This window comes from Trematomus bernacchii, unplaced genomic scaffold, assembly GCF_902827165.1.
Source record: "Trematomus bernacchii unplaced genomic scaffold, fTreBer1.1, whole genome shotgun sequence".
In the NCBI taxonomy this organism is placed as follows: Eukaryota; Metazoa; Chordata; class Actinopteri; order Perciformes; family Nototheniidae; genus Trematomus; species Trematomus bernacchii.
The window spans coordinates 203,245-275,333 of record NW_022987394.1 but is presented as its reverse complement, the minus strand read 5'-3'; the positions used below and the strand labels follow the sequence as shown (position 1 = coordinate 275,333).

Below are 72,089 nucleotides of genomic sequence, written 5' to 3'. Positions count from 1 at the left end.
AAGTTATATTAATTATATTACACCCTTTACACATCATTATTATCCTTTATCGCTGGTTATTGAGTTGTTTCATCAGTCAGTAATAGGAGTTTGATGATGATAGGTCACCATGTGGGAAGTCTTTCATCATGTTTTGAGTGTAAAATGCGTATTAATCAGGTTTTCTCTTTTAGTTAAATGTGAATAAGAAATTGTATATTTGTGGAATTTATATGTTTTTTTTCCCACATGTAAAGTTGAAACCCAACACTTATCAAATAAACTAAACTTATGTAACCCTCCCAAAACATATATTTAATTAGTCAAAAATTTGGTTTAAAATGTGTAGGATATGATAAACACAGACATATGAAAGTAGGATAAGAAGTCCTCAGCCATGTAGATAGATAAATACTTTATTCATCCCAAATCGGGAAATTAAGCAGCAGTGTTGTCAAGCATTAGACATGAGTTAAAAGTATTTAAAATATAGAATAAGATACAAATACAATACAAAAAAAATCAACATTAACAGCAAATATAGACATATTCACAGTACAACCATTTATCACTGGAGTGTTTAAAAAATACACAATATTAAGAAAATACTGAATAAATGTATAATATGTAACTGTTTTTTCCCAGGTTCATGTTCCAGATTATGTTCAATAGCAGTGAAACTGAAGCGTTGACAGTTTTGAAGCTGCACTCCTGACTGCTGCAATGAGGTACTTCTACTAAATGTCGATTTATCTGATGGCTGAATTTGAGGATTAACAACATTACTGGACTTAAAATCACACTGTACATTTTACATTTATATTCAATCTAATATTTAATATTCCATTCCTCACATACTTATGTATATATAATATCCTGCTTTATATTTTGTTACTGTAAATTGTTGTAATTCAACATGTATATTTTCTAGTTTTTTTATAATGCTATTTGATTTCTATTGAGATGTTTACATTTTGGATTGTTTATTTTCTAGTCTTTTAATTTTTATTGTATAATGCCGTGTCTTTTTATGCTGTACTTCTTATCTTATCTTGCTAAGTATAAAAATGACAGAGAAGACATTAACTGCTGATATTGATATTGATGCACTCTCTTGATGCCATTCTTTTAATTTCTTAATTAGTAACGTTTCCAAATCTTGATGTCCCTCCAGTTAGTTGCCGCTTTTGTGTAAATCCCATGTCTTACTTAATTGTTTTTGGGCTTCAGATATAGCAGGTTCTGAGTAGGTCAAATTTTAAATGTTGCAGAATCTTCTCACCATATTTAGCAACTTTTCAGACTCTTATCAACTGTATTATTAAAAAGAGACTGGGGACATATTTAGCAACTATCTTCACTGTTCCAGGTACAGAGGAGCTCAGATCTGTCTCAGGACTCGTGGCTCTTGTTGTCTTTCTCGCCTCTTCCTGCCCGGCAGAATCTCTCTGATCCGGACCTACAGCGCTCACCATCAGCCTGGATCTCCTCCACCCACCCCTCCACAAACCCCACCGGTTAACCCCACCCCTCCTGATGGGAAGGGCAACGCTGAGGCTGTAAAGGAGCGCGCCCTGGCTGCATTACAGGTACAAACTAATATATTACAACTGATTTAAACACATTTTATTCACCATATACAACATCAACTGATGTTGCTTCATGTGCCCAAGCAAAACGTCTTAAGTATATAAATGTATCACCTAAAAAGGTTGAAAATTATCTTAATTACAATTGTATTGTTGTTAAAATGAATGTTCTTATTTTAACTGTTTATAATCAAGATGGTTGTTGAAGTTTTTGTCTATATTTAATTCAATGTACGCCCCTGTCAGAATTTATTTGTCGAGCTACCCTTACATCTTCCTAAAATGTAGATTATAGGTTAAACTAGATTATATTTTAGGCTGCTGTTGCATATTACTATTGCATTGTCTTATTTCATTCCTACTGATTTTCCTTCATACCTCTGCCAGTGTGACTGCAAAATACAACAGGGTATTAAATAGGGCTGTGCATCTTCACTGGTCTCACGATTCGATTCTATTACGATTATCCTGTCACCGATTCAATTCGATATCAATACAATTCTTTATTTAATCGTTTCTTTGGCAGGGACAATGCACTGTAATGAACACTTAAAACATTCAAATGTGTCAAGCGTAACCGTGCCAGATTTAGCTTTCAGCTAATTTCCATCCGCAGTCCCTCACATAAAACATTTAAGAAATTTACATTTTACAAACATAGCAAAAACAAAATACATGTTGTGCAAAAAATGCAAAAGAGCAGTATTTACCACATGGCAGTACAATATAGCAGCAACGACATATAGAGTGGCGAAGTCACGCCCACCTACTTCCGGGTATGGGACCTTATTTCGGAAAAATTATGCATTGAAGTCAATGGGGAGAGAAAACTTATCTTTCGATCCCGTTTGAATTGTGCCATGAATTACACATATGATGTTTGTCAATCTTAAAAAAATCATTTCCATGTCAAAAAAGTCACAGTTTGTCGTAAAACTGTTGAAATATAAGACTATGAAAAATACGTAACTAGAAAGACTACAAATCCCAGAGTCGCGTAAGTGATGTCACAATTGTTTTCCTCCACCATTCAGATACCTAAGATCAGCGCCATATAGATATAATCTATCTATATGGCGCTGGCTAAGATAAGATAACTTTAACAAGATGCCTGTGTGCTTAGTACCAGGTTGTTATTATACCAGCAATGGGTCTTGCTCGTTCTTTTGCTGAGTCTGATGAAAGGACCAGGAGTGGCTTGATCAAGTTAGCTAGTAGCTAGCACGTTAGTTAGCATTACAGCCTTGTCATTTTTATTAGCCTTAACATGAAGTAACATTAAGTAACCCAAAATGTTAAACAGTAAGAGTAGTAGTCATATTTCGTGAACCCTTTGAATAGTACTGTCACCGGTGTGGTCATTCTATAATACACCATTTAAGCCCGGGGGAGAAATGCTAACGCTAACGTTAGCATCGGCGATCTTCTCTACTTCATGCTATCTGCACAAATGGTTGACATTAAACATTAAAACGACCAGGCAGTTCAGAGAGAATCAAAGGAAGGCAGGCAGGCAGCTTTGCATGAATTTCTTCAGGACGTGTTTCATTGTGGTGATAGTGAGGGTAGTCAATCGTTGTGTTGACAAGACAGTAGTGACGGCCATCTTGGTGACGTGTGTTGTTGACGAGAGATGTAGTTCATTGAGCGTTTCACACAAACAAATGTGTTACTTCACAGTTTTACGACACATTTTTTTTTTTTTCAAATGATCTTTTAAATTGACAAACATCATATGTGTAATTCGTGGCACAATTCAAACGGGATCGAAAGATAATCTTTCTCTCTCCATTAACTTCAATACATAATTTTTCTGAAATAAGGTCCCATGGAGGTCCACCGGAAGGGGAGGGACTTCGCCACTCTATAGAGTGCAAGAGCAGATACCCCTGTGTTAAAGTGCATTTAGCGGTGATTGCACGTCTGTTTGTTTCTCAACCATTCTTTGAGTTGACCTTTGAATACCAATTCATAACAATGCGTTGTATCCTCAATTTTCTATATTACTGCACATGGCTTCTTTTTCATCAATGAATACATGCAGTTAGATAAATATGAACTCCCTTTTATTATTTAGAAAGTGCTTCAGAAATCAATAACATAAATGTCTTGACATTAAATTATAAACCATAATACATCAAGTGTATAGGTCTAGCCTCCCTATATCTGTGTGTGAAGTTGTTCCATCCTCAAAACAAAAAACTAATGCTTCTGCAGTCTAGCTGCAGCTTCTAGCAACGGTCTTCTGTTAAAAGAAGGACACTGAATGTCCTGAATGTGGCATCACACACAGGACTTGAGTCTGAACACAGCAGACAACAGGAGTATTTACAACAGCATATACAAACTAAATACTGCATGTGGGTGCACACTTGCATTCTCTGTCTTACTGTTACATAAATCCCATGAATGTATGAGATTAAGTTAGCTTCATTATATCTCAATCAGTGATTAAGTGAATAATAAAGTTTCTATCGGGTCACTATCAGCCTGTCACTCATTATTTTCAGGGAGGGGGCGGGGTTTGGAGGAACGGAGAGGAGACGGTGATCGCGGAAGCTTTTTTCCTCCTGCCTTCACAAACTTTACACACGTATATCGTATGCAAATAGCAAGAGGACATTCATACTCTGCAATCCAAGACTTGATTAAATCCACCAAAAACCTGACATGATTGTAACGTGAGTATTTAAAAAAAAAAAAACATAAATCCTTGTGTCTCTGAGCCGCAGCGACACGGAGTGATTCAGAGCGGGTCCTTCTGCTGTTGGTTCTGGACTGGTGTTCTTGTGTTGGTGGATAAAGCAGACTGCTTCGTGCCGCTGTCACGTCTGTTCCCTGATCTCTGCGTCACCGACCGATTTGATATTCAAGTGACAGAAAAAAAAACGTTATTGTAAAGCCGCGGCCGTAAAATCAGGAATCAACGTTACTACGCTATAATCAATTATGTTCTGTCACTGCATCGATGCAGAATCATCCACGTCCGCATCGCGATGCATCGTAGAAACGATTAATTTCAACACCCCTGGTATTAAATGTCAATCGTTGTGGCCTTAATTGTTTAAAATGTTTCTTGTTGAAACCTGCAGAAACCCTGTATTAAAACTATTTTAACAGTTTTGTTATAAACACAGCGTTATCATCTGAAACTGAAAAAAATGACACGAAACTAAACGACTTTCCTCTTTTCTCTCTGTCCTCCAGCATGCAGGTGAGTTGGGTCATCAGTGGGGTCAAAGGTCGGCTCAGGCAGCCAGCTCCTCTCTGAACTATTGGTGGGAAAGATATGAAGAGTTTGTCGGGATCAACGAGGTCCGAGTGGCTCAAACCAGAGTCAATGAGGTCAGTGTGAAGCTGTCTTATTGCTGCCCTGCGTTATAGACTTATTCAATTCATGGCTTCATTGTCATGTGCTCAGCAGCTACAGTGTAGATGTGGCAATGAAAAACTGAAGTCTCAGGCTCCTCCAACAGAGCAACATGAATATATATAGGACAATAGGAGTAAATAAGACAGATAAAATAGTGCAAGTAAATACAAATAAAATAGAAAATAGTGCAAGGAGAGTCTATATACAAGTAAATTGAATGTGATATATAGATAAATCATTTGTAAGTTGCAGACAGATGAATGAAATGAAAGTGTTTAATCGTCTTATAGCCTGTGGGATGAAGCTGTCCCTGAGTCCGGTGGTTTTAGCCTCAAACTAAAGCTACTGTGGTGTTTTAACTCCGGTGAGGATCTGGCGGGAGTGTTGTTATTTTCAGCGATGAATCGGTAGGCTCGTTATCAGGTGCAGAATGAATACACATCTACACAATAACTCACTGCCTGATCATACAGACAATGCGTTACTCACACTTGAGCTAATGCAAAAACCATATGACCTTCTGGGGTCAGACACTCCCATCAGGTGAAAACACACACCTTAAATACCTTTAGCCCTAAGTAATAGGACTGCGACACACAATTGTGAAAAGCTCAACTTAAATAGATGAGAGTAACACATGCGTCACTTCCGGGCAAAAATGACGGCTCCGCCCACTTTTGGGGGAAAACAAAGCTGTCATTTGATTGGCGGTCAATTCAAGTTTTTGCCAATCTGATCAGAAATGAAAGAAAACCGTGGATTTGTGGATCTTCAAAGAGCCCGGTTACGATGGCCAGACAATCAAACAATTACATTAAATCATTGGAAATCGAAGATCGGGCTCGATATATGGTTAAATATAGCAGTAGGCGATCGCTGTCCATAGATGAGAGTAGCATCTACGTCACTTTACGGCCCCGCCCACTTTTGGGGGAAACCAACGCTGTCATTTGAACGGCGATTGAGCCTGAAGCCACAGAGCTCCTTTGTTCTTAGAGGATGTACAGAAACACTGAACTCTGCATTTGTTTTCATGTTCGAGGAGCAATAAACGACACAGCAGCTTGTTGGTATGATAAAACTATTATTTTCCGCCTCGCTCATGAGAGTAACAGCTGGAGAAATGACGGCCTCGCCTACTGATTTTAATTTAACGATATATCGAGCCCGATTGTCTATTTCCAATGATTTAATGTCATTGTTTGCCTGTCTGGCCATCGTAATCGGGCTCTCTGAAGATCCAAAAATCCACGGTTTTCTATAATTTCTGATCGGATTGGCAAAAACTTCAGAATTTGAATTGACCGCCATTCAAATGACTGCGTTGTTTTCCCCCAAAAGTGGGCGGGGCCGTCATTTTTGCCCGGAAGTGACGCATGTGTTACTCTCATCTATTTGAGCTTCATTCAAATGTCTCTTACAGTTATTATGAACAAATGATGGTATCGTGGTGTTTTAGTCTGTTTTATCCAAATAATCCCTGATCTTACTCCGGTGCTGTGGCTTCTGTCTCACTTCATTTAGTTTCCCAAACAATGCTGTAACGCTGCATCCCTTCATATTGAGGTTGCATTTCAGACGTGCAGTGTTCAAACATAAACGCTCAACATAAAACTAATCTTGCATAATAGACATAGGAACAATACAGCTCCAACAGATACACTGAGAAAGATCCTGAGTGTACGACGTGTGTTTGTTCCAGGCGGAGTCAGCGTTCATGGTGTCCAGAGGGATGGTGCGCGAGGCTCACGGCAGCTTGGAGGTTCTGCAGGTCCGTCTGAAAGAGGTCCGAGACCGCCTGGACCGGGTCTCCAGAGAAGAAGCTCACTACCTGGAGCTCGCCACGCAGGAGCACAGACTGCTGCAGGTGAGCTGAACGTGCTGAGTCTGGATCAGCTCCGTTGATCCCCCGTTTTTTGGAGATGTGGGTACGGAGGAAAAGAGAGGGTTTTGTTTTCTGACACTTTGTGAGTCCACACCAGGGACACGTATATAAATAATGTCCTTGAACATGTAACCGGTTTTTAAGCTTGTTAATAATGTCCCCTTCTCCCCGATAGGAGGAGCGTCGTCTCCGCACGGCGTACGAGAACGCAGAGGGGTCGGAGCGGGAAAAGTTCGCCTTATTCTCTGCGGGCGTTCGGGCGAGTCACGAGAAGGAGAGAACGAGAGCGGAGAGAACCAAGAACTGGTCCATCATCGGGTCGGTGCTCGGAGCGCTGATCGGGGTCATGGGGTCAACGTACATCAACAGAGTCCGTCTGCAGGTGAGGAGCAACATTTCTTATTAAAATCTATTTATTCAAAGTTGTAAAGGTCTGTTTATTTGATGATGCTCACGCCCGGACATAGAGAAGACCTGCTCACTGTGATTACTCCAAGTTAATGAAAAACAAAATAACTTACTTTAAAGGTCTCCTATCATGCAAAATGCACTTTTTGATGTCTTTTATACATAAAGATGTGTCCCCGGTGTGTCGGGGAACTCACGCAGCGTCAGAAAATAAAACCCTCTCTCTTTCCCTCCGTACCCACATCTCTAAAAACAGGGGAACAACAGAGCTGATCCAGATTTGCGTCCGATATGACGTAATATCAGAAATGTCAGAAACAATGAGACTTGTTTTGGACGTAATATGGTCTTTGTTTACATTAGCAAGCATCGCTAACACTCAGAGCTAACCTGTACTGGAGAGAGCATGTGTAATAAAGCAGGAAATAAAAAAAGGAACTCACCTTGTGGTAAACCTGAGAGAGAAAAAGCATTTGAGCTCCATACTGTTTCAGACATAATCGTCTTAATCACAGCAGCATTTAGCTGCATCTGAATTCTCCTGATCAGATACTCAGCATAAACTCCCCCCCCCTTCTTACGGGTCTGTTTGATACCCCTACTCTAGAGTTTATGTGAGAAAACTCAAGGACTTTGTATTTGTTGTTTCCACTGACACCTCTTCTTCCTCTCCTCTCTCGTCTTCAGGAGCTGAAGAACCTGCTTCTGGAGGCTCAGAAAGGTCCGGAGAGTCTTCAGGAGGCTCTCAAAGTCCAGGCAGGAAATCACCGCCTGCAGCAGAACGAGTTTCGCTCGCTCATCGACAGCCTGAGACTCGCTCTGAGCGACGCTTTCTCTCCGCGGGACGTCGTCCTCCTACAGGACAACAAACACACATCCTCAGATCCTCCCTCCGTGCCTCTCTCGGCCCTGAAGGAGCTCCACATCAGCAGCAAGAGGACAGAGACACTGCTGGAGAAGCTGCTGCCTCAACTGGGGAACATGGAGGAAGGGATGGGGAGGATGGAGGGGGGAATGATGGTGGTGAAGAAGCTCCTGGAGGACAAACACACTGAAACACACACCAAACTACAGGCTGAACCACACACTGAACCACACACTGAACCACACACTGAACCACACACTGAACCACACACTGAACCACACACTGAACCACAGCCGCTGTTAGAAACAATAAAGGAAACGGAGAGAAAGGACCGATGGGAGTCTGAGGTGCTGGTGAGGCGTCTGGAGGAGACTCAGAGAACTCTGGGAGAACGGATCAGGACAAATAATGTTTATAACGCCGTGTTTACGTTCAGCGCCACCGCCATCACCGTGTCGGCCGTCTACCTGCTGCTCAGAGGGAACGCTTAGAGACACTCGCATGCCCCGGGACCAGTTATATCATAGGATTGAATTGACTTTTTATTGGCATTGAGTGTCAAACATTGTCTCCGCATATTGTACATTGCATCTTTACACGAAGGACATACATCTGTTCATAGTTCTTTTCAGCAATGACACATCATGACACAAAAAACACAGATGAGAAAGACACAAAGAGAACAAATGATAATAAAATAAAAGAACAGTGAACTATTAGGGAGTGGACATGTCTTTACAGCCGAGTCCACTTCTCCCAGTTTGTAGTAAATTGCTCCGATGTATGATATTTATGATCAGAAAGTTCAATAAGTATTTCTCAACCAGGTCTGTGGCAAATTCCCAAAGTATAAAATCTTTCATCTCTACAGTTATTATGTCTTTGAAAATGTCTTGTAAGGCTATATGATAGGATTTGATGTCAGATTGAGTATGAAATGTCTCGTATCACAACATTTTTGTTTCCAAACAACGCTGATACGCTGCATCACTTCATACAGCACAAAACATTTAAAAGCAACACATGTCGGCCTTTTTCCATCTAAGGAACATTGCCAGACTCCGACCGTCACTCTCGGAGTCGGTTGCAGAAACCCTAGTGCATGTGTTTGTCACCTCCCGCTTGGACTACTGCAATGGTGTCCTGTTTGGTGTCCCCAACAAAACCCTGGACAGGCTCCAGTATGTCCAAAACTGTGCTGCTAGGGTACTCACACATACAAAGCCGTGGCAGCACATCACTCCCACCCTCATCCACCTCCCCTGGCTGCCGGTCAAGTCCCGCAGAGCATACAAAATCCTCCTCCTCACCTACAAGTCCCTCCATGCCCTTGCCCCCCAGTACTTATCGGACATCCTTCACCCACATGCCCCACCCCGGAACCTGCGGTCCTCAGACTCTGGCCTGCTTACCACCCCCCGCACCAACCTGTGAACCTTCGGGGACAGAGCCTTCAGTGTGGCAGCCCCCACCCTCTGGAACGCTCTCCCTGCGGAGATCCGCAACATCCCCACACTCGACCAAAAGGGCCCTCAAGTCCCATCTGTTTGCCAAGGCTTTCGGCCCCTAATCTATTTGTTGTTTTGTCTGACTTTTGTTTTGTTATGTTTGTTTTTGCCCTATTATTTGTAAAGCGACCTTGGGTCCCTTGAAAGGCGCTATATAAATCCAAGCTATTATTATTATTATTATTATTATGTGTAAAACGCTAGATAAGACGTGAAGTGAAAGTATTCGAAACACATCCGACAAATAAATCAGACGATAATAATCCAGTTAAAGTCAAAACAGCTCCAACAGGGACACTGAGAAAGATCCTGGGTCAATATATCAACACATATCAACTCAAGGAACAAGGAAACAGACATTTAACAGATCATTACAACCACTGTCAGACCCTTTGAGAGAGGTGAGACATGCACTGGGACTCATTATATGATACCATGATACTTTATTGTCAGATCAAGTATGAAATGTCTCTCGCATCACAGCAGCTCCATTTGCAATATCAACAAGGACACAGGAACACAAGGAACAAGGAAACAGACATTTAACAGATCATTACAACCACTAAAGACAACATGTTGAAGACCCTTTAACGTACGTTTGATCCGAGATTAAACTGAATTTAATTTTAGGGTCGACTGGTGCACAGAATACATTAGTACTAGTGTTGTGTCTCAATTCAGACACTTCTCTTACTATCTACTCTGTATGTCGTAAACTGTGAACACAGGAAGTGACGATGGCTGCTATTAGCTAGCTAGTTAGCATCGTTAGGGATCCAAATCATTACAGACCGCTTAATCAACCCAGAAAATCATCGGTGGTTTTTTACGAGTCTCGTGCAGTGTACATTTGTTATATAGTGAAAACACACTAATACGTTTTATTTGCACTTCTGTTGCGTATCAAATATGGCGGCCGTTGAGTGTTAGAAGTGTCCAGCGTTCAACATTTACGTTTTTGACCGTTATGAGAGCTTCTTCAGGTACTCAAGTTCACTGACTTTTGCCAAACTTTGGATTTGAATGCACTCAAAACAAAAGAAAGCAAATTGAGACGATTGAGTGATTAGATTTCTGTAATAATCTGATAACAGGTGTTTTTCTGCTGCTGCTGTTTGCTGCACTTCTCATTGCCTCTACATATGTATTAGATCTCAAGATTAATTGTAAGCTAACAGGAGTCTAGTGCTAATTCAAACTGTGCTGCATTCAATGACACTGTTTCCTAACGTTAGGAGAATACAAACCTTCACGTTGCAGCTTTCAACACCAGAACTACCTTTAGCTATGCTCACGTGAACTAGATGAAAGTGAGCATAATATACAAATAAAACATGAAGGTACATCATTAACTCGCTCTAAAGTAAATCACGGTATATTTCCTCTGCTTTGGGGCCACAGGTAACGATATTTCTCCCACGAGACGTTATCAGACACTTGGACAAACAACCCGTTATGACTCGTCTGTCAGCGTAAACAAATAAAGTTTAATTCCAGAGTGAAAACGTAGAAAAATGTGATTTAGGTTTTGCCGATTTTAATCTCCAGTACTTGAATGTGTTTTCATGAGGATGATGATGATGATCACTGCATTAATGTGCTTTATTGTTTATTTAATAAAGGACCAATCAAATGAGTGTCTGCATGAGTGACTGATGAAGAGAGATGCACACATTCAGTATATACAATTGTTTTGTGTTATTGATGAATCTGAATATTTTTGCCATTTCAAATGTTAATTTTAGCTTTATAACGGATTGAGGAATCAATAAGTCGATCAGAAGAAAACAACTGGACATCTAATTTGATTATCGACTAATCATTAAAGTAGTTTTTAAATGCAGAAATGTCTCAATTATGAAGATTTCCTTGTTTTTTCTCGGTTTTATATAAAAATAAAGGGAATACTTTCAGGTTTTGGACCAAAAAAAGACAATTATTTAAATACATACATTAAAGGTCCCATGTCATGCTTTTCCGGTTAATACCGTCCCATTGTGTGTTATGAAGGTTTTTCTGCATGTAAACGGTCTGCAGAGTCACAAACCCTCAAAGTACACCCTGTAGCGAGTTAAAAAAAAAAAAAACAGGCTGCGGGTGTGTGTGTGTGTTCGGGCTGGTTTCGCTGTGTCTCGCTGTCTCGCAGACGGCCACTGGGCTCATAGGGGGGGGGGGCAGGAGCTCCAACAAGCCGTTTAGGACAGAGAGTGAATACACATACTATACAGAGATGCTGTATGAGAAACCAATGTGAGTTTGGAAAATTGCACAATATAAATCTATTCTAGTAGACCTCAACAATGGAATTATGATCAGTAGAAATGGCCATGACATGGGACCTAAGACTTTGAGAAACTGTGAAGGGGATCTTTTTAGACCAAATCATTAGAAAGTAATTGCAGTTTTTCGGCAAAGGAAGAGACAAAGAAAAACAGCAAATCTTCACAGATGGAAATAGGGACGTATTATTTATATAACAAATGACCAGAGGAGGGAGAAGTACTCAGATCTGGTACTTGAGTAAAAGTAGAAGTACTCAGATCTGGTACTTGAGTAAAAGTAGAAGTACCAGAGTGTAGGAATACTCTGTTACAGTAAAAGTACTGCATTCAAAATGTTCCTCAAGTGAAAGTAGAAAAGTATTATCATCAAAATATAGTGAAAGTAGCGACAGTAAAAGTAGTCATTGTGCAGATTGGTCCATTTCAGAATAATATATATGATATGTTTTATAATGATTGATCATGAAAGTGTTCTCAAAGCTGGTAAAGGTGCAGCTAGTTTGAATGACTTTGTATACTGCAGGGTAGCTTGTGGATTTACTCCAGGTGGAACTACAGTCTGATTTAACACTTGATTATATTTCATATCATTCATCCACATCTGTGAAGTAGCTAAAGGTATTCAGTAAAGGTAGTGGAGTACACAGTAGTAGTTAAATGGTACTTAAGTACAGTATTTGATCAAATGTACTTAGTTACTTTACACCACTGCAAATTACCTGAATGACCAATAAATTATCACATTTATCATCACTGATTTAAGGCATTACATTGTAGTTTTACAGATTTGATCAATGACCACTTTTAGAAAGAGTGTGTTATTTCCCGCAGCAGAACATGTGACATGAAGTGAAACCTGCTGATTTCACGTCTGCTCACATTCTGCTAATGTCAGGACAATAAAGCTCTGTGTGAACGTGCACATTTAAACATGTTTTGCAATACAAAACATTTGTATTTGTAAGATATCCATTCATGCCATCTGTGCACATTTAAATAATGTATTTGCACGTGTTTGTAAAGATGATCCTTTGTTATTGTTGCGACAGGTGAAACTCCCACACAGTGACACACAACACTGAGCAAACAGGACACACTATACTCAAATATATATAATTCATCAGTGCAGGTGTGTGTCTTTAGGATTTAAAGGGGCACTCGCACAAGTTCACTCTACTCATTTTTTCTCTACAAAAAACCTGTCAATTCTTAAAAAATACAGATAATTTCTTCAAAAATACAGATAATTATTATTATTTTTTTTTTTATTTTCTTTCTGTTCAAACATCCTGCTCTTTATTCTAAGTTGACTAAGACATATTTTTAAAGTCTGTCCACTGTGTTAACAACCACAAACCTTGGTTGGATAATTTTATCGCCACCAAAACATATAAAAATAAATCCATATATACACACGAACATCTACACTGCACCCTGCATAATTCACGTTATTTTTAGGTGGCAATTACCATGTTTTAGCTCGTTAAAAGTCGATATACTTGCAGGATTTTTGCTTGTCTTATAAAATAAATTATAAAAGCATCAGCTAATTGCTATGACACGTAAAAAGAAAGTGTTTTAATCCTGTTTGGTACCTAATCCTGATCTTTATGGCAATTTAATTACAATGGTTTAAGATCGCTTGTCTTAAAAAAATAATTATAAAAGCATCAGCTAAATGCAACGACATGTAAAAATAAAGGGTTTTATTCCTGCTTATACACATTTTTTGGGGGAAAAATTGGTAATCCTGATTCTATTGTGAGCCCTTTAAAAAGGGGAAGAGAGAGATCTGTGTAAACGTCCTCACAAAAAGCAGATGTACAGTAAAGCACACACACATTCACACCCTGCATGACCTTTATCACGTGATGTCCCTGAACACATCACCCCGCCTTCAGCGCACGTCATGTTTTCCAGTCATGTGATCAGGTTTTTTAGTGACCTGCTGACCCAAAACACCTGCAGGACGCCGGTTTAAACACAGAAGAAAACTGCTTTCAAGCAGTTTCACTTCTCAAAAATCTGTCTTTTCAGATGGAGAAATTGTATTTAAACATTCATACCAGGTTTTTCGTGTTTCCTTATTGAAATACTTTGGTGTATTAAAGTCTTTCAAATGAATGTGTTTATTGTAGTGCCGATGAACGGGAGTCAGAGGCGGTGTATTCAGAATGGACTTCCACACTTTATTATCCATTAATCAACAAGAAGTAGGTACATGTGCTGCTCTGTATGACAAGCTAGCATGAATAACACCAAACCCCGGTACCCTCACTAACGGGTCCGGGTTGCAACACACACTATATGACTCAGTGAATTATGTCCCGTAAATGTCACCACACAAGCCCCCCCAGAATTCACTCATACACAAAGTCTGTGCGGCGGGGAGGAACGACAAGCCGACCACCCCGACTCCGAAAAATGGGAGCCGGGGAGGCGACCTCTGACGGGGCGGCCGCTGGAAGAGATGGGACCGCAGGCCCTAATTCTGTGACAGGGGTCGAGGCCGGGGGGCGGCCCCGTCGCGGAGGTCGAGCCAGCACCACCGGCTGGTCCAAGTCCAGGTGAGCAGCTTTCACCCGGTCCACCGAGACGTGCTCGGCCCTGCCACCCAGGTCGACCACCAAGTGCTTGTCCCCGTGTTCCAAGACCCGGAAAGGCCCATCGTAAGGGGGCTGCAGGGGGAGCTCCACGGGAACCCGGGACACCTGAGTTCCGTGCCGAGCAGTGGGGATCGGAGCAAATGCCACAGCGGCGTCCTGCAGGAAAGCCCGCTGGGCCATCTGGTTTCTCCGATAATTTAAGATCCAGACAAAATTCTTCGTCCTGTTAAAATATAGAGTTAAAAATCACCAATAGCTTGAACATGTGTGTTAAAAATGTGTCTTAAAACGGGATAAAAAGTCACTTTATGACGGCTTCTGATGCTAACGCATTCTCAAAGGGGAGACAAAAGCCATTACAGAGACTACAGGAAACGTTGCCTTCATTAAAATATCTGTCATGTATGAACTACACTCTAACTCTACTTTATATATAACACAGGTCTAGTCATTTTAAGACATTTTAATCTACTCGTGTTTAATGTACCAGGAGGTAAAAAAACTGTGACTTAGTTAAGCATAACAATTATAACGTTGAAGCTATGAATGGTGGAAACGTTTTTTAGCCCTGGATTGTAAACAAACAACCTAATTGTTCTGCAATAAATATAAAAATAACTCTCTGAAGACAGAGCTCACTGTGGAAAAGTTTAAAAAGCTTCGGCTGTAAATACTCTACTTTACATAATGCCATTTTATTACAGGATGCATTCTCTTTGTCATGCGACGTTATCTCCTGTCTGATAAGGATGAAGGGCCTGACTAACATCAATGTGACACACACACACACGCATGCACACGCACACACACACACTAACACACACACACACACTCATTATCAGCTGGTACATTTCCAAAAGTAGCTGCGGAGTGGCTTCTGAAATCTCAAGAATAGACCAAGATAAGGAGCTCAAAATAAAAATAAAACATATATATATATATATATATATATCTATTACCTTTAATTATGTGGAGAGGCAGCTAAGTATAATCTAAGGAATTTGACTTAATACAAGTAGTGCAAAATTAAATGCAAAGTATACTGTAAATATTAAAGCTCCCATGTCATGCTTTTCCGGTTATTACCCGTCCCCTTGTGTGTTATGAAGGTTTTCATGCATGTAAACGGTGTGCAGAGTCAAAACCCTCAAAGTACACCCTGTAGCGAGTAAAACTCTAACACAGAAAAGACCTCCCCAAAACGCCTCGTTGGAGATACGTCACTGCCCATTTGAGTCTTCCATTTAGTTCCGGGTACGGCATGATGTCATGCGGTACCCGGAACAAAATGGACCAATCCGGAAGAGCTATGGCCACACCCAGCGGCGCTGGCCGCACCCTCTGCCAGCCTAACATTTACTGTTGGAAGCTCTGGTTCAGTTCACAATCGATCCAGTCATGCCACTGCCAAGGACCTGTTTCCTGAAATGTGAGGAGAAATCTGAGCTGTTTGTCCTACCGACGGAAGAACCACGACGAAGTCAGTGGTTGAAATTTCTTTTTAACACTGTTCCTTCAGAGGTTCGAAGAACCGGCATTTCACAGACGAAAGCTTCCAAAACATTGCCCAGTTTGAGGCCGGATATGCACAGCATTTGAAACTGAAGGACGATGCTATTCCTAGTTTGTTTGGACCGTTTGGAGCAGGGGAATATTCGGGTACACAACCTGTAAGTTTGCATTGTTATTTGTGTATTTATCAAACAAGACTGTTTAAATGTGTAAACTGTGTTGGACTGCTAAGCCATTGACACAGTGCTAACTGTGCTAACTAAGTTGCTAGCGTTTCCATATATCAACTCTAATATCAGCAGATGGCCTTGCATACATGTATCTCATAGCAGGAGAATGTCTGCATTCACACACAAAATACCTATTGACAGTATACTCCGGGTGATTTGCCGTGCGGTCAGTCGCGAAACGTAATTACATTATAGCTGGCGTAGGCTAGCGTGTATGCTACCGATCTAACCGACGGAGCTAGACATGGGTTTGGTCGGAAAAACATTTGTGTTATGCTACGTTGCTAGCGTTTAAATATATCAACTACAATGTCAGCAGATGGCCTTACATGTTTGTCATGGCAGGAGAATGTCTGCAGTCACACACACGGAATACTCATACAGTATACTCCGGGTGATTTACCGTACATTGTGACAGTACATGTACATACTGCATGTATAGCTAACGAGGCTAGCTGTATGCTAGCGCAAAACAATGTATTCATGCAAGTTACAATGTATGACCGAACGTAGCAGAATACCCGTATAAGATTGCAATTATAAACACGTTATTGCTAGCCTAATATGAACCACTAGCTTTTGTTCATAGTAGTTTTATTACACTACATTATAGTTGCCGTTCCTCCGAGCTAGCGTTCATATCGTGTTAGCTACCAAAGTAAACAAGAAAGCTAGGTTAGCATATTAGCTGGCAAGCTGTTCATTAGATAGATCCACACTCCTACCACAACTACTACTAACGAATCTAAAACAACTAAGTTTCTCTAATATTTTGTGATTTGCATTTGATTTCGTCCAGCCAGATCCTGGCGGACAATCCATGACGGGGACGGGACTACTACTACTACTGAGGCCTCGTGCTAAAAAGCACCGGCTGCGCCCAGGCAAGATGCGGGGAGGAATGGATGATATACCGTGTGTATATATGTATATTTATGTTCATTTTGTACATTTCTAAAAATAAAGTTTAATGGAAATACTTAGTAGGCCTATCCTTTCTTCCCTGAATTATTTGCTCCTATAACATGTCATTCATATATAGCAAACCATGATTTGATTTCTCATCAAACAGTAGTAGTTTATTACAGGTAAAAATAACTTACTCTTTGTTATGACCGGCTCGTAGGCCACAACGGAAAGACAAGGAGACATACACGAGTTTACAAAACCACGGCACATTTATTGTGGTAAATGCAGAGATAGGTGGTCGAGGGGAGAGAATCGCCGAGCCGCTTTGGAGAGAGACGGGCCGCCATGTGACTCCGGCAGCTGGGCTTAATAGCACCTCGGCTACGGAGGTGTCCGTGATCGCGCTGATTAGCCTCTTCAGCTCCACCCCATCGTAAGACCTGCAACACACCTGCACAAAGGCCCTGGGGCCGTCACACTCTTCTATAACAACAGTTGTAGGTACAGTTCGGTTAGTTAGCGTATAAAATATACGGCTGTACCGACGCCATTATAAGACTGATGTTCCCCGAAAAAAGCGGGCGGAGCCTCTCTGGTGGTTGACTAATCAGAACAGAGTGGCCGAGCTGACCAATCGGAGCACACTAGGCTCACAGGGAGGGGGGGGCAAGAGCTCCAACGAGTCGTTTAGTGGAGAGAGTGAATACTGCTGAATACACATGCTTGACAGAGATGCTGTATGCGAAACCAATGTGAGTTTGGAAAATTGCACAGTATAAATCTATTTTAGTATACCTCAACAATGGAATTATGATCAGTGGAAATGGCCATGACATGGGCCCTTTAAGATAAAAGACTAAGTCAAATAAGGTGATTAGTTTCCTTAAAGGTCTCCTATAATGCTATTTTTAGGCATATATTATGGGTCTCAGATATAATATATAAAAACATGTCTATGACGTGTTTTTCTCAAAATTCAAACAGATCATGCATTTTAGAAATCCCTCAATTCCTGCCCTGTTAGAGAAACGTTGATTTTGGGTCCTTAGCTTGAAAAGGAAAAAAAGAGGCGGCGGAGCTAATGCCTGATCAGAATTCTACCGGAGATAAAGTTAAATTCTGCTGTGATAAAACGCCATCCTGTTCTAAACCACATCAAGGATTATTTCTGAAACAGTATGGAGCTCAAATGCTTTTTCTCTCTCAGGTTTACCACAAGGTGAGTTCCTTTTTTTATTTCCTGCTTCTTTACACATACTCTCTCCAGTACAGGTTAGCTCTGAGTGTTAGCGATGCTTGCTAATGTAAACACAGACCATATTACGTCCAAAACACGTCAGGCATTGTTTCTGATAGCAACTTTCTGTGGGTCCACCATCCGATATTACGTCATATCGGCAGCAAATCTGTATCCGCTCGTTGTACCCCCGTTTTTAAAAGATGTGGGTACGGAGGAAAAGAGAGAGGGTTTTATTTTCTGACGCTGCGTGAGTTCCCCGACGCACCGGGGACACATATTTATGTATAAAAGACATCACAAAGTGCATTTTGCATGATAGGTCCCCTTTAAATTAGACATTGATTAATGGTCCAAGTTTGAAAATAGCTAATTTAACACTCAACATATTTCAATGACCTTTCTTATGTTACATGTTGTGTAATCAAAAGGCCCATTTATATTTTATTTGATCAACTGCCGACACATTTGCTTAGTTGTATACTGGTGCATTACATGCAAATATAAGCAAACTATATATACTATAGGAGATATAAGAGCTTTGCAGTATTAGATATGGTGGTTTTATGCAACATTTTGCGAAATAATCCAAGGAATGCGAGCAACAAAGACATTCTGTGTTGTTGTTGTTGTTTATAAATGTGTTGTGATGTCTGCATGTTCTGGCTGACCCTTTAATTCCCCCTGAAGCCGTCCAGAACAAAATCAAACAAAAAGGGTTTATTCTGCAAGAAGAAAAACATAAATGCTACAAAGCAGCTTTACTAAGAAAAACACGTTGGGTACAAACTGATATACACGTGAACATCAGCAGGAGAGGACTCTTTAAAGAAGAGACACTACATACTGATATACACGTGAACATCAGCAGGAGAGGACTCTTTAAAGTAGAGACACTACATACTGATATACACGTGAACATCAGCAGGAGAGGACTCTTTAAAGAAGAGACACTACATACTGATATACACCTGAACATCAGCAGGAGAGGACTCTTTAAAGTAGAGACACTAGGTACTGATATACACCTGAACATCAGCAGGAGAGGACTCTTTAAAGTAGAGACACTACATACTGATATACACCTGAACATCAGCAAGAGAGGACTCTTTAAAGTAGAGATGCTTCATACTGATATACACGTGAACATCAGCAGGAGAGGACTCTTTAAAGTAGAGACACTACATACTGATATACACGTGAACATCAGCAGGAGAGGACTCTTTAAAGTAGAGACACTACATACTGATATACACGTGAACATCAGCAGGAGAGGACTCTTTAAAGTAGAGACACTACATACTGATATACACGTGAACATCAGCAGGAGAGGACTCTTTAAAGAAGAGACACTACATACTGATATACACCTGAACATCAGCAGGAGAGGACTCTTTAAAGTAGAGACACTACATACTGATATACACCTGAACATCAGCAGGAGAGGACTCTTTAAAGTAGAGATGCTTCATACTGATATACACGTGAACATCAGCAGGAGAGGACTCTTTAAAGAAGAGACACTACATACTGATATACACCTGAACATCAGCAGGAGAGGACTCTTTAAAGTAGAGACCCTACATACTGATATACACCTGAACATCATCAGGAGAGGACTCTTTAAAGTAGAGACACTACATACTGATATACACCTGAACATCAGCAGGAGAGGACTCTTTAAAGTAGAGAAACTACACACTGATATACACTTGAACATCAGCAGGAGAGGACTCTTTAAAGTAGAGACACTACATAGTGATATACACCTGAACATCAGCAGAAGAGGACTCTTTAAGGTAGAGACACTACATAGTGATATACACCTGAACATCAGCAGGAGAGGACTCTTTAAAGTAGAGACCCTACATACTGATATACACCTGAACATCAGCAGGAGAGGACTCTTTAAAGTAGAGAAACTACACACTGATATACACCTGAACATCAGCAGGAGAGGACTCTTTAAAGTAGAGACCCTACATACTGATATACACCTGAACATCATCAGGAGAGGACTCTTTAAAGTAGAGACACTACATACTGATATACACCTGAACATCAGCAGGAGAGGACTCTTTAAAGTAGAGAAACTACATACTGATATACACTTGAACATCAGCAGGAGAGGACTCTTTAAAGTAGAGACACTACATAGTGATATACACCTGAACATCAGCAGAAGAGGACTCTTTAAAGTAGAGACACTACATAGTGATATACACCTGAACATCAGCAGAAGAGGACTCTTTAAAGTAGAGACACTACATACTGATATACACCTGAACATCAGCAGAAGAGGACTCTTTAAAGTAGAGACACTACATAGTGATATACACCTGAACATCAGCAGGAGAGGACTCTTTAAAGTAGAGACCCTACATACTGATATACACCTGAACATCATCAGGAGAGGACTCTTTAAAGTAGAGACCCTACATACTGATATACACCTGAACATCATCAGGAGAGGACTCTTTAAAGTAGAGACACTACATAGTGATATACACCTGAACATCAGCAGGAGAGGACTCTTTAAAGTAGAGACACTACATACTGATATACACCTGAACATCAGCAGAAGAGGACTCTTTAAAGTAGAGACACTACATAGTGATATACACCTGAACATCAGCAGGAGAGGACTCTTTAAAGTAGAGACCCTACATACTGATATACACCTGAACATCATCAGGAGAGGACTCTTTAAAGTAGAGACACTACATACTGATATACACTTGAACATCAGCAGGAGAGGACTCTTTAAAGTAGAGACACTACATAGTGATATACACCTGAACATCAGCAGAAGAGGACTCTTTAAAGTAGAGACACTACATAGTGATATACACCTGAACATCAGCAGAAGAGGACTCTTTAAAGTAGAGACACTACATACTGATATACACCTGAACATCAGCAGAAGAGGACTCTTTAAAGTAGAGACACTACATAGTGATATACACCTGAACATCAGCAGAAGAGGACTCTTTAAAGTAGAGACACTACATAGTGATATACACCTGCACATCAGCAGGAGAGGACTCTTTAAAGTAGAGACACTACATACTGATATACACCTGAACATGAACAAAATAATGCCCCTTTAACTTTACAATTTGTAATAAAAGTTACGATTTTAAAAAGTCCTCTTGAAGAAGAAGCAGATTGAGAGAATGCAAATTATTAAAACCGGGGAATTCAAATATAAAGGCCAGCAAAATCTATTCAATTTGAATTTGAGCTCGACTGTGTGTGTGTGTGTGTGTGTGTGTGTGTGTGTGTGTGTGTGTGTGTGTGTGTGTGTGTGTGTGTGTGTGTGTGTGTGTGTGTGTGTGTGTGTGTGTGTGTGTGTGTGATTTTGACCTGTGTTTGAGTTCTGTCCATTGATACAGGTTCACAGGGTCAAACATATGAGGGGGGTGTCTAGACATGTCTGTGTGTGTGTGTGTGTGTGTGTGTGTGTGTGTGTGTGTGTGTGTGTGTGTGTGTGTGTGTGTGTGTGTGTGTGTGTGTGTGTGTGTGTGTGTGTGTGTGTGTGTGTGTGTGTGTGTGTGTGTGTGTGTGTGTGTGTGTGTGTGTTCTTCCCTCTTTGTGAGGACCATGGTGGTGAATATACGAGGAACTTCTTCAAAGAGACGTTTTTTAGGGTTTAAGCTGCGTTCAGTCCGATTTAATCCCTCTTAAAAAGCTGGTTCAACTTTTTACTGACGTCGTCCAGGAAGATGAGTTCATACACACACACACACACATTCCTGGCATCCTGCAGTGAGGAACATTTCACCCAATTTGTTTTTCAAAATATAATTTCAACTTTATTTTCCACATTTTTACTTCATTATAAAACTGCAAAAATAATTAGAACAAATCTTCCTTCTCAAATATTTTCTATTCAGTTTGTGAGACGTATAACTAATTGTAGGCTGAGTTTGTTAGCATTGGATCTGGAGCTATGCTAGCTTATTCCCCCTGTTTCCATTCTTTGTGCTAAGCTAACTGTTAACAGTTTAACATTAAATAAAGAGATTTCAAATTAAATCCCTATAAGAAAGCAAATGTTGAACTTTTCCTTTAAACTTTGAATAAGACTTTATCAAAGTTTTAATCTGATTTTAAATGCTTTATCAAATCCACTCTCAAGCCTCGCTAATCTGTCTCTAAGCAACACTGTTTGCTCCTTTGCTGTTTTTGGAGCAAACAAAGATCCTTACAGGACTCACAAAAGGTTACTAGGTGGGGCGGAAACAGGCCGAGCGACAGATTAACACAAAGAACGTTTTAATACCAATCAGTAACCTCAAAGGAGAAAACTGCAAAGTCACTCAGAGTTTCAGTCCCCCAAATATTTCTCCTGTTGTTATGTAACGAGTTCTGACGACATGAGAAGGCTCTTTACACAAAATACACTTCTGCTCCTTCAGAGAAATACACTTCCTGTTTTACTGGAATGAACAAATATAGTGCTGTTTGGAGAGGTGGGAGAAGTACTCAGATCTTATACTTGAGTAAAAGTAGAAGGACTCAGATCTTGTACTTGAGTAAAAGTAGAAGTACTCAGATCTTATACTTGAGTAAAAGTAGAAGTACTCAGATCTTATACTTGAGTAAAAGTAGAAGTACTCAGATCTTGTACTTGAGTAAAAGTAGAAGTACTCAGATCTTATACTTGAGTAAAAGTAGAAGTACTCAGATCTTGTTCTTGAGTAAAAGTAGAAGTACTCAGATCTTGTTCTTGAGTAAAAGTAGAAGTACTCAGATCTTGTGCTTGAGTAAAAGTAGAAGTACCAGAGTGTAGGAATACTCTGTTACAGTAAAAGTCCTGCATTCAAAATGTTCCTCAAGTGAAAGTATAAAAGTATTATCATCAAAATATAGTGAAAGTAGTGACAGTAAAAGTAGTCATTGTGCAGATTGGTCCATTTCAGAATAATATATATGATATGTTTTATAATGATTGATCATGAAAGTGTTCTCAAAGCTGGTAAAGGTGCAGCTAGTTTGAATGACTTTGTATACTGCAGGGTAGCTTGTGGATTTACTCCAGGTGGAACTAAAGTCTGATTTAACACTTGGTTATATTTCATATCATTCATCCAGATCTGTAAAGTAACTAAAGGTATTCAATACATGTAGTGGAGTAGAAGTACACCATTTACCTCTGAACTGTAATGGAGTAGAAGTACAAAGTGCAAAAACTGCAAACCCATTCAGAGACAGTCAGATGGACAACATGATTGAAAAATGAACATTAAATAAATATCTGCATATGTCACGACTTAGAGATCACAGTAAGGAATAAACAATTTAAGTACTGCTGAAATCAAAGTTGAAACATTTTTGAATCCAGATTTTGGCTCAAAGAAAATGTAGTTTGTTGACCAGGTTGTACCAGAAATAAGTTCATGTATGGAAGAAAGCAAGTAAAACATGCTCTTAATGACTAACTTCACTCAAACAGACTGTAAAAGAAAGTGTGAAAGACTTTAGACTCAGAAATGTTAATGGCAGAGCAGAGAGATAATTTGGAGGGAAATGTGGGTCGAAGGCAAGATGACAGAAAAGATAATGACATGTCAAGGATCAGGGAAAACGACAAACTCAAAAACGCTTAAAGTGGTGTGTTCAGGTGCATCACTGTGAAAAGTCTCAGTGGTTATAGTTGCTCTCAGACAAATACAAACCATGTTAAATGACCTGTGAGTTTACAGGTTGTTGGATTTAACACATGACGGGCAAATTACAGATTAAAGATACCCGTGGAACATTTTTTGAGCTGTTTTCTAGGTTTCTGTGCATGTGAATGGTCTGTAAAGGCTAAACATCCCTTATTTTTAAGTGAAGCATGCATTATTGCTTAGTCATTGTGTGACTGTGATGAAACCCTCATCATAAACACGCTTACATAACTTCCTCTTAATCTGTCTCTCACATAATCAAAGAATCAGCAGACAAGAAAAACAACTTTAAACTTTATCTGACATCGTTGGGGAGATATTTGGATGTTGGCTTATAAACACATAATGACATGTGACACCACAGGAAGACTTCGAACTAAGCTTAAAGTACATTAACAGCTTGATATTCAACAGTTTATTTATTATAGGTGATATTTAAAGAGGCCCTGTTACGCTTTGGGGTGTTTTTCCGTTTCCTGTAGTGTGCTCTTTTTTTTTAGTGCATGTAAATGGTATGCAAAGGATAAAAATCCCATATTTGTAAGTGAAGCATGCTTAGTCATTGTGTGACTGTGATGAAACCCTCATTCATAAACACTCTTACATAACTTCCTCTTAATCTGTCTCTCACATAATCAAAGAATCAGCAGACAACAAAAAAAAGTCTCATCTGAGATTTAAACTTTATCTGACATCGTTGGGGACATATTTGGGTTGGCTCACAAACACATAATGAAATGTGACACCACAGGAAGACTTCGAACTAAGCTTAAAGCAAATTTGCTGTATTCAAATAAAGACAAAAGTACATTAACAGCTGGAGACTTATCCTAACCTTAACCATAACCAACACATGCCTAACCCTAACCCTAACCCTAACACTGACCCTTAAAATGTCTTCACCCTAAAATGAATGATTCCCCTTATGGGGACCTCCATTTTGTCCCCATAAGGGAAGCCAGTCCCCACACGTGACTGTGTAAACAGATTTAGGTCCCCACAAGGATGGTAATGCTAGGCCACACATACCCCCACACACACACACACACACACACACACACACACACACACACACACACACACACACACACACACACACACACACACACACACACACACACACACACACACACACACACACACACACACACACACACACACACACACACACACACCCTGACTCCAGCTCTGAATGTCACACACTTTAGACACGAGATTAACATCCATCTCCTCTTCAGTACGGGGATAAAGCCTATCTGCCAACAGCTCTTTTTAAAAAGCTAATTTGTGGATTAAAGGTCACATAAAGAGGGTGTTGTAACTTCATGTAAATCACATTTTTCTGTCATGTCATTAGCAGTCTTAACATGTGTTGTGTCATGTTTTTATAACTTGTTTTGCAAATCTGAAACGAACTCACTGACCTTTAAAGGACCCCGCCCAAGAGGTTTTTAAAGCCTACACGTACGCAGAGTAAAAGCTTTTTACATGTGTTTTGATCTTTAGGCCGCACCCAAACAGTCTTTCAAGTCATTAAAAACTAAGCTCTGGATTATTAGAAACCCAGCATGTCAGACTGTGCAACATTAAGGCGATAATAATGAGGCCACATGACGTTCAATGGTGCCAGAAATACATGTATGAACAGCCGATATGTAGGCCAAATAGCCCCCTAATTTATTTAAAGATATGTGTACTTCACTTGTTTTAATTACAGGCCAATAGATACAAATAAGGTATAACAGAATGATGCGGTGACAACAAGCACAAAAACAGTAAGTAAATACATTGAAAAAGAGAAATAATAGATGAAGAAGATTAACTTGTATTTATTTACATTCGGTTTCCACAGTTTTTAAACACACACACACAGTCCAAGGTGAACACATGAACATGCATTATTTGTTATACAAGACACAGTACAAATACACACAAGTGAACACATGCATTTTGGAGAGGTCCAGAGCAGTTTGGGGTGTGGTGCCTTGCTCTAGGGCACCTCAGCAGGATGTCCTGGTTTCCCATTGGACGATGTTGATATTGAGGCTTTACTTATTGAGCACCATGTTGTGCAATGTCAGAAAATTAAGATGCTAAGATGCTTTTTTTTAAAAACTTGTGTCGCCCAGCAGGGGAACTGGAACCTCTCCAGCTGCTTTTTTTTGGTACAATTGGGACTTGAACCGGCAACCCTTCAGTCCCAAGGCCAAGTCCCTACAGACTGAGCCACTGCCACCTAATAGCATTAATAACAATGTTTAATATTAAAAGACAGAAAGCCTTCTTACAGGAGTTTTTGCATTTTTACACATAAATGTGGAGTCCATTTTTTGCAAGAACAAAGGCGACATAATGTATAATTATTATTATTATTATTGTTTTTGCATTTTCATCTTTACCAAGATTTATTTTTAAACCTAGCTTGTGTGGACAATTGTTTTACAAAAATGCGTGAGACGGCGTAGACTAGGCTGTTTTTTTTTAAACCCTTGGCTTTTATTTAAAACAGACAGCTTTCATATCCTGTTTCCCATTGGACGATGTTGATATTAAGGCTTTCTTATGAAGCAACATGTTGTGCAATGACGGAAATATAATACGTTCAGATGCATTAAAACCCTTTGTTTGAAATAAAAAAACGTGAAAAGAAGGATTGAGTGTAATCTCGGGTCGGCAACTTCGTTCACTTTATTCAACCTGTTCGAACAGATCATGATGGTGGTGAGTCAGAGGTCTGGATGAAAGACATCCTACCTTAGTTAAGTCTTTGTTACACACACACACGCACACACGCACGCACGCACGCACGCACGCACACACACACACACACACACACACACACACACACACACACACACACACACACACACACACACACACACACACACACACACACACACACACACACAACTTGTGTTAGGCACCACAAAGGTCAATGTACCTTTTCACAAACCTGCAATCTAGAAACACTCGCAAAACGATTCAGCAAAAAATATTAAGTATCATTTATATAACTGAGTAGACTATGTTTATGGTCATTTAGATGTACGTTGGTTGACACTGACCTACTCTATAACCCTAAACTACATTTTTATAGTGACATCTTGTCGACCACTGAGAACAAATGCTGTCGAGTTGTTTATCAGTTTCACTTGTTTACGCAGATGATAAACATGTTTCTAAATCAAAAATGCATTTGTTCAAGTTTTTATCCAATCTGATCATCGTGCTGTTGCCGGTTGAAAGTATATATTTTGAACTACGTTTTATTTATTGCATGTACTTTGTATAAAAAACACCATGCCCTGAATGCCTCACATCCCAAAAGCCTGTGTTAAAAAGCTGTGAATGAAATCAACCTGCTGCTCTCCAGGTTCCTTTCTAGTAATAATTAACGTATATTTGTCTGCCTTGCAAATTCTTTGTGGAGCAAAGCAGCAGGAGTTATGTCACCTCCAAGACAAACATTCATAATCCTTATGTAATATTTTAATCCAGTCCACAACAAAGTCAGAGTCCATATAGAAAAGATGTGAGGGAGATTAAAAGAGCTATTTATAGTAGCTTAGTTGGAAACCATAAGAACTAAAGACATTGACTACTTCATTATAATGGCTTTGCATAACTTAAAGGTATAATATGAAAGATTTGCAATTCGCCCAGCCAATCAGAACTGGGGCACTTTTTTCCCCCAGGAAAGTACCATCTCTCAGCAGGCACTACAAATGGGGGTAAAAGTTCCCGGCTTGAAGTACTCTTTTTGGTGTGAACGTGACATAAGGGGTACTAACGGAACTAAACGCGAAAAGTACGGGGAAAAGTACTCCGGTGTGAACGCGGCTATTGGCTCTGAGACGAGGGAACAGGAAGTGGTAAAATGCTGACTCACTTCCTGGTTTTAGGACTCGTCACTGCACCACTCTATAGAGTGGCGAAGTCCCTCCCCTTCCGGTTGACCTCCATGGGACCTTATTTCGGAAAAAGTATGTATTGAAGTCAATGGAGAGAGAAAGATTATCTTTTGATCCCGTTTGAATTGTGCCACAAATTACACATATGATGTTTGTCAATTTAAAAGATAATTTTGCAAGTCAAAAAAATAAAAATGTGTCGTAAAACTGTGAAGTAACACTTTTTTTGGTGTGATACTGCTCAATGAACTACATCTCCCGTCTCGCACCACACACCAAGACGGCCGTCACGTTGGCACATTTCACCTCTTTCTTTCAGAATGAGGTGAAAAGTATTAAAAGAGGTGAAAATCACTCCAAGTCTGGGCATGTTGAGAGCTGTACATACACACAAGGGGAGTGAGTCGGTCCGTAAGAGCCAGCATGCGGGACCGGGATTCTGGGATTTGTAGTCTTTCTAGTTGCGTATTTTTCATAGTCTTATATTTCAACAGTTTTACGACAAACTGTGACTTTTTTGACATGGAAATTATTTATTAAGATTGACAAACATCATATGTGTAATTCAAACGGGATCGAAAGATAATCTTTCTCTCCCCATTGACTTCAATACATACTTTTTCCGAAATAAGGTCCCATGGGTCGGAAGTAGATGGGCGGGACTTCGCCTCTCTATATGATGATCATTTTAGTTTTCTCTTCCTTATTTGATTGATAATTTCATGAGATGAGCTGATTGTGTTAATGTGTGTTTGACTGTTTGTGTGTTGGCCCCACTAATGCTAATGCAGACCCTCATAAAATATGTGTAAAATATCTTTACTCATCTTACTGTGGGAAGTTTAATTCCCCCTTTCAGTGTGTGACGTCCACTCTCAGTTTTCTTCAAATGTCCCACCCTGTTCCTAGAAAAAGTAAAAAGGAATGTTTTGTGTACTTTTAACTCTTCACAGGCCTTTTGTCCGGCGCTGATCTTTCATCCTCTGCCTGTGATCTCTGCTGAGGAAAGCAGATCCCACAGACAAAGGGAAGCTTTAGTAGAGTACACACTTCCTTAACTCGAGTAGAAGTACAGATACTTGTGTTTAAAAATACTCTGGTAAAAGTAGAAGTACTGACTAAACTTCTTTACTCAAGTAAAAGTAAAGAGGGCTTTGAAATGTACTTCAGTAAAAAGTACCCATAACTAGCAGCTGTTTTAAAGAGTACCTGACCTCCCTTTATATTAATAGAACAATCATGTCATTGTTAGCTAATGAATGTTTCCATGCTGAACAACGGCAACATGACAACGTTTTCATTGGTCCCTCTTCTTTAGAGAAGACCAGGAAATGATGGATACACGGATCGTGTTCAAATCAATAGGCACGCAATGACTCTAAATAATAATGATCACGCCACCAAACACACATTCAAACTAAAGGAACCAGCCTGTTTGGGAAATGTGAGAAGTAGAAAGTTCAGGTATTTGGGTTCAACATGTAAGAAGTAGAAAGTACAGGTATTTGTGTTCAACATGTAAGAAGTAGAAAGTACAGGTATTTGTGTTCAAAATGTAAGAAGTAGAAAGTACAGGTATTTGGGTTCAACATGTAAGAAGTAGAAAGTACAGGTATTTGGGTTCAACATGTAAGAAGTAGAAAGTACAGGTATTTGAGTTAGAAATGTAAGAAGTAAAAGTAAAAAGTCGTCAGAAAAATAAGTAGTGGAGTAAAGTACTGATACCAGAAAAATGTACTTAAGTACAGTAACAAAGTATTTGTACTCCACTACTTCCCGGCTGAGTCACAGCGTTGGGTTTCCAAACGGCTTCTTTAGACTCTGCGTTCACCACAAGCTGTTGAAGCGCTTCACTTCTGAAACCTGACACCTTTCTTTTAGGACTGACACCAATGAGATAATTGTTTCCATTAAACATGTCAAGGTTCTTCAGAAAGTCACCATTTCCAATTAATCTACCACAAAGGTTTAAAGGCTGCAGCTTTGTTTAACAGAGGGCCTGGAGATCTGGAGAAAATCTAATATTACAGGTTTTTTTATGATATATCCCAATATCGATATATTGTATCACCGTGATGACCGTTTTTCTGTAGGTCAACCCATGTGTTAGCATCGCAAAGCATGTGATTTTGGATTATTTCAGAAAATAATCTCCATTACACAATGAGATTTGCAATAAATAATCATCCATAATGTGGATTTGTTCATTAAATGGTTAAACTACAATACCTTCATGTGATGCATCCTTTGAAGCCAGGAAAGAGCTTTATGCGATATTACAATATCCAAAATGTACGACTATGTAGTCTCATATCATGATATCCAATAATATTGATGTATTGCCCACCCCTAATTTCCAACTACATGTTTACCCTTTGTTTAAATACAACGTGAAACCAGACTTGTGTGAACATAAAAACTGTTTACAGTCAACGTAAGTCTTTTTTTTTGGATGCCGCACATTTTTGTTGAACGCCTATAAATCATTTCTGACAGCTGAACTCGCAATTATAGGGTGTACATTTTTAGAAATGCGCCTTAAGGTTTCCCAACTTGACTACACACACCTTCAAACACAACGTCCGTCTGTATCGTGCAACCTGATAATAATGACATCTGATCTAGTCATCCTTATCCATTCAAAACACGCATGTTTGCATATAGCACTGATCAGAATCACACATTACAAAGAGCTCCACAAGGGCGAAATACCAGAACATTTAAATATGTTTTCCACACAAACATAATACACCAACACATGCATACAAATACTGAACAAGGTTATAAAAAGGTTGATTATAAGAATATTAAAACTACGATGGCCAATGGTGCGTTCACTGGCTCCTTGGACGAGTTAGGAACTATTTATTTGGACTTCTACTTGTGATCTTTGACCTGTAAAGTGGAAACAAAATGGATGATGTATTGTCTTGTATTGCTCAGAACATTCAAACAACCTGTTGATATCTGCTTTAGAGTTCAACCCTGAGTCGTCAGTAACGACACATTTTGGGGGATTATTCCAACAATGCAACCAAAATCTCACAATGTTAATGAAAGTGAAAACCTTATTTGTGTAGCCCCCATTATTCAGATTTTCTCCAAAATGTTAGGTGTACTTCCTCGGCTCATGCTACACCCGTCCACCAAGTTACATGAAAATCAGACCTTGAAATCCTGATGAAAGACGTACTGAACAAAGAAAATAACATCTTGGTTTGAGAATGCAAAGATTTCTTCGGTTCAAATACATTTTTCTTTGGTCTGCAGGATGACTGATTATGATATTAAGAAATTGTGAATCAATCAGCTGTTTCTACATTAACAAGTCAGTAAAAAGCCACCAGCTCAGATTAATTACACCTTTAACATGATGGTCGCTTCTTACACTTCCTCAAAAAGATGGTTATAGATGAACAATACAAAAACTCTAAATCTTGCCAAGTATATTTGTCTAATTTCAGAATATGTCTCTACTCCGGATATAAGACATAATAACTTCAGAAGTAACACTGCAGTGAGATATCGGGTCTTGTTTTTAGACAATGCATCATCTTGTTAAGTCAAAACATCTTATTTTGAGTTGTATCTCAGATGAAACACATATTTATTTACATATTTACTAGAAAATCACCAACTAACATCAGAAAACAGAACACTTTTGAGCATTTGCGGCTTATATTGTAACACAAAATGTTCTGATTCTGGTGAAATATAGTTCAAAATGAGTTCTTCCAGCTAATTACAAGATGTAATTTATCTAAATATCCCTTCTTATTTCAAGAAATCTTACCAAGCAAATGTTCACTTGTTCTATTGGCAGATGTTTGTGCTTATTTCAAGTGAAAAGAGCTTGTTTTCATTATTGTTTAACTTGTTTTTGGAGCAGCATTTTTTCCAGTGAACATATATTAATCATAATTAATCAATTAGTTGTCGATAACCTTTGGTCGGCTGTTGCTTGGGACTTCTCCAACACAGAGGTACAGAAATAAGAGTAAACTATATGTGAGAGACAGCTGTTTTACACCAAAGATCAGAGATAATTACCCTTAAACAAGTTGATGGTGGTTGTGACTGCAACACGCCATTAGCACTCGATTAAATGTCTTCTGTCATCACTGGAAAAAATGCTGCTCCAAAAACAAGTAAATATATAATAAAAACAAGGTGTTTTCGCTTTTAATAAGTGAACAAAACTGCCTATAGAACAAGTACAAAATGGCTTGGTAAGATTTCTTGAAGTAAAGATGGGATGATTAGATAAATGAGATCTTGTATTTAGCTGGGGAAACTTATTTTGAACTATATTTCAGGTTCAGGTTCTTTATTTGTACCCGTAGGTAGATTTGTTTGCAGAGAAAAAGACAAGGGATCCATCCTGACACAAACACAAACAACAGACTCATCTCTAATAAAAGGACTAATAAAAAGTACAAGTACACCCTGCTCCGTCAAATCTCAAAATATAAAAAAAAACATTTAAGAACCTGTTAAGCCCGAGAGACCCCGGTACCAGGGCATTGCCGCAACATCTTGCAGGAAACAGTGTCTGAGGGCATGTTCATTTAATAAACTATGAATGTTTTATATCCATGTAACGGGAAGAAACTCATCTAACTGATCATTTTTTTTTTTTTTTCAAAGAAAACCCACAATGCTAACGCTGAGCCTCTGAATTAGCAACGAGCGAAAAATGCTAACAAATTACTACACCGAAAATCACTCACAAAACCTTATTATTTATCTCTTCTCTACATCCAACACATCGTTTCACATCGTGAGGTGACACAGAATCGATGGGTATCCTCATTATCACTGAATTATACGAATTTGCGACGTTATAAACAAAAACAGACATCAAAACAGGTGACGCTAGGTAGCTAAAAATGCTAACATTTTTACCTTGGCTCTGTAGTCTCTCCAAAGTGGTCTTCAATGGCATTAAAACGATAAAAACGCTGCTGAAGTTAATCCATAGGTTAATCCAATGTGTCTGTGTCCCTTTGAAATGATTTCTGATCATCCATGAGCAAACAGACGGATAATCCATGCTTTTACGTGAAGCTTCACTCTAATGCAAAATTACATGCGCAAAGCCCCCACCTTTTTCTTTCACAATGAGTGTGTGTGGGGGACCCCCCCTTCGATTCTATTGGCTCTAACGGTCAGAAAGAGGTGTCAACCATCAAAATCGACCGAGGGGGGCCAGAGATATGAAAAAAAAACAATTTCCACCCAAATCACCTTAGAGGTGGAGTTTTTTTTGCTAAATCTCTCTAAAAAGGTCAAATGTCACTTGTTTTGCATCAATCTTGATACAGGGTACTTGTTATATGTTGTACTTTGGATTCCTAAAGCTTTTAGTCTACTAACCCATCATCCAAGGGTAGTTTTCACTATAAGTAAAAAAGAATTTTTGGACGGACACTATAATTTACAGTTTTTTACTATGTAAAATCTGAATTTTCTTTAAAATAAAAAACATCTATATTGATTCTGACACTTCTACATCCAACTCACAGGTTTATCATTACTTTGAGAAAAAAGATTATTAATTTAACCCTTTTAGAAGGGAAGATATGGTCCTTTGTTCTGGGAATGTCATTTTCGAGCCTGAGACCTGAAAAACAGGTTCAGGGCTTAACAGGTTAAGACGAAAAACACTAGTACAAACATGGACATTCAAAATTAATAATTAAATAAATAAATGAATAGGCATCTGTGTGACACTCCTATGATGTGTTAATTTGTGCAATAGCTGCTGGGATAAAACTGTTTTTATCCCGCTTCGTTCTACTGTTTGGGACAACTAACCTCCGGCCCGAAGGAAGAAGCTTAAATTCTGAGTGCAGAGGGTGGGAGTCATCGTCTAATATGGAGCTGGATAACCGCTGTCACTGCCTGAGGTACAGGGTCGTTTAGCTGTGGCTCACCAATCAGTCTGCTGGACCACTTTACGATCTGACTCAGAGAGTTTCTGCTCTTTAAAGTCAGGTTACCAAACCATGCCATTAGTGAAAAAGACAGAATTGACTCGATAAAAGCACGATAAAACATGATCATCATGGTTTTGTCAATGTTAAAATAGGACAGTTTCCTAAGACAGTACAAACGCTGGTGCCCCCTTTTGCACACAGCTTCACAGTTTGGATCAGAGCTCAATTGAGAGTTGCTATCAGAAACAATGCCTGACGTGTTTTGGACGTAATATGTTCTGTGTTTACATTAGCAAGCCTCGCTAACACTCAGAGCTAACCTGTACTGTAGAGCACATGTGTTTAAAAAGCAGGAAATAAAAAAAGGAACTCACCTTGTGGTAAACCTGAGAGAGAAAAAGCATTTGAGCTCCATACTGTTTCAGAAATAATCCTTGATGTGGTTTAGAACAGGATGGGGTTTTATCACAGCAGAATTTAACTTTATCTCCGGTAGAATTCTGATCAGGCATTAGCTCCGCCTCCTTTTTTTTTTTTTAAAGCTAAGGACCCAGAATCAACGTTTCTCGAACAGGGCTGCAATAGAGGGATATGAGGGATTTCTAAAATGCATGATCTGTTTGGTATTTTGAGCAAAACACTTCATAGACTTGTTTTTTATATATTTTTATATATCTGAGACTCATAATATATGCCTTAAAATAGCATGATAGGTGCACTTTAAGTTATTAAGTCTTATATCAAGTGTAACAACATACTCTGACTAGAAATTAGACAAATATACATGGCAAGATTTTACATGTTTGCCGTGTTCAGGTTTTTCCGCATGCCTAACCCCATTTGCATATCATATGTTCAGCTCTACATATTTTCTCTTTTTCATTTTCCCAGAGGCCCACATGCCTCCCTGAAACAGACTGCTGATGCTTTCCATAGAGGTCCCATTGTTTCACGCTGAGGCTACATTCATATTTATATCCACACTGGCCGATCTATCGATGGTTGGTCCATTTGATTTGATTTGATTTGATTTATTTCGAATGTGTAAAACAATAATACAAAAACAAATATTAATAATGAAATGAAACATGAGAATTATGATACTGTACAAAGTGAAGCAGTGTCAAATTGATAAACAACAATATTACTGACTATATAAACAAATGATCTACTTAATTATAGATCTGAAAAGGGGGGGGAAGAAGTTTACACTTATTTAATCACACCCCTTCTCCCAAAAACTAAATTACTAACATATATATTATATATTATTTGTATCCATCAGTTTGATCCAGACTGCTTTATTAAAACAAATAGTTGATTACAGACTGTCATACATCAATAACAAAGCGTTACAATTAACAGGTGTGCCATCACCATGTCACACTTTGAAGACACACTTTATGAACAAAAACCTTCAAAATGCACGATGTTGTAATCAGCCTGAGCCGTAATTGGTGTTAAGTGCTTCCTATGTTTTGCCTAAGTGACTTAATCCAATAAAAGACGTGAGGGATGAGGAAAGCTTCAGCGCTGTTGCATCATGGTGGCAAAAGCAAGAAATCAGAGCCATTGAGACTCAAGAGGTCACCAAATGTTATGTCAATCCCTACATGGTTGTCAAGGTTATCCAATCAAGACCAAAGTGACAAAATATACCCTTGGCAAGTTTACCCAGCCATCATTATACAAGACTCTGCTGTTCTGAGTAGGGGGAGAAGAAAGACCTCCCACTCTGTTTTAAATTACAGGAATCACAACTAAAAAAACGGAAATGGTGTTTGTTCTTATGGAATTAATGTTAAAGAGTTACATAACTGAACAAAAAAACAACAACATAATTAATACAACTCTGGAGATTTGTTTAACTTCTTCCTGTCACTTCTTTGTTGTCTTGAACATTTCATTATTTTGTTTATTATTTCTAAAGGTTTAGAAAAAAGGAAGGTGAGAAACAAAAAAAGCCAAAGTGTAGATAAAAAAAACGGAAAAATACAATATATGATAAAATATTAAATAAACTGAATATTCTGAAATGCTTATAATGCAATAATTTGCATTTCCTACCTTTATATCCGAATAACCTGTGAATGTATTTGTTGTATTATATTTTAATTCTGTCCTGTGGGTTTTGTCTAATGTTTGGTGTTTGCTGAAATACCCGCTATTTGAAAAATGAGAAAGTATTTCTGTTGTTCTTTATGTGATAAATCATAAGGATAAGGAAGACCAGGATGGTATTTCACATTTTTTTTAAAAGGATACTTTATTGTTCCCAAATTGTGAAAATCCTTGTTATAGCAGTAATGTGATCAAGTATTAAACTATTTTAAAAAGGTGTAAACATAATAGATGGATAGATAGATAGATGGACAGACGGACGGACGGACGGACAGAGAGAGAGAGAGAGAGGGATGGATGGATGGATAGATAGATAGATAGCTATGTCAGATTGACAATAAAGAACCTTGAACCTTGAGATAGATAGATAGATAGATAGGTAGGTAGGTGGGTGGGTGGGTGGATGGATAGATAGATAGATAGATAGATAGATAGATAGATAGATAGATAGATAGATAGATAGATAGATAGATAGATAGATAGATAGGTAGATAGATAGATAGATAGATAGGTAGATAGATAGGTAGGTAGATAGATAGATAGATAGATAGATAGATAGATAGATAGATAGATAGATAGATAGATAGATAGATAGATAGGTAGATAGATAGATAGGTAGATAGGTAGATAGATAGATAGATAGATAGATAGATAGATAGATAGATAGATAGATAGATAGATAGATAGATACTATATTGATCCAAAATTAAAAATATTTTGTTACAGAAGAAGCATCAGTGTGTTCAGACATTAAATAAAAAATATTTTAAAAGTGGAAAAGAGAATTAACAACTAAAAATGTAAAGTAAAAATATATGTCATTATATATATATATATTATAAATATTAGATCAAATATAAACAATATAACAATTCTGGAGGAAATTAAAAATAAACATAAACAGCAAATATATCCATATCTACAGTAGAAAAGACATATATCATTTCATCTAACTGTTCAATATTTAAATGTACATTATATCATTGTAAAACATATTCTATTAACATGTATATAGACTTATTGCACTATTTTTTATTTGTAGTTTTGTATTTTATTATATAACTATGTTGCATTGTTGGAGGAGCTCAGGTCATAAGAATTTCATTGCCATTTCTACACTGTAGCTTTAAAACATGACATTAAAACCTTTTAATTCAATCTTGAACTACAGCAACATATGTTTCAAGTTTCAAGGCTTTATCATCGTGTGCACAGCAGCTACAGTACAGTGTAGATATGGCAATGAAAAACTGAAGTCCCAGGCTCCTCCAACAGAGCAACATGAATATATAGGACATAGAGGCGTGTGGTGCAGTGGGTTGTGCGTTGGTGTTCGGATCAGGGGGTCACAGGTTCAAACCCCACTGCAGTCAGCATGTCGTTGTGTCCCTGGGAAAGACACTTCACCCCAAATTGCTCCCATGGGGATTGTCCAAAGTATTGAGTATGTAAGTCGCTTTGGATAAAAGCGTCTAACAACTGACATGTAATAATAATAATAATAGAACAGATAATATAGTGCAGAAGAATGTTTTGAGATGTGCAAGTAGGTACAAATAAAATAGAAATAGTGCAAGAAGAGTCTATATACACAAAGAAGTGTCTATTATACACAATGTATACATGGGATATTATATAAATTACAGTTGTAATCATAGGCTGTATATATAAAGGTTGTAATATATTATAGCCTATAATACATATTGGTATTTATGGGTTTATAAAGATAGGTTAAGTGTTTGTGTTGCATCAAATTGCCGAGTCATTGTGACTAATAGACTGAAATAAAGCTTAGTAAAAAAAAAAAAAATCGAACACCACTGCAAAAAAAGAAAAAACGTCCATCTTGTGAACATTAGACGATCTATGTTTGTCTGACGACATCGCGTCGGTGGGCGGGGCGAAGCCAAGAGCTCGTCGCTGATTGGTCGGTGGGCCGGACTCACGTAACGTTAATGTAGCGGTATATAATCTGTGAGTGTGCAGCTCTGAGGGGCAGCGGCACGGTTTGCGTCGCACATGTTTAATGGAAAAAACCCAGTAAAGCGAGGGGAACAAAAGCTACGTGAAATGAGAGAGTGAGCAGAAGAATAAACACAAAACTAGACCTCCTTTTTGAAAGACCTTCTTCTTCTGAGAGCTGGAGGAGGACACATCGTTATCTGTGAGTAACCTTCATCTTGAGCTGATATTAAGCTGCAGGAAGTGTGTTACTAAAGGGTCGCTGGTATGTTATTAGCTTTGTTTATATGGAAAATGTGTGTTAATGGTGAGGGTTTCCTGTGTCCTCAGCTCACTCTGATACGATGTGAGTCATTCAGTTCAGAGCAGGGTGGGCGGGAGGTCTCTGCACACTCAGGCTGTTACATATCTATCAACTTCACTCATAATGCCCCTCTGTCGGTTAGTCGACTAAATGGTTCATTGCTCTCGGCCCACTTGGATTTATTTGGTTATAAATCCGTTTTTCTTACGGTTTTTTTCATGCAAAATAACTGATTTAAAAAAAATCACGATTTAAAGTGGTGCTTTTTGCATTATTCAGATTCAGACTAGTTTATTATCCATTACATTTACATATCATTATTATTTGTCATGTCTTGTATTAATTCAACATCAAATGAGTGTTATTTGACTTGGATCATAAGTCTGGTTTTTGACGCTTTTTTTCATGCAAAATGACTGGTTCCTTTTTGCATAATTCAGAATAGTTTATTATCCACTGAGTCATACAATTATTATTGGTTATGTCTTCTATTTAATCAACATCAAATAAGTGCTATTTGACTTGGATTTATCTGGTTATTAGTCCGTTTAAACAAAAATGAATTTTCAAGAAATTATGATTTAAAGTGGTGCTTATTGCATTATTCTTTGTCATTTCTTGTAATTATTCGAGTTAATTGTGTGTGTGTGTGTGTGTGTGTGTGTGTGTGTGTGTGTGTGTGTGTGTGTGTGTGTGTGTGTGTGTGTGTGTGTGTGTGTGTGTGTGTGTGTGTGTGTGTGTGTGTGTGTGTGTGTGTGTGTGTGTGTGTGTGTGTGTGTGTGTGTGTGTGTGTGTGTGTGTGTGTGTGTGTGTGTGTGTGTGTGTGTGTGTGTGTGTTTAACCAATGGCAGTCCTACCTTATACAGTGAGGTGACATTAATATCACCGTGTAGAAATACTTTGAAAAATTGCTCCACTAAATATAAAAAAACACCATCAAAGAAGCCCTTTTTTGCATAATGTACTTGTCAGTAGTTAAGTAGGATTTTGAATGTATTTTAAACTGTACATTTGTATCATGTGTATTACTACTGTATTAGTGAACTATGACTCCAGTACAATCACCAGTGGTGCGATAAATACTCTGAAGCCAAAGTCTTGTATTTCAAATCTTAAACTGGACCTATCATGCTATATTTGAATAATATAGTGTAGGACCATACCTATATAAGGCATATTTATACTTTTTTTTTTTCAAAATACCAAACAGATAATGCATTTTAGCCATGCCTGTGAGCAACAGCACCACCTACAGGCCTGGCATATGTACTACAGCGTCTCCAGCGCTTTCTAACGGCAATGCCGTGGTTGTCTCCTCCTGATTGGTGGAGTTGGCTCAATAGCCGTAGCGCCACCGTCCTGACGTCAGGACAGTGTTCAAATCTGGATCAGTTTTTATCAGATCCGTTGTAGCCCCTTTTTTAGAGATTTGGGTATGGAGGAAAATAGAGAGGGTTGTGTTTTCTGACACTTGGTGAGTTCCCTGGAACACCGGGGACACATATTCATGTATAAAAGACGAACAAAAGTGCATTTTGCATCATAGGTCCCCTTTAAGTTAAAAAGCAGAACAAATCAGAGAAGCCATTTCTTGCACAATAAGTAGCTTTTAATACCTAAAGTACAAGTAGGATTAATGCAGTACTTTTACTTGTAATGGAGTATTTTTATAGAGTGCATTAACGTCTGAATACCATTGTTGGACAGTGGGTGATCAAAGTGATGAACACAATAACACATCAATAATTATAACTCCGTAATATAACGTCTATTATTATTATGAAAAGGGGAGTTTTGGTACTTCCAGATTGTACTTTTTTGATGGTGCAAATACTTGTTTTTTGGACACTGGGTGTGTTATAGAAGCATTTAAAGTCAATCCTGTTCAGACACAAAGCAACCTTTAAATCTCTTCAGTCTACTTTATTCCAAATCCCACACAACCTGATATGTTAAAATGCTTGAAGGGTTACAGGTAATGAGGAAGCACTTCAGTATAATACAACCACATTACATATAAGTCCTGGTGTCAACACAAAGAGATCATCATACGTAGTTTATAACGATTACTTGCGTTATTGATTAGTAGTCCTTTGGTTTATTAAGAAAAGCGTCATACAATCATATAGAAGGGAAGTTACAAATCCTCATGATTGCTTTTTAATACAATTTATGTATAATTTAATGTCCTTTAATTAATTAATTAATTTACCTTCCTTATTTAAGTGCTAGTACCTACTTGAGCTAATGTATGGGTTCCTCCACAAATCCAATCAAATCAGGTTTTATTTATATAGCACATTTTTAAAATGATTTTTGGTCGGGCCAAAGTGCTGTACATGCAAATAAAAAACACATTACTACAATCGCAAACAGAAGACAATACATTGAGTGTTCCAGAGCCTGGGGCCAGCTGCTGCGAAGGCTCGGTGACCTCGGGTTTTGAGCCTGGTCTTGGGCACTATCAGCAGCAGCTGGTCAGCAGACCTTAAAGCTCTGGCTGGGGTGTAGCGCTGGAGGAGTTCAGCTATATAGGTTATGCATAGTTACTTTTTAGATCCTCTGTTTTCCAAAAATGTGATCATACAGTTCTTGGAAATTGTGTGTGTGTGTGTGTGTGTGTGTGTGTGTGTGTGTGTGTGTGTGTGTGTGTGTGTGTGTGTGTGTGTGTGTGTGTGTGTGTGTGTGTGTGTGTGTGTGTGTGTGTGTGTGTGTGTGTGTGTGTGTGTGTGTGTGTGTGTGTGTGTGTGTGTGTGTGTGTGTGTGTGTGTGTGTGTGTGTGTGTGGTGTGTGTGTGTGTGTGTGTGTGTGTGTGTGTGTGTGTGTGTGTGTGTGTGTGTGTGTGTGTGTGTGTGTGTGTGTGTGTGTGTGTGTGTGTGTGTGTGTGTGTGTGTGTGTGTGTGTGTGTGTGTGTGTGTGTGTGTGTGTGTGTGTGTGTGTGTGTGTGTGTGTGTGTTACCTGTCGTATGTGTGGTTAAACTGAGTCACAGAACCAGTAATGGTGAAACAAAGTGTCTTTCAAACCAGTGCTTCTTCATTACAGCAAAGCACAAAAGGAGCCTAACATGTCAGTAATAACTCATTGATCATAATAAACAGTAGGTGGGCAGTCTCTACTCTGTCAGTCGGTCTGTATCACCGCGCAGCAGTTTTTATCTTTATAGCTGCACTTGTGCGGGCGTGTTCTCGTCAGTGCGGAGATAATTCAAGTGTCACTCGAGATGCAGACGGGAGACTCGCCTCAGGCTGACTTCAGAGACATATGCAGCTTTTCTGAAGTGATAGAGACTGAAGCTCAGGGAGTGTCGCCTTAAAAATAACATATGGCTCGGATAAAGAGGCGTCCGTGTATTAAAATAACAGCAGCTGGATCAGAGCTGGCCATATCTGCAGCAGAGGAAGTGAGTCCTGTTAGAGACACATTGAAACCAAAGGATCTTCTTGTTATTTAAAGTTAATTTACTGGATAAAAACAAGTTAGTGGTCATTGTTAGGACCTTTTTAAAAGTGCTAAGTCTAAGTACTATCTGTCAGTTACTACAGAAAACCTAAATAATCCTGGAAAATGTTGGAAAGCCATAAAATCGATATCCACTGGTGATATCCGTAATGAGCTACCTCCGTGCATTACCACAGCATCTGGCTCTATATCGGACAGGGCTACTATGTTACATTGTTTTAATGAGCATTTTGTGTCCTGTGGCTCTCTGTTTGATTCTGTGACTAACTCTGCTTCTGTGAACACCTCAGTCGGTGACTCTGAACAATGTGGTCTGGAAAACCCTTTCAGTTTTACTCCTTTTACTGTAAATGTTGTTCATGAAGCTTTAACCAAGTTAGATCCTAAGAAACCGGCTGGCCCGGACAACGTGGAACCTTTATTTTTAAAGATAGCTGCAGATTTTATTGCTCCACCTCTCACTACTCTTTTTAACCTCTCCCTCAGCACAAACACAATTCCTAAAGTATGGAAGTCAGCGTATGTCCTGCCTCTACTAAAAGGTGGGGAGGCCACTTTATTAAATAATTATAGGCCAATCTCAAAATGATCAGTTCTGGCTAAGGTTCTTGAACGCCTAGTGAGTGAACAGGTAAAGGAGTTTTTATGTACAAATGACATCCTGTCTAAACATCAGTCAGGCTTCAGAAAGCAACATAGCACCATCACTGCCACAATGAAAGTGGTGAATGACATTACAAGTATTTTAGATAAAAAGCAGAGTTGTGTAGCTCTATTTATTGACCTGTACAAAGCGTTTGATACCGTCGATCATCGCATCTTAAAGCAGAGGCTACTCAGTATTGGCTTATCCAGCCATGCAGTGGGGTGGTTTGTGAACTACCTCTCTGAAAGGTCCCAATGAGTTCATTTTGATGGGCTGTCTTCTGAGTGGTTAAACATTACTAATGGTGTTCCTCAAGGTTCTGTTTTAGGTCCTCTTTTATTCTCCATATATATCAATAGTTTAGGTGAAAATGTCGATGGAGCAACCTTACATTTTTATGCGGACGATACCGTTATGTACTGTGCACGTCCCTCCATTAAGGAGGCTGTTGTTGAATTACAGGCTGTTTTTAACATTATTCAGACTCAGCTCTCTGAACTAAAGCTTCTTTTAAATGTTGATAAAACCAAGGTAATGCTCTTTTCAAAAGCTAAAAAGACACCAGAGCCTGTTTTAGATATTTTAACTACGCAAGGAATAAAACTTGAAGTGGTTACCTGTTACAAATACCTTGGTATCTGGCTTGATGACTGTCTCACTTTTAAACGTCATGTCAATAACCTGCTTAAAAAACTGAGGGTTAGACTAGGTTTCTTCTTCAGGAACAAGTCCTGTTTCTCGCTCGAGGCCAGAAAAAGGCTAGTCTCTGTGACCTTTTTACCTGTGCTGGACTATGGTGATTTGATCTATATGAATGCACCTGCCAATTGCCTGAACAAGTTAGATGCTGCGTATCACAGTGCACTGAGATTTGTGACAAACTGTAAAGCATTAACCCATCACTGTACCCTGTATGCAAGGGCTGGTCTGCCTTCACTAACTGTACGGAGGCTCAGTCACTGGTACATTTTTATATATAAAGCCATGTTAGGGAAACTTCCATCCTACATCTGCTCCCTGATCTCACGGCGAATTGTAAGTGGCTACTGCCTGAGATCGCATGCTGTGGTTTTATTAAATGTGCCAACTGCTAGGACTGTCTTAGGGAAGATAGCATTTAGATGCGCAGCTCCACTGTCCTGGAATAGTCTGCAATTAAAATGGAAACTGAGCAATCTGGTGCCACTAAATGTTTTTAAAGCTCGGTTGGATGCTACTCAATCGGAAGCTGTTGGTACCTGTTCATGTGGATAGTTATGTAAACTGTAATCCCTGTAATGATACTGTATGATGTCCTTTTTGTTGTTCTGTTTATGTTTTAATGTTTCATGTGGAACCTACTTGAGCAGGTCTCCCTTGAAAAAGAGATCAATGATCTCAATGGGATACACCTGGATAAATAAAGGTTTGAAATGAAATGAAAAGGGAGGCTCACTTATTTTATTTGCCATTTTTCTAAACGCCTTGTTTGTGCCATCCAACAAAAAACATACAAAAATACATGTTTACTGATCATTGTATATAGGTTATTTTTCCATGTCAAAATGTCAGAAAACGCTATTTCCCGCCTCTCAGAAATGGAGATAATGATATGATATTTGATATTTAAAATAAAGTCAATATCCGTGAGATTTGGGGAACCAAAACAATACATTTTAAAACATTAATCTGGATTTTAAGAAACTGGAATGGATATTTTTCACTTTTTACTGACGTCTTATAGCCCAAGTAATAAAATGAGAAAAAAAATAGCAAGATTATTTAAAATGTTAATCTTAAATTGCAGCCCTATAAAACAGAATTATGTTACCTCTGCTCTGATTGGTTAGCTGGCCGGCTCTGTTGTGATTGGTCAACCGCTTAAAGATGTCCCGCCCCTTAGCCTATCACGTAAAACAGTATTTTTTCTTACCTTACTTTAATATATTTTAGTAAAAACAAAGATAGATGGATTTTTAATTTGCAAGGTCTTTGGTAAACTGAAAAATAACCAATTTAATTACAATTTCTTTTTTATGGTAGAACATTTGACATGTTTTTGTTGTCTGCTGATTCTTTGATTATGTGAGAGACAGATTAAAAACCTGCTCTGCAGCGTGGTTAGAGGAAGTGAGTGTGTAAATGAGATTACACCACAGAGTCAGGCAGAAATATGTTATAAAACATGCTTCACTTACGAGTCTTTGTTGCCTTTAATAAGTTATGTAATGCACCTGCGGAGAGATAAACTTCAACCTGTGGGGAAATCGTGCTTCAACTGCTGAGATTTGGCTATCTTCAAAACCGGTTTGAAAATGATATACACCTGAACATCAGCAGGAGAGGACTCTTTAAAGTAGAGACACTACATACTGATATACACCTGAACATCAGCAGGAGAGGACTCTTTAAAGTAGAGACACTACATACTGATATACACCTGAACATCAGCAGGAGAGGACTCTTTAAAGTAGAGACACTACATACTGATATACACCTGAACATCAGCAGGAGAGGACTCTTTAAAGTAGAGACACTACATACTGATATACACCTGAACATCAGCAGGAGAGGACTCTTTAAAGTAGAGACACTACATACTGATATACACCTGAACATCAGCAGGAGAGAACTCTTTAAAGTAGAGACACTACATACTGATATACACCTGAACATCAGCAGGAGAGGACTCTTTAAAGTAGAGGCACTACATACTGATATACACCTGAACCTCAGCAGGAGAGGACTCTTTAAAGTAGAGACACTACATACTGATATACACCTGAACATCAGCAGGAGAGGACTCTTTAAAGTAGAGACACTACATACTGATATACACCTGAACATCAGCAGGAGAGGACTCTTTAAAGTAGAGACACTACATACTGATATACACCTGAACATCAGCAGGAGAGGACTCTTTAAAGTAGAGACACTACATACTGATATACACCTGAACATCAGCAGGAGAGGACTCTTTAAAGTAGAGACACTACATACTGATATACACCTGAACATCAGCAGGAGAGGACTCTTTAAAGTAGAGACACTACATACTGATATACACCTGAACATCAGCAGGAGAGGACTCTTTAAAGTAGAGACACTACATACTGATATACACCTGAACATCAGCAGGAGAGGACTCTTTAAAGTAGAGACACTACATACTGATATACACCTGAACATCAGCAGGAGAGGACTCTTTAAAGTAGAGACACTACATACTGATATACACCTGAACATCAGCAGGAGAGGACTCTTTAAAGTAGAGACACTACATACTGATATACACCTGAACATCAGCAGGAGAGGACTCTTTAAAGTAGACTCATGTTAAAAGTGAACTTATGTGTATCGTAAATAAAACACAGACATCACGTGGTAACTGCAAAGTGGAATTACAGATCACACTTTTTCTTGGTTTTAATTAAAAAATAAACTGCTTATTTGCCAGATTTGATCTTTAATACATAAACTTGGGAACAATGGGCTCCAGTGTGTGAGAGTTACTGTAACTCAGGGCGTTAGTCAACTCTCTTCTTGGCAAACAAAAGTAACATTCTGGCAAAGAAAAATGAAGAAAAACCAATCACACTGACACATCAGTTCCACAAGGGTGTGTGTGTGTGTGTGTGTGTGTGTGTGTGTGTGTGTGTGTGTGTGTGTGTGTGTGTGTGTGTGTGTGTGTGTGTGTGTGTGTGTGTGTGTGTGTGTGTAGTGTGTGTGTGTGTGTGTGTGTGTGTGTGTGTGTGTGTGGTGTGTGTGTGTGTGTGTGTGTGTGTGTGTGTGTGTGTGTGGTGTGTGTGTGTGTGTGTGTGTGTGTGTGTGTGTGTGTGTGTGTGTGTGTGTGTGTGTGTGTGTGTGTGTGTGTGTGTTGTGTGTGTGTGTGGTGTGTGTGTGTGTGTGTGTGTGTGTGTGTGTGTGTGTGTGTGTGTGTGTGTGTGTGTACAGTAAACTCTGAAACACAGGGCTTGCTGCCAACGCTGCACTGCTCTTATGTAACACGTCTTTATCTCCAAACTTCTCTCCATATTTCTCAGTTTTGAACTCTCTCTCTCTCTCTCTCTCTCCCTCTCTCTCTCTACCTCTCTCTCTCTATCTCTCTCTCTCTCTCTCTCTCTCTCTCTCTCTCTGTGTTTTATTCTTCCCTCTTTTTATCTCTCCTCTTCCTCCTCCGTCTCCTCTTCTTCTTTTTATTTCACACGTCTCCCTCTGACTTCATGCTTCTCTTTCTGCCTGGCTGTGTAAGCATGACTCGGCAGATTGTCACACCGCGCCCAGTCTCTCCATTAGTGGACACGAGTGAGATTAAAGTTGATATCATCATCTGTTTGTAAACTTGTTGAACCGTTCCATATTTTAACCCCTCGTGCCACAAAAAGCTGCAATTACTTTTATAATCGATTAACCCTTTAAGCAGTTTACCATGCAGACATGAGAGAGGTTTTAGACTGACAAAGCAAGACATTTACCTCGGAACCCTTCCACCATTTTCTCCCATTTTATAAGTAGAATGCATAATCAATAAATCAATAATGAAAGTAATCTTTACAAATTCGTTTTTTAAAGCAGCTGGGACATGTCTCCAGGCTTTAATGTTCAAAAAGCTCTTTATTTCTCTCATACTGCCTGTGCTGCAGCACCTCTTTTCACCCTCTGTCTGAAACCAGAGCCCAGTCTGCTCTGATTGGTTAGCTGGCCGGATCTGTTGTGATTGGTCAACTAGCTTAGAGATGTCCCGCCCCTTAGCCTATCACGTACAATGTGTTGGAGCGCTAGCCAATAGGAGCGCGAGTGTTACATAGTGACGTCACTATATTTTGGAAGTAAACAAAGGAGTTTCATTTTAAATAATACAAAAAATAGACCCTATTTTTACGTTTGTTTCACCTTCAGAACTACGGTTCCTTTATATACAAAAATAACACAAATGTATTTTAGAAAAATATAAAATATGTTCGTATGTGTTCAAATACAATACAAATGTGGGATACTGAAACTCAGGTACTTATCGACCATCTTATAAATAAATAAATCGAATAATCGTCAGCCCCAAGTCCTCAAATTTAGCGGAAAAAAAAAAAAAAAATCTCTTTGTGATGTTTTTGCTTTTTATTCAGTGATAAACGCTGAATTTTAATCAAAAAGTAAAACGATCTAGCTCTAGATCTTAACGTGAGATATAAGTTTCTCTGCTGCAACGGTTTTATTCATGTACCTTTTTTTAAATGTGGTTAAAATCACCTTTAGAGGCGCCTGTGTGAAATGAGATCTCCCTGCAGCGCTCGCTATCCGGGGATCAGCTCTGTGGCAAAGAATAATCATGTGACACCTCGAACAAGTTATTCATGTTATCCTTTTACAAAAGAAACCCTCTAACATCCTCATCAGGAGCTCTTTATGTGGAGCAAGAGACTCAAAGATTTCTAAATTGTATATCGTGAGTGTACGATTAATTTGGGGAGTTACTGTTCAAATGTTTCCAATCACATGTTTCGCACATTTTACCAGAATTTGGGGAAATTCTGCAAAAAGTACAGCTCTGTCGTTATTATTAAAATACATATTTTATTGCTTACATTGTCTAGTTATGAATTGGACTTTATACAAACAGTTACCCGCTATCAAATCTCTTTTATAATTTCAAACATTTCATTCAAATACTTCCTTCATCTGTAGACCTATATAAAAAGACATTGTATTTGTTGCATCAATAACTTTCATTTCTACTTAAGGTCTCACACACTCTGTGGTTGAAGTGTGTGTTTACCCGAGGTCATGTTGCTATGTTAAAACTGAGGTCAGAAAGGGGAAGTGTGTGTGTACGCATGTCTACGTGTGTGTTCGTGTGTGTGTCAGAGGTCAGTGGAAATGTACTGACCATGGGGACCTGACTGAGAAATGATTAACCTTCTCACCCTATTAACTATTAATGGATACCAAAACCTATTCAAGTAATAATGAAGTAAAGTACCTTGAAACTGTGCTTTAGTTCATGTACAGTACTTAGTAATCAGATAACACACATTTGATTTTTGCGGCTTCTTGCAGTGAATTTATTTAGTCTGTTGAATGTTGTGCGTGTATTAAGGTAGTGAACAAAAACTCAATTGTAATTAAAATAATAATAATCCAAAAAAAATAATCAGAATAATACAAAATAATTATATAATAATAAGAATACATTTAATAATAATACAATAAGTTAAATAATAAGAATAATACGAAATAAACTAAATAATAATAAAACAATTAAATAATAATACAAATTAAGAAATTAAATAATAATAATAAAACAGAATAAATTAAATAATACTAATACAAATATATTAAATAACAATAATAATTAAAAAAAATTAAATAATAATAATACAAATATATTAAATAATAATAATACAAATAAAAATAATAATAAATAAATATTGTATTTATAATAAAAAATACATTTCATAATAATAATAATAATGTATTTTCTCTCCTAGGTCGAAATGGATTTTCAAGATAAAGAAATTATCCCTGGAGAGATTCTGCCTGTGGTGATCATCGGTAAGAAAAAACCACACACACACACACTCACACACTTTCCATCATACGGATGGAGAGCCTTAGAGCGGACGCAGCTTCTCACTGACTGACTTTGCTTCGCTGCGTATGTGTAATTTGTAGCTCAATATGAAACGGCACAATTCCCCTTTTTCCTACCTTCTCCAAAGCGCCTGAACGCAGCGCAAAGTCTCAGCTACATTCCCAGGTAACGTTGAAGAACACACCTTAAGTGGAGGAAAAGTGTTTAAAAATAAGAGACAACTGCTAAATATCATATTGATCTGTCCAAAATGATAAAAGCAGTTTAGTAGCATGGGATAGTTTCAGAAATACTAGAAAGTCATTGAATTAATCTGTTTAAAATAACATATGAGGCAGATGTCGATGTTGTTTAATGGACCTGCTCATAAACTGACTATTTCCCTTTTATAATTGATTTCTATAAATACTTTATTTTTAATAATTGTCTCCTTTTCTGTCTGTAAATGTGTTTTTTATTTTCACTGCTTTGTTGCGTCTGAGCTTCTGCTGAGCCGTTGCACAGGTTAATGTGAGTCGTGCAAACTTGTCTGTCGCTCCGATGACTTTCATAACGAGGTTATTCAGTGACAGCGCTTACACAACCCTAACAGAGCTGTGTGTGTGTGTGTGTGTGTGTGTGTGTGTGTGTGTGGGTGTGTGTGTGTGTGTGTGTGTGTGTGTGTGTGTGTGTGTGTGTGTGTGTGTGTGTGTGTGTAGTGTGTGTGTGTGTGTGTGTGTGTGTGTGTGTGTGTGTAGTGTGTGGTGTGTGTGTGTGTGTGTGTGTGTGTGTGTGTGTGTGTGTGTGTGTGTGTGTGTGTGTGTGTGTGATGTGTGTGTGTGTGTGTGTGTGTGTGTGTGTGTGTGTGTGTGTGTGTGTGTGTGTGTGTGTGTGTGTGTGTGTGTGTGTGTGTGTGTGTGTGTGTGTGTGTGTGTGTGTGTGTGTGTGTGTGTGTGTGTGTGTGTGTGTGATCATAAAACTGATTTGTGGAAAAGTTATAAATGGAAATATGTATTGCTCATAATAACAACATCATAAAAGGGAGAAAAAAAATCCAATACAAATGTTATTCCTTAAAAGAATAAAAAGGGATAAGACGTCTTATGTTAAAACATTTATATTTGCTAATAATAATAATATAATAAAATAGATTAAAAAAGCAGCGTTAACATGTCTTACAGAGACAGGTTTCTTACCTATTATAATGGCATTTAATACAATAAAATTAATATTTAAAGTGTCTTAAATCCACAAATGTAATGCTTATTAGTAAACTAAATGAATAATGATTAAATCTAGAAAAGCGGTTTAAAGTGTTAATTGTGACCGCAGCATCAGGTCTAAGACCACAGGACTCATTTCATCCCACAGGCCATAGAGAACATCCATAACATCTGTTTGCAACTTACTAGTTATGTATCTAATATATCATATTGCAATTACTATTGTATCTGTTTTATAGTGTTGCTCTGTTGGAAGAGCAACACTATAGCCTCAGATCTTCATTGTCATAACCACACTGTAGCTCTGCACACATGACAATAACAGCCTTGAACCTTGAAGCCTGCTGCTGTGTTTCTGAACTCAAAGAGGTGTAAAGTGTTAATTGGCTTCTCTCTCTCTCTCTCTCTCTCTCTCTCTCTCTCTCTCTCTCTCTCTCTCTCTCTCTCTCTCTCTCTCTCTCAGGTAACGGCCCCTCAGGGATCTGCCTCTCCTACCTGCTGTCGGGTCGGACCCCCTACCTGTCGCCGGAGGTATCGCACCCAAACCCCCTGCTGAGCAGCAAACTGGGGGAACAGCCACACCTGTCACTGCTGGAGCAGGTAACACACACACACTCACACACACACACACACACACACTACACAGAGCAACACACACACACACACACAGACTCACACACACACAGACACACACACACACACACACACACACACACACACTACACAGAGCAACACACACACACACACACACACACACACACACACACACATACACTCACACATTGAACACTCACAAAAACTTTATACGACCAGTAACCAGCCATCACTCACACGCACACACACTCAATCACACTCACTCACTCACTCACTCACTCACTCACTCACTCACTCTCACTCACACACTCTCTCACACACACTCACTCACTCACTCACTCACTCACTCACTCACTCTCACTCACACACTCTCACACACACCCCTCCCTCACCTCACTGGGTCCCCTCCCTCATCTCACTCCCTCCTCTCACATCCCCGCCTATCTCTCTCCGCACCCACTCACTCACTCACTCCTCACATCACTCACTCACCTCACTCTCACCTCTCACTCGACCGACCACTCTCTCCAGCAACACCACTCACTCACTCACGCACTCACTCACTCACTCACTCTCACTCACTCTCACTCACACACTCTCTCACACACACACTCACTCACTCACTCACTCACTCACTCACTCACTCACTCTCACTCACACACTCTCTCACACACACACTCACTCACTCACTCACTCACTCACTCACTCACTCACTCACTCACTCACTCACTCACTCACTCACTCACTCACTCACTCACTCACTCACACACTCACTCACTCACTCACTCACACACTCACACACTCTCACACACACATACACAAACAGGACAGCATCGGCTAAACTATGTGTGTGTGTGTGTGTGTGTGTAGGACCTGGAGTACCTGTGTGAGGGTCTGGAGGGCCGCTCCTCTAACCCCGTGGCGGTGCTTTTTGATTCGCTGCTGCTCCCTGACAGCGACTTTGGTCTGGACCACTCGTCTCCTCTGGACTGGAGATACGAGCCTGAGAGATCAGTCCCTCACCTGGTGCTGGGGAGGGGCCCGCCGGGGGGCGCCTGGCACGTACGTTACTCTCAGTATCTATTAAAAATATATATTATTTTGACTATTTGACTATTCCTGGCACGTACGCATTATAATAATAAAATAAAGGAAAAAGTGGGGGGGGGGGGTAAAGTGTCTTGCTTTAGCTATTTCGTGCTTATAATAGCAAAATAATAATAATAAAATTATAACAACTCAAACAGGGAAGAGAAGTGTTGCTTTGAAATATGTATTAAATACAATTACAATACAATGAATTAAAAGAAAAGGGGTCAAATTGTCTTCAATTAAAAAATCATGCTTGAAAAAATATAATAAAATAATGATAAGAGATTAAAAATGTCTGGTTTTGAAATATATTTGTAAATAATAATGTGATAATAAAATAAAGGAAACAGGGGGAAAGTATTGCTTTGAATATGCAATACAGGAAGTATAGAAAACAATACTTGATAGCATGATACGAAATAAATCAAATCCTATACTTTTGTTTGTTTTGAAACGGCAGACATATCTTTCAAACATTTCCTGACGAGCTCAAACCTAATTTCACAACAGGGTGTTTGTCCCTGAGACTCGGCACAGGATATGGAAATGTGTGCAAATATTCTTTGTGTCGACATGCAGCCGGTTATTTGCACAAACTGCAGAGAGCACATGATGCAAACATCATGATGTACTTGTTTGTAGAAGAGACATTGACATCATGTTAATTTTGTGTGTGTGTGTGTGTGTGTGTGTGTGTGTGTGTGTGTGTGTGTGTATGTGTGTGTGTGTTCCAGGCTATGGAGGGCTCCATGCTAACGCTCAGTCTGGCTAACTGGATGGAGCTGCCTGGACTCAAACTCAAAGACTGGATGAGGGAGAAACGCAGGTCTGTGCACAGGAAACAGTATTTAAATATTAAATATTTGAGTATTGAGTGGTTATTACAGAACACATATAATATTGATTTAACTCTTCATTTGCCTCAGAAAGTATTAGTATATGCAGAGAAGCACTCAATGTATGCAGGTCCCCCTCACTGAATTTAAAGATAGATAGATAGACAGATAGACAGATAGACAGATAGACAGGTATGCAGGTAGGTAGGTAGGTAGGTAGGTAGGTAGGTAGGTAGGTAGGTAGGTAGGTAGGTAGGTAGGTAGGTAGGTAGGTAGGTAGGTAGGTAGGTAGATGGCTAGATGGCTTTAAGATCCTAAACATATTTAGGAGGGACTTTATGCAATCAGTGTTAACCTCGGCAGGAGTTTTAATGGTTCTTACTGGTTTTTATCAAGAGCTATCCTCCACTTTGACCACCAGAGGGCGACATTGCTGAGTTTTTTAACAGTCTTAATTGTGCCTTTTGGAATCAGTTTAATAGTGACGTCTGCATAAAGAAGCACGAGACGCAGAGCATTGAGTTTGTGTTCATGAATACCATTTTTGTTAAATTTCATCGTACCTTTTGTTTGTCTTTCAAAAATATTGATTTGATCTTCCAGGAACCTCTATACTTCCTGTTCTCTTTTAGACTTTATGTTAAAGTATTCCCACTAACAATACCTTTTTTAAATTGTTGTTTGTGTTTTAAATAGTAAAACCACATTTCAATTCAACTAAATATGTATTAAGCCTGTGTGTATTAATGATGAATTAAAATCTGTGAATGTATCTTGTTTTTTTATATATTTCCTTGTTTATTTTTCCTGCAGAAATGTCCGTAATGACCGAGCCACTCCCGCAGAAATCGCCTCTTACTACCAGCACTACGTTTCCCAGATGTCATTGGAGCAGAACTTCGCCTGTGGGACAACTGTAACCGGGGTAACCAGGCAGCCTAGCAACCAGGAGGGATCGCCGCCCTGCTGGAGGGTGACGGGACTGCAGCGGCGCGAAGGGGAGGAGCTGGGAGGTAATAATAATCATAATTAAAGCTGCAAGCAGCGTTGAGCGGGTCTTCGACGCTCCGCAGGCTGTTGTCCGCACGTCGAGGTGCGTGTGTAGGTGTCTCGAGGACTCGGCCGTTGGCAAACGTGGGAAGTTTCAGGCCGATCGGACAACGTACATGGGAGTTACAGCAGTATCATAAACATTGTGTTTGATGGCGAGTGATCAGTCGCCATGGCAACGGAATTTGATGACACCCCATAATACGCCTAGATGTGTTGAGGGCTGCATCGTTATCAAACCTGTGACGTTTTGGGCCGTTTGGAGCATGTTAACTGGAGTTATGAGAAAACCGTGTTTTACGGCGACCATGTTGTTACCATAGCAACGACATTTGACGAAATCTCAAAACTGACACATATATGTGTGTCGAGGGCTTGACGGTTAGCACACATGGGAAATTTGAACACTTTTTACCATTTACACAGGAGTTATAGCAATATCGTGCTTAACGGCGAGGGATGCGTTGCCATGGCAACAGCTTTTGAGGAAAACTCACTATTGTCATATTGATGTGTTGAGGGCCGGACCATTAACTGTCATCTGAAGTCTGGTGCAGTTTGGACCATTTTCCATCGAGTTATGACAACACTGTGTTTCATGGCGAGGGATCTGTCACCATGGCAACGGCATATGATGACATCCCATAATTGGCGTAGAGCTGTTCAGGGCTAGGGTTAAGGACAAAGGAGCCTCATTCACTTTACATTGGGGTTGTTTGCGTGGTGCAGACACGTAAATGTAGCAAAGTTCGTGACTCCACCACGCACTGCGGTGTTAAGGAGTCGTGGTGGAGTCACGCATTCTGGTGAGACCAGGTTGGTCTTGCCACATGGCCTTCCCTTGCATAATCTCAAATATTTTTTATTTGTATTTAAGCTACCAACGTGTAACAGAACCATGTCATGTTTGTTGTTCTCTGACACAAAACATCATGTTGAATCAGTCAAAAACAAGATCATTGCCATTGGCATGATGACTTCTGGTTTGGAACACAAAGTTCTGTAAGTAAGTTTCACTTCTTTCGGCTGCTAAACCTTAACTTGTTTTTCACTTATCATCTTGTGTAATCTTTATCTTGTGTTATTTCAAGCTTTTAATTCAGATTGACATGTATGGTATGGGTGTTAGTGTCCCAACAATTCTGTATCTTGTGTAAGTGTATCTGATTATTGCAACACAGCAGCTGCAAGAGAACTATCGATTTTTAGCCGTGTGATTCCATGGATTGTTTATTTTGTTATAACAAAGGTAAAATATTTCTCAGCAGAAAGTTAACCATCCAGTTCAGCAGTTGATATGGGAGCACCAAAAACTGAAGTTCAGGAAAGAGCCAACGCAAAATACTTCTCCGCTCATGTCTTCTGCTTTAATTCCCCACAGCTTCCAATAAATAGTTTAAAAAGTTGTTTAGAATGAGTTTGATGCTTTAAACCAAAGTGTTAATGACTGAAAACCCTGGTTAACATTCAGTCATGTGATTTTTTTTTTTAAAACAAACAGTTATCAGAATCAGAATCAGAATATAATTATCATACCAGTATATGCACTTGGCTACCAAAACATGAATAGAGTGTGGTTAAAGTATGTGTGTGATGTCATGTCAATAACAACAGAGTGAAAAGGGTCAGGGTTGGGACAAATGTAATTTCCCCTTGTGGATTTATAAAGTATTTCTTAAATCTTTAGTCTTAATCCTAAACAATTGAAAACTCTTTGCTAAGGAAAGGTAGGGAAAGCTTGTGTTCAAATATTCAAAAAGGTCAAGGAGAAAAATGAGCCATCACAATACTGCAGATAGCTGCATGTCCAAAGAAAGTTGCCATTGAACAAAAAGTAAATAAATAATTAAATTACGATGGTTTGTGTAGTTATAGTACTCAGATCCTTGACTTACTGTGATTAAAAGTATCAAACATCAATGCAAAGATACTTTTTTTAATGAGTAATATGAGCAATTATTTCCTGTGTTCAAAATCCTACTTAAGTAAAAGTACAGGAGTCTTCATAAAGTATCATATGCTGTCTTGTACCTTGGTGGTACTACAGAATATGTGTTGTGTTTCTACTTGAATCTCTTTTTATATCCAAATCTTCTATGTACATAAATGTTTTTTTCTGTCTTTGTGAAGAAGTTTGGTCCAAAACCTGTTTGTTTTTGTTTTCTAAGAACTCAGTTTGATTATTTTTCATTATTAACTTCTAGATGATGACCACAGTGTTATCCAATCTTGTTTATAGTGCTTTATTGAACAGGGAATGGGGGCCAAGATTGTATCAAGAGACTTTAAGCCCCCTCACTGTCCCTGTTGATCCAAAGTGGCGGGACTGCAGGGCCCATTATCTAACAAACATGATAAGCTCCACTGTGCAAGTCACCACAGTAGCTGATTGGTTGGGATATTTCATTTCATTTTTATTTGTCCCGCTCATGGTACGCATAGCCAAATGTACAATAATTGCCAACAAAACATGTCTCTACACACCATTGAGCGAAAAGGAGCAGGGAGAAGAATAAAATCTTATATGACCTGCCCCTTTCTAAAAAAAACAAAAAAATAAATACAAATAGATGGTCTGCCCTTCATAATAAAAAAAAATGTTCACAGCCACACATAAGAGTACACCCTCATCTGAGTCCTACTGGAGAAGAAGGTGGAAAGCGGCGCCTAATAATAATAATAATAATAACAATAACAATAACAATTAAAGCTGCAAGCAGCGTTGAGCGGGTCTTCGACGCTCCGCAGGCTGTTGTCCGCACGTCGACGTGTGTGTCTAGGTGTCTCAAGGACTCGGCCGTTGGCAAACGTGGGAAGTTTCAGGCCGATCAGACAACGTACATGGGAGTTACAGCAGTATCATAAACATTGTGTTTGATGGCGAGTGATCTGTCGCCATGGCAACGGAATTTGATGACACCCCATAATACGCCTAGATGTGTTGAGGGCTGCATCGTTATCAAACCTGTGAAGTTTTGGGCCGTTTGGAGCATGTTAACTGGAGTTATGAGAAAACCGTGTTTCACGGCGACCATTTTGTTACCATAGCAACGACATTTGACGAAATCTCAAAACTGACACATATATGTGTCGAGGGCTTGACGGTTAGCACACATGGGAAATTTGAACACTTTTTTACCATTTACACGGGAGTTATAGCAATATCGTGCTTAACGGCGAGGGATGCGTTGCCATGGCAACCGCTTTTGAGGAAAACTCACTATTGTCATATTGAGGTGTTGAGGGCCGGACCATTAACTGTCATCTGAAGTCTGGTGCAGTTTGGACCATTTTCCATTGACTTAAGACAACATTGTGTTTTATGGCGAGGGATGCGTTGCCATGGAAACAGCATACGGTGAGATCTCAGATTTCACGTAGAGCTGTTGAGGCATGGACCGGTGATATAAAAGTGAAGATTGGGGGACGATGGGACCGTGTCCATTGGAGTTACAGCGACACCGTGTTTTATGGCGAGGGATTCGTTGCCATGGTAACGCCATATTAAGTAACATCAAATTTGACGTAGAGCTGTTCAGGGCCGCAGTGTTAACCATCATGTGAAGTTTGGTGGCGTTCTGAGTATGTCAGTTGGCGTTATGACATCATCGTGTTCCATGGCGAGGGATGGCCGAGCATCAAGCGAACGCGAACTTTGGCGCCAAATCACGGCTACGCCGTGCGAAAGAAAAAGACTTCCGTGATAACTTTGAATTGCCCATGTCTCGAGACGCTACCCGACGAATTTCGAGTCGTACGGATAAATCGCGTTTTTCCGACGCCAAATTCAAAATGGCCGGCTTCCTGTACGTTATTTTATACCCCTCCAAGAGGCTTTTTGGTTTGTCTCCGCACCCTAGATATGCGTAGCGAGTTTCGTTCGTTTACGTGAAAGTTAAAGTGGGGGGAGTTTACGTTAAAAACGGAAGTGGGCGTGGCCTACGCAATTTTTGACGCAAAGTTCCGGAACCAATTACACATCTGAAGTTGCACCACTTCTGACGCGCGTGCAACATTTGGTGAGTTTTCACATATGTTGCGGGGGTCAAAGGTTTATCGGTCGCTGTGCGACCGATTTCAAAAGGGTCTTCGCCGACCTAGGTCTCAGACCCTAATAATATTAATAATAATACATGTGATTTATATTGCGCTTTTCCTGGTGCTCAAAGCGCTTAAAGTACAGTTTTATAACTTTTATAAAACACGCTGGGATATCTTTAAAAATATGTAATATATTTCGAATATTTTAAGCTTTTAGACACTAAATATTCACTTATTTTACTATTTATTAGCTTTTTATTTTTAAAGCTGTTTTCTGTATCATGTCCCCTTCCTAAACTTCTTTAAATTAGGCTATATTCATATCTTCTTTAAAAATATGACATGATAAAATTATTTTCCATTGACATTATTGGTTATAAAGAGTCTCATATTAACCCTCCACTTCCTGTGTCCTCCATCCACTTCCTGTCAGATGGTTCCACTGTTTCCGACGAGGTTCCGTTCTCGCTGCTGGCTCATAACGTGGTTCTGGCGACGGGAACCCACGACATCCCGGCCCGGCTGGGAGTCGAGGGCGAGTCGCTGCCCCACGTCTGCCACTCCTTCTGGGAGCTGGAGGCCGCCATCTCCCGCGGGGAGCTCGACCAATCATCGGACCCCGTGCTGGTGGTGGGGGCGGGGCTTACTGCGGCGGACGCTGTTCTGGCCGCCCATCACCTGAACACGCCGGTGTATCACGTCTTCAGACGCTCCGTCAACGACCCAGGGCTCATCTTCAACCAGCTGCCCAAACTGCTCTACCCGGAGTACCACAAGGTACCCCACTAAGACATCCACATTTCCTGACCACATGTCTGATTCGAAGCATTTTTATTCAGATTTAAAGAATAAAAGAGGGCTTGTATACAAATATTTTATATTCACAATATTGTGCACTTACCAAGTTACATTTTAAATGGGTTCAAATAGCCGATGCGATATTTAGAGAGCAGGGACACAAATTGCAGATATATTGATTTTTATGAATGTTTGATCAAATACGACAATTTAACAATAGAAAATAAACAAATTGCTCTACACGGAGTACCACAAGGTACCCCACTAAGACATCTACATTTCCTGACAACATGTCTGATTTGAAGAATTTGTATTTTGTGTTCAATGTCAGATTTAAAGAAAAAAAGAGGATATTATATATTCACAATATTATCCACTTGCCGAGTTAAATTGCAACTCAACATCACTCTTAGAATGTTTATTTTAAGACTTTTAAGAAAAACTTTTTTTTTGTATAAATAGCCGATGCGGATATGTAGAGATTAGGGCCGCCAACTGCAGATATATTGCTCTACCTCGAGTAGCAAAAAGTAAGGAGGTATCACAATATGCAGGAACTTATTAAAACATAAAGAGATGTGATGCATCGAGTATAAGAGTATACTCTGAAAGGAGAGAATTAAAGTCAGTTATGCAACTCGTCTAAATACAACTTAAAGAAAAACACCAAAAATGTACTAAAACATCATCAACAGAATTTGAAGAAGTTACCGTGTTGGTGTGTTGCTCACAGCATGCTCACTTCACTTCCTGTCCTATAACACCACTTGTTCCTCTAATGGCGATAATGAGTCAATGGTTTGAGTCCAGATGGAGAAGTCCAGCTTTTTTTGTTAGACTGACTATAGAGAAATTCCTCTTTCACTTCAAACCATCAATTTCCTTCTTTGCTTTGTGGTTATAAAACCAGATTTATAAGACATGTTTCTCCCTCCTGCCTTTTCTGTAGTTAATAGACTGACTATGGATAATCCCCTTTTTCTGTAGTTAATAGACTGACTATGGATAAATCCCCTTTTTCACTTCAAAACCATCCATGTTCCTTCTTTGCTTTGTGGTATTAAAACCTGTTTGATGTCTTCCACTCACTTCCTGTCTCTTCCTGCAGATTCACCAGATGATGACTCAGCAGCAGTACCAGGCCCCGCCTCCCCCTCAAAGCCACGCCCACAACCTGCAAACCCCCCCCTCTTCTTCCTCTTCCTCCATTCCCCCTGCCTCCTCCTCCTCTTCCTCCTCTTACTCGGGATACCTCAGTTTCCCACGATACAAAGTAGTGGCGTTCAGACCCGACAAGAAGTGCGTCCTTGAGTCGGATTCTGGCGAACGCACGGTGTTGCAGATCTCCAAAGCGCTGGTTCTGATTGGAGCTCATCCAAACCTCTCCTTCTTGCGGGAAAATGGCAGAGCGCTGGGAATCTACCCGGAGGAACCCATTACTTGCCGAAGGAACCCCATAGACGTGGATCCGTTCACCAACAAGGTTCTGGGGGCGGAGGGGCCCGGTTTGTACGCCATGGGGCCGCTGGTCGGGGAAAACTTTGTCCGGTTCCTCAAAGGTGGAGCGTTGGCGATAGCGAGCGATTTAGCAAAGAGACATCGGGGGGAGGAAGAGGAGGAGGGAGAGAAATACCTGACGATTGACAGATTTATGGACAGACCGAAGAGGACGGAAAATGAGGTTCGGGAGTCGTAGCGCGGCACAAAACACATTTTAAAACGAAAACACAGAAGAAAGGAAATCAAACTCGCTGCTAAAAGATGATTTTAAGACGGGACTTGCACTGGTTTTGAGAAACGTGGGTGTGGGTTGGACTCTGGAGCGAAAGACGTGAAATTATTTTCATTTACATTTTTATTCTGGAAAGGCTTTACTTTACCAACTGGACAAAACCCACTATCATCCACTGACGCTGGGCTCGGACAGACGACTAAATGACATGTGGACATTTGTTATATTTGTGTAGTCTGTGAAACACTAGAAACAAAAACACCTAAAGCCAAACTGGTCTACCTGCAATGTGAAAAGACTCCATCGCCCGTTTACCACTGTTAAAAAAACCTGCATTTACGCACAAATTGACATGTTTACTACCTGGAAGTAGATCCTGGAGGTCGTGAACCCCACCATCACTCTATGTGTTTTGATGATTGACTTTAGCCTCTTTCCCACTGGACAAAACATTCAGAACTGAGACTTGAAAATATAATAAATACACACATTTTTATAATTTATGACCTTTTAAAAGGCTTTTATTTTTTAATGTAATGTCCCTAAAGCCTCCAGAGTACACTGACAGAAAATGTTAGCGCATATAAACACACTTTTAAAAACTCTGTAACCCTATCTCTATCGGGTGAATAAACACACACATTTCTATAGAAAGGGTTATAGAGTCGGACAGTTCTGTATTGTGGAAGATGATACGTATATCTGTATTCCAAAGCTCTGGTGTCCATATATTGGGCAATACTGTTGTTACTTAAAGGCACAATGAGTGGAATTTGTCCCTTTATTTCCTCAATTAATTAATAGTGTGTTAAATGGAAAATAAAATGTCTAATCTGACGTCTTCAAACATCTTGTTTGGTCAGTGCAAAACCAAAAGATACTCAATTTAATCCAAAATGTAGAAAAGCAGGACATCTCAAAATGTGAGAGGCTAAAAAAATATGTTTCTATATTTAGTTTTTTCATGAAATAATGACTTGAGTGATTTATTAATTATCAAAATAGTTAACGAATACTTTTAGTTTTATGCACTGATCGTTCCGGATTCATTGTGAGTCTATCAATTATTCTTTTTAAGGGAAATCTACTCATCGTGCCTTTTTTTAAAACAATAAAACATATTCTTTATAATCTGTCAGCGCCATCTGGTGGTCAAACGATGTAATGCAGAAACCTCAACACTCATCTGTAAATACAACATACTGTATAATGGAACCAGGTTTATAGTAAATATTGTAAATCCATTTCACTGTCCACCAATACGTGACTTTTTAACATGTAAATATGACAATATCTCAAACCTTATTAGCTACTGAGGACGGACACAAACACAGGAAGAGGAGATATTAAAAAAGTGTGGAAGGAAGGAAAGAATAAGGGCCGGAAGTGAAGATTTAAAGACAAAGTAATGGATGTAAAGTGACTTTCTTCTCACTCACATGGAGCCTGAATCACTACAGTCACTTCCTGTTTTCCACTCAGCATCACACTCGACCAAAACAGCCTTTTTTATTTGTTTTAAAAGATGTATATTTGGGATAATTAACATGTTTCTGTTGGAAAAGTGTTTCATTTGACACCGTGACATGTTTCCTTTGCTCCTCCACCAGCCTCCCTGTGTGTGTTTGTATATTATGGGCTTTATGAATCTAAGGTGCTTTATTTTTCTATTTCCCACTCATGTCAACTGTACCTGCTTTAATAACCTGTCATGTTTTTATCTTGAAAAGATTTTATATGTCAAAAAACAAAAGAGACATTTATTTTTTTTCATTGAAAATGTTGTAAAAAATAATAATATAAACGTTAAATCAGACTGACCACTTCTGTAGTGATATCTTACATTATTTGTTTTGGGTTTTAAAAAGTCAAGAGGATAATAATAATGCAGACCAAATTGAGATCATGTTGATTTCAGCTATAAAAACATTTTCTCTGTTTTTGATTGTGATTTCTTTGAATACTTTATGCATCTTTTTATTTAAGTTTTATCACCAAGAAAAGGTTCTGGTTTGTTCAAACATTTGACAGTAATTCATAACTTATTCCTGCTAAATATAATACAAAATAAGGTTCATACTTTCTTTTATTTCATGGTATAGTTGAATACTCGATTCTTATTGGTCAATTCAGAACACGTGACACATTGTTAATCCAGTAGTACATACCGCTGTCAAGGATTTATTGACCGTTGCTAAGGACGCTCACATCTGCAGAAAAAAGTCCGGTCGATTTAATTTTATACAGTTCAACCCGACAAGACAAGAGGGACAAGAAAACAGCGGAGAAGTAACGGGGCAGAAACCCTCAACACGGAGCTGCGGTCCTTTTTACGCAACGGTCCAGACATCAAACGGCAAAACATATTCAGTTGCCAGTTACTTTGGCATTAGGGTAGGGATATCTAGATACTTTCCAAGGTTTGACATAATGAATTGTGCTACTTTTAAAGCAAGCAACGATGTTTTCAAATCTGTAATCAAAAAGCTCCGCAAAAACGCTATCGAAGCAGTTCCTGCCGTTGCTACGTAGTTCAAACAGTAACAACGGACTATTTTTCTTAGCGGATGCATGCCAGTTGACCGCCTCGCTGCACATTATCCCTTACTTATTCACTTCTCTTGTGTGCTTTCTTTTTTAAATGACCATCCCATCCCACATATATAATAACTTAAAGGTCCCATGACATGGCCATTTCTACTGATCATAATTCCATTGTTGAGGTCTACTAGAATTTACATTGTTCAATGTTCCAAACTCACATTGGTTTCTCATACAGCATCTCTGTATAGTATGTGTATTTACTCTGTCCTACACGGCTTGTTGGAGCCCCCTCCCTATGAGCCCACTGTGCTCTGATTGGTCAGCTCGCCCACTCTGTTCTGATGAGTCCACCACCGTTACGGCCCGTCCACACGGCGGCGTGCGTTGAAGCTTCAACGCTTCTGCCCATTCACTTTGAATGGGGTGACGTCACGCTTTGCCGAACTGCATTGTGGGAGCGTTGCTTCGCTTTGCTCGCGTTGCTTGCTTCAAAAGTTGAGCAATGTTCAACTTTTGAAGCTTCGGCGGAAGCGTCAGCCAATCAAATCATATGCCAGTACAAGCTCTAGCCAATCAAACCGCGTGCTTGTGTGTCCGGGGCGAGAGATTCATGTGATTGGTTGTTGGTAGAGTTTCAGACAAGCTCACCGGCAAACTTCAACGCATGCCGCCGTGTGGACGCTGCATACAGCGGAACATCAGTGATTATGTGTTACAATGGCGTTTGTTAGCAACCAGAAAAGGACACCAGTAATGACAAACAGATGAGAATGCTGCGTGGGGTCTGGGTGCCGTGTTGGCGGGACGTTGCACGGCTCGCTGCTGCGAGGAGCGGACAGTGTGAGCTGGCTGACTGGTGTCGTTTCCTGGTTGCTGCGTGGGGTCTGCCAACCCAGTCTCACATCTAAACGTGTAATAACTACATTTGTCCACAACTTGGGACGTAGTATTTCTACAAAAACGCCTCTGAAATTGTAGGATCCCTACGTTTTATGTCACGTGATCTTCAAATTTCTCTCTGCAGAAATAAAAAAACATGGCCGACCTTCGTTTTATTCTCGGTGGAAAATGCCTATTTTAAGGTTAGTTTGGCCATTAAAGGTAGGGTATGTAAGCTTTTTACAGTAGCCTACTACGGCTTCCACAGATGACATTTTTATGGATTTTTTGTCAAAGCACTTCAGATATTCATTGCTATCGGGATGTTAAGAGCATTCCATGGAATATAACAAAAAGTGTATCTCGAGCCGGTTTCTCAAACTTACCCTACCTTTAAAATGCGTTTTGATGTCATTTGATGCGAGAAATATGAGTTGTTATTTCAGATTATGTGTGCAGTGGATGTACATGATCTTTAGTTTGCTAGTTATTACGAAGAATACTTCAGGAAATTGTGTAAATACAACGTTTTCATTGTTACCAAGGTGGTTGCTAGGGACGCTGCTATCGTCCCTGTTGTGTAACTGTTTAATGGTGTTATCTTTATTGCTACCCCCTTCCCCGTCAATTTATAGTGTTGGTCCACAGCGCAAACGTATTAGTTTGCATCTAAAATTGTGGCATAGATACGTTATTTTCCCCTGTGCAATTCTCCAACCCAGTCTCACATCTCACATCTCACATCACATCGTCATAAACAAAACCAGAAACAGACGTAGGCAAGATCCTCAGCTCGGTGATTGGATGGTTTAGCCGCAATGCACGTTGGGAAATGGTGTTTATGCGATGTGAAATCCGAAAACATTTTTTTTAAATTAAATAATACTTTATTCCGAGTGTGCTTGCTTTTCTCTTTGAAAGTCATCACATAACGGCATTGTAATACACGGTTCGGCTGCATTAAATATGACATATCTGCCGTAGTTCTGTATTTATAGAGCCCTGATGAGAAGACTTCTAGACAAACAGGAAGCACTGCCGCCAAAACTGAAAACGTGACGTGGATCATAAATATATCAGCAATTAAACAACATCTTACATTTCTTTTCACACAATACGTCTCCTTGCAGTATCAACACTAATTCGGCTGACTTTTATATTTGATCCAATTGGTAGATAGGCTGTATTTACACCATAACGGTGCACAGCTGATAGAAAGGGACACCTACTGGTTAAAGCATGTTATTGAATTTTATTATTTTTATTATTAGATATTAATAGGATCCCTATAAAGTATATTCTTTACTCGTCGTTATTCTCTACTAATAGTTAATTAAAGACTGTATATAATGACTATTTTGCACATCCCTTTCAAGATTTCAAGATTTTCTAAGGTTTATTGACATATCATATTATACACAACTATGGTGTAGTTATGCAATGAATGAAAAACTTGGGTCGCAGGTTCCTCAACAGTGCATTACAAGACATCTATCAATATGTGTGTATACTTCCAGCAATGTTAACTATGTTGAAGCACTTATTTTAACTGATATTATACTATACTCTTATAAGATGTATGTAGATAGTATAAGAAATGTGCAGAATATGACAGTTTAATGGAGGTATACATAGGGATGCATACCGGTTCCCGGTATTACCGAAATACCGGTTACTGGTGGCTACGGTATACCGTACCGAAATCAGATCCGGTTTTCGATACTTTTTTTTTTTTTTTTTTTTTTTTTTTTTTTTTTTTTTTTTTATAAAAGTGATGCATAATATCCTTAAACTTGTGCCCAAACCGTCGGAATTACGATGTCAATTTCGCAGTGAAACTCCGCAACCAAGTCACTTTTGAAAATCTAAAGTGTGGCTGCATATGACTGCCAGTCTGAATGGTGGGGTCTGTAACCACTGCCAGTCTGAATGGTGGGGTCTGTAACCACTGCCAGTCTGAATGGTGGGGTCTGTAACCACTGCCAGTCTGAATGGTGGGGTCTGTAACCACTGCAAGAAGTTTATTTATGGGAAAGGTGGCAACACATCCAATCTCCAACCAATGCTGTCTCGTATGGCAACCAAGTACCTTTGTGTTCAGGGAAGCAGCGTGCCAAGCGAGAGTGTTCAGTTTAGCAGGTGATATCCTACGCTGTGAAAGGGCCCGTTTGGATCCAGAGAGCAGATATGCTCATCTTCTTGAAGATGAATGCACAAAACTGAACTGTGATGGGATTTGTTTTCTTTCATCAGGCAAATGTTGATTTTAAGGATGCTATTTGTTTTATGTGCAATGCCGAGATCTCATGATCCTTTATGTGTTCTCTGGTCAGTCGAATCTCAGATTGAATATTAATTACACTGGTGCTATTTTTTTTTTTCATTGACAAGATGTACTATTCCCGCCTGATGGTTGTTATAAATGATATTGCAGAATCAGTTTTCTTCATAGATAATGTGTTTTTCATTGTTTGTTCAGTACTAAAAGGTCCAAGTCCCACAATTGAATTTAATATTCATTTGACATGTTAACTATATAATAAAGCGCTTCATGGGAGTAATTGCGGGGTGATAAAATGTTTCCCTTATGCAACATGAAAGTATCACGATATGTATCGGTTGAGTATCGGTATCGTTCAGTGGTATCGGTATCGGTATCGGTATCGTAAAAAAGTCAACGATATGCATCCCTAGGTATACACATATATTGATAGATGTCTTGTAATGCACTGTTGAGGAACCTGCGACCCAAGTTTTTCATTCATTGCATAACTACACCGTAGTTGTGTATAATATGATATGTCAATAAACCTTAGAAAATCTTGAAATCTTGAATGGGATGTGCAAAATAGTCATTATATACAGTCTTTAATTAACTATTAGTAGAGAATAACGACGAGTAAAGAATATACTTTATAGGGATCCTATTAATATCTAATAATACAATTATAAAATGCAATAACGTGCTTTAACCAGTAGGTGTCCCTTTCTATCAGCTGTGCAACGTTATGGCGTAAATACAGCCTATCTACCAATTGGATCAAATATAAAAGTCAGCCGAATTAGTGTTGATACTGCAAGGAGAAGTATTGTGTGAAAAGAAATGTAAGATGTTGTTTAATTGCTGATATATTTAAGATCCACGTCAAGTTTTCAGTTTTGGCGGCAGTTCCTGTTTGTCTAGAAGTCTTGTCATCAGGGCTCTATAAATAGAGTTAACTACGGCAGATATGTAATATTTAATGCAGCCGAAACGTGTATTACAATGCCGTTATGTGATGACTTTCAAAGAGAAAAGCAAGCACACTCGGAATAATGTATTATTATTTTTTTTTTAAATGTTTTCGGATTTCACATCGCATAAACACCAAATCCCAGCGTGCATAGCGGAATATCAGTATGAGAAAAACGGCATCATCTGTCCTTTGACCCTCACATCGTACAAGGAAAAACTTCCAGAGAAAAACCCACAGTTAATATACACACATTCCTTCACATTTAAATTTAAATTTACATTAAAGTATTTCGTGAGGCCTTCTAACATGTTTTTAAATATATCTACGGTTGTAGTTGAAGAGTTTGTAAATTAACATGAACCGAAGCTGTTGCCTGTTGCAATATACAGTCTATAGGCTTGTTTGAGACAAGCGAGACCTGCGCAGACCTGCGCAATTGCGATCAACGTCTTGCTCGTGCGTTGCATGATGGTTAGTCATTTTGTCCGACTTGCTCTGGAGGCTCGCCTACATGAGACGTTGAAATCTCGCGGGACAAAGACGCCCGCAGACTTGAGCGCGAGGCGCGGCGAGGCGGCGCAGTTTCTCTCCACGGGCTGCGGAAGCGAAATGCTTGATGGGAAACGACTCGCTGGTATCTCGAGCTGAGCGCTCATTGGTGGGTTTTACCCCGTGCTGGAGATGAAACTCTCCATTGGCTCGGCAAAAGTGTGTTGTTGTTTTGTGTCAGTTTTACGTCGCCACTTCCATTCACATTTTTCATCATTGTTCCACAATGTTTATCATCATTATCTATATATTTTATTTTATACTACACTTGCACTGCTTACCGTTGTCATACTTTATATATCTTAGCATATTCATACAACACACTGTTCATACTAGGCTAGGCTACTGTGTATATAGTGTATTCATACCCCTCACTGTTTATTCATCATTCAATTCATTCTATATTTTATTCTGTAGATTGTGTACATTACTTTTCACTTTACTGCTTTATGCACTCCTGGTTAGAAGCTAAACTGCATTTCGTTGTCTCAGTACCTGTAATCTGTGCAATAACAATAAAGTTTAATCTAATCTTGAGCAGGAACACATTTATTTACTTAGTACATATCTGACATTAACGATTAAACACATTTGTGCATTCTTTATAAATGCAAACCGAGTCAAGCCGACTCCGGAGGTGGCAGTATGCACCTTAAAGTTGTTTGCAATCCGCCAAAAAACCGAGAGAAGAAGAAGAAGAGGAAGAAGCCGACTCCGAGCTGTCCGACTTCAGGCGAGCTTTTTGAGACCTCCCCCGGCTGCGATCGGCTATTCTCGTCTACTTTCGAGGCGAGCCGCAGCTCGTCTCAAACAAGCCTTATGGTTGCTACAGAGGATTGTGGGTAATGTAATGTCTTCGGCCATCCAAAACTCATAGAAAACGACTTGTTTCTCAGAATTGAAGGGGAAAATGTGACAAAAGCATTGTACACACACTAAAACCTATCAATGTTGTGTAATTAACAAGGATAATCTGGTGTTTTTGAGTTGATGAGTAGTGGAGATATCACTGTCAAATCAATCGACAGTAACGGGAATACTTACTTCCGGGTGTACAATTCTCCGTTATCCAATGGGAATGGACGCTCACATTGCCTTTAACAGCCTCCGACGCAAACGAATGCCGTGCTTCCCTAAGCGTCAAATCCCGCCGCAGATGGGAATACATTGCAATCAGTTGAAAGCTAATTGCGTCCCTTTATGAAGCTGAAGGAGCCTAGGAGCGTCCCAACTGCACGCCTCGGGACCCTGACCAAGCGTCGCTCCTGGACGTTTATGGAGTGAGAGTGTGTTGCACTGACAGGCATGTGAGTTTCTCCCGTCTCAGTGTTCTGCATTTCTTAGAAGCAACCGGACCGCAGAGAGAACAGAGAAGAAACAAACCAAGATAAATTATATGGCATTTTCCATTATCTCTTATAATGAATACGCAGCTCTTCATGCTGTTCAGTAAAACTGCCTCGTGGTTTCACAGGTTAATAATGCCTTCCTGTTCCTTCACTACACCTTCAGGCTGTGTGACTTCCTCCGTGCTCATAGAGATGAACTGTTATTCTCTTCTTCATTTGAATTGTCTTTTCTGGTGTCAGTGGTATATCGGCAGCCAAACAAGTTAAAGCCATAGTTTATTTTTTCTGACAACAAAACATAACTGTGTGATGGGTGTTACTGGGGTTTTGCTCATCATGCATATTAATCCGCCAAAGAGGAAGTAAATCTAGTCTTTTAATATCCGTCTTCTGCTCATTGACGACAGAGGAAAGGCATCTCTAAACACATCGTTCCTCCTTCACTGTAAGTAGAAACAGTTTATTGATGTAATGATTCTGTATACCTCCTGTGAACATTATTTAATTTGACATGTTTTATAGTCTCACAGAGATGAGAGGAGCAGCTATGAGTCTAACTGCAGCAGCGAGTGGATTAGTTGTCTTCCTGCTCTCTGTGTCAGGTACTGTACATCTACACTTACATTCATCACATGAAAAGAGGGGATTCTGGGGAAATGTGGGACTTGTAAAACCAGGTCACATGTGGGCAGGGCCGTCCCTCCCTACAGGCCGATCATGCAAACTGCCTGGGGCCTCACCTCGCGGAGGGGGCCTCATCTTGCGGGGGGAGCCTCAACTGAGCCGCAAATACGGCGCAAGTGTGGAATCGCCGCTGCAAGGCTCCACTAGCACCCCCCCGTCGACGCTCGCGAAACAGAGGGCCTCATCATATAACTTTGCGTGGGGCCTCCAGTTGGCCAGGGACAGCCCTGCATGTGGGAATAAGTTGGATGGATTTGTATAAAAGGCAAACCTAGCAGAAACATTTTAAATGTATTTGTGTGTAGAATTGTAGAAACACAAAGACGTTACTAGTATTTTTGATGGATTTTCTGAAGATCTTGTCCTGCGTTGCCACTGTCCTTTGCTCGAAGAATTTGCATAAAATATCAGTTTGCTTCTCACTTGTCAACACACTCTCACTCCCTGAACGTCCAGGAGCGACGCTTGGTCAGGGTCCCGTGGCGTCCAGTTGTGACGCGCCGAGGCTCCTTCAGCTTCATAAACGGACGCAAAGAGCTTTCAACTGATTGCAATGTATTCCCATCGGCGGCGGGATTTGACGCTCAGGGAAGCACCGCATCGGTCCATGTCGGCGGCATTTAAAGGCAATGTGAGCGTCCATTCCCATTGGATAACGGAGGATTTTACACCCGGAAGTAAGTGTTCTCTTTACTGTCGATTGATTTGACAGTGATATCTGCACTACTCATCAACTCAAAAACACCAGATTATCCTTGTTAATTACACAACATTGATTGGTTTAAATTGTGTGCAATGCTTTTGTATTTTTTCCCTTCGATTCGGAGAAACAAATATTTTTTCGGAGTTTAGGATGGCAGAAGACACTACACTACCCAGAATCCTCAGCTATCGTTTGGGACTACACCATGTGCTTTGCTTCACAAACCCCGTGATTAGTCCTCAAGCTCTGTGATTGGATGTTGGAGTGGCAGTGCGCGAAGTTTACACGGAGCGTCAAACAGCATTTTGAAATGGAATGAAACCTATCGATGGCACACTAACCAAAACAGGAATCTAACGTGTCCTACCTCCCCCCCCCCCCCCTTAGGTCACAGGCTCCTCCAACAGTGCAACACAATAAAACAGATACACAGAAAAAATAGTGCAAGTAAATACAAAAAGAAAAATAGTAAAATAGTAAAAAGTTAAATAGTGCAATAAGAGTCTATATACAAGTGATTGAATATGATATATTAGATAAATAATTTCTAAGTAGCAGCCAGATGAATGTTATGGATGTTGTTTCTAAGTTCAGGTGTTTAATAGTCTTCTGGCCTGTGGGATGAAGCTGTCCCTGAGTCTGGTGGTTTTAGTCCGGATGCTGCGGTACCGCCTGCCAGACGGCAGCAGACAGAACAGTTTGTGGGGTGATGGGGGTCTTTTATAACCCTGAGGGCTTTCTTTAAGGTTAACCTGGTATTTTTACTCCACTACATTTATTTTAGTTACTTTGCAGATTCTGATTAATGATGTGAAATATAAACAACACTTAAATCAGACTTTAGTTACACCTGAGTAAAATTCAGTGAAGGTGATTGTCAAGTGCCAACAATCAGGCGAGATATTTGGTAGTGGGTGCTTGAGAAGACAAAAAATGTATCTGCAGATCCCTATAAAGCATATTCATTACTCGTTATTCTCTAATCGTTCATCAAAAACTGTATATAATGGCTATTTTGCACATCCCTTTCAAGATTTCAAGATTTTCAAAGGTTTATTGACATATCATATACACAACTATGGTGTAGTTATGCAATGAATGAAAAACTTGGGTCACAGGTTCCTCAACAGTGCATTACAAGACATCTATCAAGTGCTTCAACATAGTTAACATTGCAGGAAAGTTGATTGTCAAGTCCCAAAACAAACCATGCAATATATTAAACGTTAAGTACTTTGTCAGGCTTAATATTTATCAGATACCCCCAAAGCTTTTTGCTTACATGTATTTAAAAGAAGACCTTAACCTAAAGTATTATTTAATGTTTAAATAAAGCCTAATTAGTTTGTCTGTTTTGCACATCCTCCTATCAGGCACTAAACTGTTTTATTCTAGATATCATTTACAGCAGGGGTGGGGAACCTTTTTCCTCTCAAGGGCCATTTACATTTTTCAACATCCTCCGAGGGCCGTACAAATTATTGACCTCTGCTTAAAAATACTAAAATCACAGCCCATTCATTTGGCCTTTCTTTCATGCTGTGCAAAGAAAAAGCAACCTCTTAATCCAGATATCTCACCATGACTCGCGCATGCATGCACGAGCACGGTGTGGCATGACCCCCAAAACAGAAAGATATGGACACAAGATGTGTGCGAATGTATTTAGTTTCCTATCCATGTGGACATGATTTAAGTGGGGGGGGGGACCTAACCTCCTCTAGGGGGGTCCGGGGGGCATGCTCCCCGGGAAGATTTTTTTTTAAATGTTGAAGTTAAAAGCATCAATCTGGTGCACTTTGAGAGCAACATTAGGAGATCTATGGATACA

The 72,089-nt window shown here is 39.4% G+C and overlaps 3 protein-coding genes across 3 annotated transcripts in view; all 3 read left to right on the top strand.

The window, feature by feature from the left end:
• ccdc51 (coiled-coil domain containing 51) overlaps nt 1-9,292 on the top strand; it is a 9,600-nt gene extending 308 nt beyond the window's left edge. Inside the window, exons 2-7 of the mRNA XM_034134879.1 lie at nt 625-707; nt 1,349-1,568; nt 4,776-4,913; nt 6,644-6,808; nt 7,002-7,208; nt 7,922-9,292. Of these exons, the coding sequence (XP_033990770.1) occupies nt 703-707; nt 1,349-1,568; nt 4,776-4,913; nt 6,644-6,808; nt 7,002-7,208; nt 7,922-8,590 (1,404 nt within the window). The 5' untranslated portion in view covers nt 625-702 and the 3' untranslated portion in view covers nt 8,591-9,292. The remainder of the gene's footprint in view (nt 1-624; nt 708-1,348; nt 1,569-4,775; nt 4,914-6,643; nt 6,809-7,001; nt 7,209-7,921) is intronic.
• Nucleotides 9,293-37,995: 28,703 nt separating this feature from the next.
• Nucleotides 37,996-62,254, top strand: osgn1 (oxidative stress induced growth inhibitor 1). The gene is made up of 8 exons (XM_034135063.1): nt 37,996-38,193; nt 48,866-48,929; nt 50,635-50,771; nt 51,636-51,827; nt 52,592-52,683; nt 53,507-53,706; nt 58,218-58,561; nt 59,691-62,254. Exons 2-8 carry the CDS (start codon nt 48,872-48,874, stop codon nt 60,276-60,278), a joined length of 1,611 nt encoding a protein of 536 aa, XP_033990954.1. The 5' UTR covers nt 37,996-38,193; nt 48,866-48,871; the 3' UTR covers nt 60,279-62,254.
• Nucleotides 62,255-69,284: 7,030 nt separating this feature from the next.
• LOC117486581 (B-cell receptor CD22-like) overlaps nt 69,285-72,089 on the top strand; it is an 11,781-nt gene continuing 8,976 nt past the window's right edge. Inside the window, exons 1-2 of the mRNA XM_034135094.1 lie at nt 69,285-69,316; nt 69,394-69,473. Coding sequence (XP_033990985.1) covers nt 69,404-69,473 — 70 coding nt within the window. The 5' untranslated portion in view covers nt 69,285-69,316; nt 69,394-69,403. The remainder of the gene's footprint in view (nt 69,317-69,393; nt 69,474-72,089) is intronic.

Bases quoted from the DNA above. Each gene is read 5' to 3' on its own strand.
- osgn1 (XM_034135063.1), top strand. From the start codon at position 48,872: ATGGATTTTCAAGATAAAGAAATTATCCCTGGAGAGATTCTGCCTGTG. The intron at 50,772-51,635 runs GTAACACACACA...GTGTGTGTGTAG, and splicing joins ACCTGTCACTGCTGGAGCAG to GACCTGGAGTACCTGTGTGA. The intron at 53,707-58,217 runs GTAATAATAATC...ACTTCCTGTCAG, and splicing joins CGAAGGGGAGGAGCTGGGAG to ATGGTTCCACTGTTTCCGAC.